This window comes from Pseudochaenichthys georgianus, chromosome 7 (genome assembly GCF_902827115.2).
Source record: "Pseudochaenichthys georgianus chromosome 7, fPseGeo1.2, whole genome shotgun sequence".
In the NCBI taxonomy this organism is placed as follows: domain Eukaryota; kingdom Metazoa; phylum Chordata; class Actinopteri; order Perciformes; family Channichthyidae; genus Pseudochaenichthys; species Pseudochaenichthys georgianus.
In genome coordinates this window covers 23,031,417-23,103,505 of record NC_047509.1, presented here as the reverse complement: position 1 = coordinate 23,103,505, position 72,089 = coordinate 23,031,417, and the positions used below count along the sequence as shown (strand labels likewise).

The window sequence follows — 72,089 nt, the reverse complement described above, 5'->3', positions numbered from 1 at the left end:
ACCCATAGAGATATAGGTGGAAGTGTTCACATGCCCAGAGGATTGCCAGAGGTTCTCTCTCTGTTTGAGAATAGCGCTGTTCCACTGGTGTGAGCTGGCATATGCAACAATGTGGTCATTACCCTCTTTGTCAGGGCTGTGCTGGCTGAGTATGGCAACTAGACCAACAGGGCTGGCATCAACCAGTAGTTTGGATTTAAAACTAGGGCCACCAGGGTGGGTGGAGGGGGTCAGGAGGACGGGTCCGGGCCGACAACCCAGGAGCACCGCGGAGGACCCGGAAGGGATCTCGGGCGGACAGCCCGGGGGCAAGACAGAGTCCAAGGTGGGGGTTATGGAGGGGCGAAGGCCACCGCAGCGGGGAAAGTCAGGGGGCCGGGCTCGAGGGCGAAGGCCGTGACTCTCAGGGGCCCGGGATCGAGGGTGAAGGCCGTGGCTCTCAGGGGGCCGGGATTTAGGGTGAAGACTCCGGCTTTCAGAGGGCCGGGCTCGAGGGCGAAGACCGGACAGCTCCGGAGGCCGGGCAGGAACCGGTGTCGACCGGACCGGATCCGGAGGCCGGGCAGGAAAGCGCTGATGGGACAGCTCCGGAGACTGGGCAGGACCCGGTGTCGGCCGGACAGAAACCGGAGCCGGTCGGACAGGCTTCGGCAGGATCCCCCACGGAAGTGGACCAGGAGTTGGCAGGAACCCCGGCGAGACAGGTGATGGACATGGGGCTGGCAGGGCCCCCGGTAGAACCTCCAACGGCACGGGATATAGGGTTGGCAGGACCCCCGGCAGAAGAGTATTCTGCGGGACCTCCAACGGCACAGGACACAGGGCTGGCAGGACCCCTGGCAGGGGAGCAGACGGTGGGACCTCCAACGAGACCGGACCTAGGGTTGGCAGGACCCCCGCAGGGGAGCGGACGGCGGGACCTCCAACGAGAAAGGAGAAGGAGCTGGCAGGCCCGCCGGCAGGAGAGCAGACAGCGGGACCTCCAACGGGACAGGACATGGAGCTGGCAGGACCCCCGGCAGGAGAGCAGACGGCGGGACCTCCAACGGGACAGGACAAAGGGCTGGCAGGACCCCCGGCAGGAGAGCAGTCGGCGGGGCCTCCAACGGGACAGACATACGACTGGCAGGACCTCCGGCAGAGGAGTAGTCGATGGAGCCCCCAACGGGACAGGACCCGGAGTAGGGACCGGAGAGGAGACTCGAGAGGAGACTCGAGAGGAGACTCGAGAGGAGACTCGAGAGGGGAACCAAGGGGGAACTCGAGAGGGGACTCGAGAGGAGACTCGAGAGGAGACTCGAGAGGAGACTCGAGAGGGGAACCAAGGGGGAACTCGAGAGGGGACTCGAGAGGGGAACCAGAGAGGGGACTAGAGGAGGGACCAGAGGAGTAACTAGAGAAGGGAACTCGAGAGGGGACTCGCGAGGGGAACTAGAGGAGGGACGAGAGGAGGGACTAAAGGAGGGACTAGAGCAGGGACTAAAGGAGGGACTAGAGGAGGGACTAGAGGAGGGAACTCGAGAGGGAACTGGAGAGGGGACTCGAGGAGGGACTAGAGGAGGGACTAGAGAAGGGAACTCGAGAGGGGACTCGCGAGGGGACCTAGAGGAGGGACGAGAGGAGGGACTAGAGGAGGGACCTCGAGAGGGGACTGGAGAGGGGACTCGAGAGGGGACTCGAGAGGGGACTGGAGAGGGGACTGGAGAGGGGACTCCAGAGGGGATTCCAGAGGGGACTCCAGAGGGGACTCCAGAGGGGACTCCAGAGGGGACTGGAGAGGGGACTCGAGAGGAGACTTGAGATGGGACTGTGGCAGCTGGGGCCGGAAACCTGGCTGTAAGGTCCGGAGCGGAAGCCTGGACCCTGGTTGTGTAAGCCAGGTAATCCAGTATGGACGCAACGCTGCGTGGGCTGGTACTGGAGCATTGAGGCATGGCTGCTAGCTTGGCTTTGCGCCTCCTTCTCTTAGCAGCCGCCTGTGGCATCAAAAAAGCTGAATCCGCTGGGTCCATCTTTGGTCGGTTCGTAATGTTACGGTGTATGTTGGAAGCAGGACCCAAATGCAGATATAAACTGAAAAAAACTCCTTTATTTCAAGGCTAGGGCTAGGGATATAAACAAAGACAAAACAGAACACTCACCGACGAACTAGTCATGACACAAGACGAACCGACATTGAGCACTGGGAGACAGGGGAATTTAAACACAGGGTAAGACACAGGTGGGAACAATCAGGGGCGGGGCTGACACTGATGAGCACAGGAGACACACAAGGAGTGACAGGTGAAAACAATCAGGAAATTAGACACACCAGGGAAACTAACGACAGACATGAAAACACAGGGAAAAGGACCAGACAATATACCAAGAGGAAAACATGACGGGGAGAACAGCAAAACACCCAAACCAAGACATAGAAAACGTGACATAACACAATAATCGTAACAGTTCGGCAGGCGCATATCCACACAGATGCGAACTTTGTCAGGGTTCTTTGGTTTTGGTGTAGCAAATATCGGAGACACCCATGGCGTTGGGCCGCGGATTCTCTCGATGACTCCTTTTTCCTGTAGCTGGTTTAATTCTGATTCCACTCTTTTTCTCATGTGGAAAGGAATCCTCCTGTGTGGCTGTGTCACAGGTTGCACTGACTCATCAATGTGTAGCTTCACTTGAAAATCTTTGAGTTTTCCTATGCCTTGAAAGATGTCTTGGTACTCATGGAGGAGCTGGTTTTGGGATGAAATAGGCATTTCTGTGGACATAGAGTTTACAACTTTCAGAAGTTCTGTTGCTGTCTTTCGACTCAGCAGTGAGCCATGGTCACCCTGTATCACATAGAATGTAACTGCATTTACTGTGGAAGTAGTTAAATGGACTGCAGCTTTACATTTTCCTCTCAAAGGAAGAGCAGTGGATGAGCCATAAGGATAGATCTTGGCAGCAGATGGTTGCAGTTCACAACTGGCTTTTAACTCTTCATAGGAAACATCATCTAATATGTTCACTGTCGCACCAGAGTCAACAATAACATGTATTATTGTATTATTGTGTCCACAATTTTTATTTGTGTATGTCGCCAGTAGGGATGGGATTTTTGTATGTCAAATGATGATGCATTATATTTACTGTGTGTATATGTATTTTAAGCAGAAGTGGGGACAAATGTGTGTTTCTATTCATAAAAGGCTTAGCCTGTCAGGTGGGCGGAGTATGTGTGTTGTCGCAGCTGGTGTGAATCAGCTGGATGAGGGCAGCGTGATTGGCTGCTGCCTGTCCAGCCTTCCAGGGAACTACGTGGATTGGCCGGTGGTTGGTTAAAGCGAGGAGCCGGGACATTTACCGAGAGAGCCGGGAGAACGGAAAAGGTGAAGCGACGAGGTGAAGAAGGAACGGGAAGCAAGGCTCTGGACGGATCGACGAGGAAGCGACCGTGAAGTGAAGGTCTGCTGTGGAAGTTCTGCTGCACTGCGATTTGCTGTACGGCTGCCAGCCGCTGATCGACGGGTCGGTTGAAGGCAGAATTGCAATGCTCCCAAGTTCCTGTCTATTGCAACGCACTCAAGTTCCTGTTATTGCAACGCACTCAAGTTCCTGATCATTGCAACTTCCTCAAGTTCCTGTCTTTCGCACCATGCGCTTGTTCCTATCAGGGCCAGTGCGCATCTGAGTCGGACGCGCTCCGAACTATTGGGAGACGCACGCCAAGTCTCCAACTGCTGTCTTCCGACCAGATTCCGGGGTCGCTCAGTATTGAAACATGCTGAGCTTAAGGAAGGGTGAGAGAAATAACTTTTAACTCCTCTCGGTCTGAGGTGTTCCTGACCGAGAGCGGACCCATAACTATTTTAATTCGGGCCATGTCTTGGCAGGCTGTCACTGGTTAAATGAACAAGGAGTATGGAGTGCCACTCGTTGTCATTTGCCCACCAGTGCCAGTGACTGTTCCATTTTACTCCTTAGCGGCCAGTGAGTGGGAGAGCATGTTCATTGTGTGATGTGTGTAGTGCTTTCTTTAAATAGACGTGTCGTGTGTATAGTGACTCCCTGATAGAAGTGTCATGTGTGTAGTGACTCCCTGATAGAAGTGCCATGTGTTTGCGTTATTTGCATGCTTTGTGATATTTTACTGTTAGTTGTACCATTGATAGTCCCTCCGGCCAGCAGGGGGTGGGGTAGAGCAGTAACAGCCTGAATGACGGGGTGGTCTATAGGCACTGCATTGCTTGGCCTTGTGATACATTTCCATGTGAGAAGCTTGGCTGATATGGTCCCTTACTATTAACTTAATTTATAATAAAGATTATTGTGTTACCTGATATCTGCCTGCTCCTCGTGTGTGTGGGTTAATTGGGAGATTAAAATAACTGGGTGCCAGCAAGTGGGCCATTACATAGAGGGCTCACTCGCGACATGTAGCCTACATTTGTGTCCTGCTTTGTCTTGCAGTGTGCATACAACATACACATAGTCGTCTTCTGCTGAGCTGTCTGGAGTGTCTGGTCTCTTTGTCTTTTGCTCAGTTTGTTTCTGCACTTGATGCAATTTGTATTTTGGTCGGTAATGTTGTTGTTTTTCTGCAGCTTTAGGGGTATAATCTTTGTTTTGTGATCTGCAGCATCTTTGGAAATGATTTAATTGTCCACATGCTTTACAATCTTTCCCCTTTGCTGGGCAGTTTGCTTGTCCTCCCTCATGAGGAAAATGTCCACCACAGTTGTTGCAGGTTTTGTATTCATGCTTCACATTATTATATTTATTGAATTGTTTATGACTTTGGAAGCTTTTCTTTTGTACAGCATGCACTGGAAATTCTTTTTGTGATCTTCCTGTCTGCAAATTGTCCTGCAGCTTGTTTGTCTGACAGTTCTTGAGCTCTGCCTGCATCCAGTAGTTTTTGAAGTGTCATGTCGCTGTCCTTTAGCGCCGCCCTGCGGAACTGCAGCTTAGAATAATCTGTGACTTTATTTCCTTATCAGTGTCGGTAAAGTCACATGTTGACGCCAACTGTCTCAGTCGTGTGTGGAAAGCATCCAATGTCTCAGTCATTTTTCCTGGCTTGTCTGAAAATATAGTTCTCATATTCAGTATTTACTTTGGGGCAGAAATAGGTTTGCAGACTCGCTATGGCCGTATCATAATCATCAGCGTCTCCCGTTCCTGGCAGCGTGTCAAATATGTGCAGCAATAGCGCACATTTTTGTGTATCCTCCTTTATGTCTAATGCCACTAGGAAGTTGGTGAATCGTTTAATCCACCTCGAGTTTACAGAGCTGGGTTCAGTGTGCACATCAAACTGCGGGAAATGTGGGAGATTGGCCATGGTGCGTCCCGTGGATGGCTAGCTTGTTAGCCTTATGTGTTAAGGCCCTGACACACCAAGCAGTCACCAGAGGACTCGCCGGCTGTTGCGTCGCCGTGGTCTCCTGCGTCTTGGCCATGTGTCGCACGGGAACACACCGCAAAGACTTCAGTGCATGAGTGGCAATAACTCTCCTTACCAGCAGGCGGCGGTAGTGTGTATTAGTCATTCAAAAGAGGCAACAACCGGAAAACAGAGAAGAAGAACAGACCGTGATATAAACAAACAACAAATAGCGTGTGCGTTCCATTTTCACTCTCGTCCATCGAAAACATGTTTCGTGCGGCACTGGAGCTAGATTTGGGTTCTGCCCGCTCTGTATTAATGTCATGTTGACAGGTTATCATCATGTAGGCGTTAATAAAAGCTCATTCTAATGTTGTGTTATGTGTGTATGAAGGTGCGAAATAAAGTTTTGCATTGACTATCCTGCTATTTGTGTTCTTTTAATCACACAGCGATAAGAAACAATAACAATGTGCTTACATAACTGTCAGTTGCAGCCCTAGCATTAGTATTGTTTATAGTAACAGCTACAACATTAAAATACTTCTAGGCAGATTGAGGAGGATAATGGGAGAATGAACAGAGAAACATCCATCTGAATAATAATAACTTTATTTGTATCGCACCTTTCATACAGGGGATTGCAGTTCAAAGTGCTTTACATCAGTAAGAAATAAGATATAAAATCAGTGTAAAACAAGCAGCAAGAGCAAAGCATAAAGTGGGATCAAATAATGCAGATATATTATATATATATATATATATATATATACAGTTGCAAGAAAAAGTGAACCTTTTGGAATTACCTGGATTTCTGCATAAGTTGGTCATAAAATGTGTTCTGATCTTCGTCTAAGTCACAACAACAGACAAACACAGTCTGCTTAAACTAATACCACACAAACAGTTATATGTTTTTATTGAACACACCATGTAAACATTCACAGTGCAGGGTGGAAAAAGTATGTGAACCCCTAGGCTAAAGACTTCTTCAAGAGCTAATTGGAGTCAGGCGTCAGCCAACCTGGAGTCCAATCAATGAGACGAGATTGGAGGTGTTGGTTAAAGCTGCCCTGCCCTATAAAAAATACACACCAGATTTGAATTTGCTATTCTTAAGAAGCATTGCCAGATGTGAACCATGCCTCGCACAAAAGAGCTCTCAGAAGACCTACGATTAAGAATTGTTGACTTGCATAAAGCTGGAAAGGGTTACAAAAGTATCTCTAAAAGCCTTGATGTTCATCAGTCCACGGTAAGACAAATTGTCTATAAATGGAGAAAGTTCAGCACTGTTGCTACTCTCCCTAGGAGTGGCCGTCCTGTAAAGATGAGTGCAAGAGCACAACGCAGAATGCTCAATGAGGTGAAGAAGAATCCTAGAGTGTCAGCTAGAGACTTAAAGAAATATCTGGCACATGCTAACCAGGGTTTCCGTTAGCCGGTAATTACCGGTTTTTAGCTGGTACAATTTATTAAAACCCGGTAAATTCAAAACCTGCCGGTCAAAATGTCTGGTAATAATTAGGGAGGCTCCGATCGATCGGCCGCCGGTCATTATCGGCCGATATTCACTCTTAATAGTTTGATCGGTGCTCTCTATAAAGGCCGATCAGGAGAGCTGGATCTGATCGATATGGACATTAACGCGAGTGAAGTATAACCGGACGCGAGAGAGAGATCAGATCAGCTGCTGAGTCTGACCGAGACACGCAGCTCTGTATAATCACCTGAAGCCCCGCCCTCTGTTTAGCGAGCTGCAGGAGCTGCATGAGAAACTGACGGGCTGTCAGGAGAGAGAGAGGGGAAAAGAGAGAATCCGTTTCTCCCGTGTTATTATTCAAAGTTAATTTAAACTTTTGAATAATGTACGTTATCTACTACAAGTAGTTTGTTTGAATGTAATAATTATGTTGTTTGTTGTTTGTGGAATAATGAATCTGAATTTTTCGATCTGTTACGATTATAAACTGAAGCAATATAAAAATGAGCCCCGTGAACTGAGTTTTAAACTGAAGCATATCTGCTCATAGTCCGGTAATTACCTGCTAACGGAAACTCTGCTACACAACTCTTATTATTATTATTGAAATATGACCGGTAAGTTTCAAATTTGTCCGGTAAAATAAATTCTGCCCGGACATTTGACCGGCGAGAAAAAATCCTAGCGGAAACCCTGCTATGCAGGGGAGAATTTTAGTGTTTTCCTATGTGTCCTGCCTGTAACTTAGAACAGGGCACAGGTCAAAGGTCCTGCCTTCCTGTGGGGGAGTGTGGCCAATTGCGCAGATGACTTTAACAGACTTTCTTTGTCTCTAAACATGTGTGTGATCGATTAGGATGGAAAGAGCGCGAATATAGGCCACTCCTATATTCTCTGTGTAGATTTGCGCTGTGTTTCTGTGTAACCTTTAGTGTTGGCTTGGGATTTACATGAGGAAGTCGTGTGGAAACCTTGCCAATGCTCCGGCCGTATACTCTCAATAAATTCCGGTGTTTGATGTAAAGTGGACTCCATTCTTCTATTTCTTCCATTCACATTGCTGATCAGAACTTTCCTTCACAAATTGGCGTCACGAACAGGATACCAAAAGATCTTCAGAGGCTGGTAAGTAAATTTCTATTTTGAGATTGGCTTGCCAGCGTTTGGGATTGACGGTATTATAAATTACCTGAAGTAAAGTAAAGTTTCTGCATTAGGAGCAATCTGATAGATTTGTATTGAAACAAATCACCGAATTCTAGAGGTCTCAGTGGTCAACCGGTTAAAATTAACAGCAGGCATCGCCTCCAATCCGCCTGCGGCTGCTACAGGGAGTGTGTGTGTGATTTCACCCCCACCCCCTGCGGAGAGCAGACAGAGAGGGAGAAGCACACATATTCTTTTCCTCACACCATTTTGTCGATTTGGAACTAAACAGAACGGCTATAAGATGGGAAGGGTGGTATGCGGGAAATGTGACATGGAGCTGTGTTTCATAACTGATGAGTTGTTACATTTGGCTGTCGTTGGAAGACAGGGTAAATAAAAGACTCTGCTCGCTGGACGGGACGAGCAAAGCACCACTAAATTATCATAGTGGTTGTTGATTTGAGAATAAATTAGTTATTGCTCTTCAACAGATTGGAACAGCACATAGTCATTGGATTTTTGAACTAAAGAAAGTGGTTGAACGTGGTCTGGGAATGTCATATATGAATTGCTGAATATGAATAAGAAGGAACTCATAATTAAACAGATATTTCCTACCCCCTCTGAGACTCTCCCTAATTCAGATTAAAACTAGGCTGGAAGAGTTTTTGTCAAGCCGTTGGTTGTTGAGAGTGTTCATGTTTGTTTGTATAATTGTTTCGTGTTTGTTTGTCTACCCGCCGTCTTGTGCATGCGTTGTAACAACTCATAATGAATCAGTCCACAGCCAGGGTAAAATGAACTAAACTTCAGTTATCTCACCAAAAGTAAATGACTTGAGAAAAATAAATAAATAATGTAAAGATGAAAAGCTCAAACAGCTCAATGTTGTATTATTTGTTTCATTTATTCTTAATCTATGTATTATATGGTAATAATGAATAACAAAACTTAATGTATTGAACACATTCCGAAACAAAGAAGATAAGACAGAACCAGACTCAGGCATGAGGACTGGCTTATCTATAGCCAGTTGAGTAGCACTTGAAGTACTTGGCTCTATGAAACCTGATGTACTTATATGGTTCTGTTTTCTTCAAGGTTGTGTCTTCCTGGTCGAATGTACTTATTGTAAGTCGCTTTGGATAAAAGCGTCAGCTAAATGCAATGTAATGTAATGATACTCAGACAGTATTTGAAACTTTTTGCGCTGTTGCTGCAAAATGAAAACCTTGTTGATTGTCTGTTTCCAACTGGCCACTGGAATCAGATAATTGATATTCGTTGAAGTTCAATTACAGTTTAAATATAGTTTAACATTCTTTATTAAACTGTTTCAAATTATTTCTAGTACAATTGGTCTATACAGACATTACTACAATCCTAATAGTTGTCAAATACTGAGATTATGAACAATAGAGTAAAGGTCGCTGGTTAAGCCAGGATCAATATACTTGTTGAGGTTTTATTGTGCACATAATAAATGTGTTTAAATGAATTGAGCAATTTTTTTAAAGGAGTATAATGTTGCAATCTTTTTAAGATAAGTAATTGCAGTTCAAAGATAGGTGTTGTTTTCTCCTTCTCTCATTCACGAGCACACAAAATAAATCATAAACATTTCCAAATCTGAACAGACAGAGAAGTTTTTTTTTTTTTTCAACTAAACTATTTTGCTCTTCATTTTTTTTTAAATGGGATTTTCCGCTACATAACAGAAGACTTAATACAGGACTTAAAGAACGTTTTAAAGACAAGTCAGGGACAGTTACAAAATAAATAAAAATGGTGCTATTTCACACATTTTTGGACGGAATCTCCCCCTTCCTCTGCTCCTAAAGTTCTGCACCCGAGGTCAGACACAGGTGTGACCTCTGGAGGGGAAGAGAATCTGAGCAGACCACAGAGTGACCATTGGGTTTTTTTTATGGCCTAAAGGCACAAAGAGGAACATCTGGCTACCCCCAAACACACACACACACACACACACACACACACACACACACACACACACACACACACACACACACACACACACACACACACACACACACACACACACACACACACACACACACACACACACACACACACACACACACACACACACACACACACACACACACACACACACACACACACACACACGTGTAAGTGATTTACAGTTACTAAATCAGCCTACTATCACCTAAAGAATATATCTAGGATTAAAAGACTAATGTCACAGCAGGATTTGGAAGAACTTGTCCATGCCATTATCTTCAGTACACTGGACTACTGCAATGGTGTCTTCACAGGTCTAAAAAAAAAAAAAAAATCTATTAGAAAGCTGCAGCTGATTCAGAACGCCGCTGCTCGAGTCCTCACTAACACTAAGAAAGTGGATCACATCACTCCTGTTCTGAAGTCTTTACACTGGCTTCTGTGTGTCAAAGAATAGATTTCAAAATACTGCTGCTGGTTTATAAAGCTTTGAATGGTTTAGGCCCAAAATACATTTCTGACCTCCTGCTAAATTATGAACCATCCAGATCTCTCAGGTCTTCAGGTCAGCTTTCTGTCCCCAGAGTCAGAACTAAACATGGTAAAGCAGCGTTCAGTTATTATGCTCCAAATATCTGGAACAAACTCCCAGAAACCTGCAGGTCCGCTGCAACTCTGACTACTTTTAAATCCAGGCTGAAGACTTTTCTTTTTGTCGCTGCTTTTAATTGAACTATTCATATCTTAGACTGCACTGTAACTTTTATCCATGTATTTTTCCTTTTAATGCTTATTTTATTAGCTTTTCTTTTTAATGCTTAATGTCTTTCATTTTTTTGTAAAGCACTTTGAATTGCCTTGCGTTGAAAGGTGCTATATAAATAAACCTGCCTTGCCTTGCCTTGCCTTGCCTTAATCCACTTTGTGTGAGGAGTGGCAGATGGTTTTGGCGGGCAGAACAACTGAAGCAGCAGGTAGTGGTGGCAGAGGTGCCAGGGAGTCACATCTGATGGAGATGGATAGAGGCATTTATTTTAATTGTAGCAGTCAGTTTGTGGTTCTGGCAGCACTGTTGAGCATTTTCATAGATGTGTTTTCATGCCTCTGTGCAAGGCTTAGTCTTTCTATCTGTATAGCCACTGGTGTAACTAAGTTCATAAACTCAACAGGTACTATACTTGGGCACTATTTTGAGATACTTGTACTTTATTTGAGTATTTAAATGTTGTGTTACTTTATTCTTCTACTTCTACAGTTCAGTGGTACATGGTGTATTTCTACTCCGCTACATGTATTTCATATTTTTTAGTTACTTTACGGATCTGGATGAATTATGTGAAATATAATCAAGTGTTAAATCAGACTTTAGTTCCACCTGGAGTAAATCCACCAGCTACCCTGCAGTATACAGAGTCATTCAAACTAGCTGCACCGTTACCAGCTTTGAGAACACTCTCTTGATCAATCATTATAAAACACATCATATATATTATTCTGAAATGGACCAATCTGCACAACGACTACCTTTACTGTCGCTATTTCCACTATATTTTGATGAGAATACCTTTATACTTTTACTTGAGTAACATTTGTAATGCAGTACTCTTGCTGTAACGTAGTATTCCTACACTCTGGTACTTCTACTCAAGAACAAGATCTGAGTACTAAAGCTAACGTTAGCCAAAACAAATTTTCAGTTCACTTCACGCTCCGACAGGGAGCTCTGCTCTGAACACCTGAACGGCCCGTTCTAACAGCTGTTCACCAGCGGTACAGTCTGTAAGAGTCACTCCGGACCACATAATATGGGAGGAAGAACACCATGCGGCAATGTTGGCACATAACAGCTCGCGGCTGCAGATTGTCACGTAGTGATCGTCTTCTCAAATAGGACATCTTTGATAATGGATTCTGGCCTATCAGAATCAAGATAACGGCGTGGTGTTGTTGCAGGAAATCCCGACGGAGAATAATTTTTGCGGTAACACACCTCTATATACATTGATACAACATTACGTGTTGATAGAAATCACCACATAATGAAATAAGACCCCACGGTTTGATGATTGATAGGTGTGTGGGCTGTCTTCCATTTTCACACACAGGACAGTGGGGGATATCCACCCTTGTCCACACTGTAAAGTAATTCACACAGCCTTTTTCCTCTGTGAGGAGCAGCAGGTTCAGCTTCATTTATATATGTCGTGTAGTAATAGATGGATTTATTTTTCATCTCAAGAGAGAATGTGTATTTTATGTTAATATTTCAAAAAAAATTCCCCCAGGCAGCGCCGCTGCGGGGGTTGGGGTTTCAGCATGTCAATTTTGTCACACAAATGTGCCTTTTTATTTCATACAGTTCAATTTGGATTGAGACAGGGAAATAATCCAAACCTCATGCGTGGCGTTTCACCGTCAATGTGGCGATATAGCGTATATGTAATTACATTTCAAATACTGATTTGAGCCCCACCACTGTATGGGTTAGCCCTACCATAGATTACCCAACACAAATACTCGGGAGCCGATAAGTCAATTAATTGCTTATCATGACAGGCACACAATAAAACAGTGGAAACAAACATGTGTTTGACTTTCATTAGTGAATGAAACTGTGTGCCCTAAATATATGCTAAGGTCCCGCTACTGACACGATAGCAGTCATTTCGTGCGCATATGTGTAATTAAACCCATTATATCGAAATCTCACTCCAGCCAGGTACCCAGAGTTGGCAACCTTGCCCACACCCCAATAATATTTGTATTGCAGATCTACATGAATCACACAAATGACCTATTTTGGATTCAAAAGGTGACAAGTTTGCATCCCTGCTTGTTATCCTTTCATTACAGAGCTGGGAAAATGGTGTATTGATTAGATTCTGATCTGTGCAAGTCCTATTTTAACTGACTTTAGTTCTAATATTAATGATAATTTGATTTCAACCCATAAGTAATTAGTTAAATTAACTCAACATTTCACATGATGGATTAGTGTTCCACATTTTTCCCACTAATTTCTTTTATGATTGAGCCACTGGTAAAGAGAGACATTTATGACCTTGTGTTCCTGTTGTTGGTTGTTCCTCGGACGGCTTCACTAAAAGTCACCCAGCTCTGCCCTACTACAGTCCGGCTGTGTGCAGTCACAGAGATGCTATGGCTGCGCTACATGACATTAATGGTCTGGTCCGAGAATGGACACCATTTCCTGCTCCCAGAGAGAATGACATTCCTCAAACTGAACTCTACAAGCCGTTGATACTGTCTCACATGGGTTTGCTTCCCCCCCACCGAGCCATGAACTGAAAGCTTTACGTCTGCTCTGAACACTTGGAAGCCTCCCTGTCACACCAGCACCAAACCCTTGGGTCAGTCAGATGAGACTAACGGCTTCACTTAGGGCATAAGGGTCAGAAATATGACTCTCGTTACCACGGAGTGGTTTGTTTGTTTTTTTAAGGCTATCCATACTGCTATGCAGAGGATGCCTGTAAGATTGGCAAGCTGTGAAAATCCCCTACCATTTTTAGTATAGGCCTGATGTCAGGGGCCTCTTACTGTCTACTACATATATTTACATTATATCGACCATGTTTCCACCTGGTGAAACAAGAGGCTGCACGGAGCTTAGGCTAAAAATACAACCATTCTGTTCTGCTCTAACGATTCAATTTATAGATTCTATATCAAAATAGTTTGTTTTTATTGTTTCCAACGATAACGTCACCTTAAGTGGAGGAATACAAACCTGTTTTCAAATGTAAGGTTTTGAATTTGTTTGACATTTCTCAGTAAAGACACCCTCAGACGCCCACTATCATTCATGCTCCTTCAGTGGTAACTCAGATGTTAAGGGGGATGAAGCTTTTCCTCCCAAATCAGAGATGCTTTGTTTTTTTTTCAACAAAGGTATGCATTTCCTGCATAATATATGGTTCTCACAATTGTTTTTGTTAGTTGCGCACAGCTGATACTGAGTTTTCTCGCTTAATAGCTTATAGACGATACCATGTTTAAATAGACTCCTACGTTGTTATTACATTATGTGACATATGTAAGAAAAGGGAGGGGAGAGTCAATTATATTTGAGTAATTGATCTCATATTGAAACATTCATTTCTCAAACCTATGTTTTATGGAAGAGGAAATGTACGCCTGATAAACTAATCTTTTATCAAACGGTAAATGGTGAATTAATATAACATTTAGAATCATTGAGAACGGGTTATATCCACAGGGACTAGCTCACATTTAACTTAAAATAACATTTCTCTGCTTTGGACTGATGAGTATATGATTCTTGCATGTTAAATGACTAACACAAACCTTACATGTATGCATGTGCATGTGTCAGGAAGGCTCCCACATAATTCTGAGGGGCCTATCCTATGTTTGTAATTGAATGATAATGTACTAATCCATTACCTTGAGTTGTCTGCACTCAGGAAAACATCTCTATCAAGTGTTAACCCAATAACTAGGACAGCTCTGAAGGCCAAGGGTCAGAGAGAGAGGGTCACACTCTCTGGCTGCAGAGAGCACCCCCAACCACGGGCAAGGAGGCACGAGGTCTTTCTAATCTTCAACTTTCTGATGGGATGGGATGCTTCTTCATCTTTCTGCTCAGACAACTCTGCAGGACGAGCGATGGCTTCAGAGGCTCCATGTTTCTTGGAGGGGCAGATTTCTTCCTAAACATCTTCCATCACGGGGCGGGGCATCTGGAGGTGCCTCTTGGAATAGGCTCTGCTCTCAAGCAGATAGCAGAAGGAATGCAGGCAGATGAGCCTCTGTTTCACTGGGAAATCATAAAGTGCTCACTGAATGAGCCACAAAAGCAGAGCAATTGGGGGGGTTTGAAATATGGTGCTCTGGTGAAGAAGAGTTTTGAGCCAATCAGCACCTCAGTGCTAATCTACAGTATCAGGATGCCTTCACACACCAGACATTCTGTGTCATAAAGAAAGGAGGAGAACGAGTCAGGACGACATGTTTTTTCTAAGCTCTTGTACAAAGATAACATTTGAATTGAATGATCATATGATTACAGATGTACAATTAATGATTGTTTTTATATTTCCGATGAACAGATATGTGTTAAATAGTGGTGACAAATATATTTTGTCAGATCAGATTACACTTTCACACTAAACAAAATTAATTAATTGATATTTTCAGATTTATAAGGTATTGAATAATAAGATATTTCTAATATTATAACAGAGAATGTCCTTAATCATTACCAGGTAAAATGTACAACGAGGAAACCAGATTACCAGGTTCCCAATCCAGGTGCTACTGCATGCTAAATTTAGATAGAAAAACAAATGTTCTATCCACTCCATTTAAATACTCAGCAGGTGATGTCGATTTTTCAAAAAGGGCCTTAATCACTCCTTTTAAACAAACTAAAACTAATTCTGCAACAAGTTTAATGTTAGACTACGCACATGAACGCAATATTAGCGACTGTCGGCTGTGCCAAAATATGCCAGAATCTATGCATTCTCCTATGTTTAGCCCAATTCCTTTCACGAAAGCTGGTTTAGTGAGCTGGACATAGCATCCAGAATTAGCGATGAGGCTGAGGACTGCTACACTCCTTCTTATCCAACAGACTCTGATAAACCGTTACAGTACGAGGGTCTGGTCTCTCTCATTGTTGAGACAGTAAATAAAAATTACCTGCCTGACGGTTACAAACGATTGATGTTTTTAAAACTAATATATGTGAAGAAATACATTAACCTAGCTTTTGAATACAGATTCCAGTTAGCTCTGGTCCAAACTAATTGTTCGGTTAATTCCACAAGTCCAACATGCACAAAACAACCACACATGGCATCTTTGTTGGTTGAAGCTTTGGTAACAGTTGTGCCCTGGTTTGGCTCCAGAACAGTGGACTCCGTTGAGGTTAAAATACATGATTGTACGCAACCAATACCCCTAGGCAATCCCCCTACACGTAACTGTTCAATATATGTTCCCCCAATTGTAGTACATGAATGGAAGAATGTGTCCATCTGTTTCCAGAATGAAGCAGGATCTCACACCTCTCCAGATGTGGGACACAGCGACTGTAATACCATAGTGAGGGTAAAATTAGCCAGAATTCCCCTCCCACAGAGAGTTTACTTAGTTTGTGGCGACCGTGCTTATGGCTGCGTACCGTATGACGTTTTTTATGGCACCTGCTATCTAGCCTACCTAATTCCTTTAATCTGTAAAGTAGAGGCAAATGAGATTGCAGCGATACTTCCCTCTCTACACAGGAACAGCAGGTCCATTACAAAAGGACAACAGGTAGCGAGCCTATTTTTGCCTTGGTACGGCATTTATGTTAGTCAGCAGGAAATCATGGCATTATCCAAAGTAGTGGAAAATCATCTAAATGTATCGAACACAGCAATGTTAGCTGAACATAAAGAATTGCAAGAAGTTAGGACAGTAGCACTACAGAATCGCATGGCGCTGGACCTCCTCTTAGCTGCCCAGAGGGGCGCATGTAAAGTAATTGGTGCGGAGTGCTGTTCCTTTGTCTCTGACGCCACACCGGAAGTTATGGATATGATTGATGATACGGCTAACGGGATAAAAGAATTGCATGAAACTCATGGGTTTACATTTGGGGATTTAAGTGGAACCCTTGGATCCTGGGGAGCAGGGTTGGTTAAATTTGTTGTTACTGTTTCAGTGTTTATCTTGGTTGTGCTAATCCTAGTGACCTGTTTGATCACTGTAGTTAAATTAGCCATACGCAGGGTTGCCAAGACTGCCCTCCAAGCCCCACAGAGGCTAGTGGGGTATTCTACTGTAAATGACACAATGTTGATGTACGACGCTGACCTCCCAGACCCATGGGTCTCCATGGCAGTTCCTGTACCATGGGTACCTCCTTTCAGCGATTGATAAATTGATTAAAGTTGACGCTCAGAATAAGGAATAGATGTTTTGATTTTCCTTGAATAAAGAACAGATGTTTTTGATTTTTCCTTCCTCAGGTTGTTACAATAAAATGTCTGACTTTTCCTTTTCAGATTTTGAACAAATGTATTTGAATAAAATGTATGTAGTAAAGTGCCTTACTCTTGAATAAGTGTATTGAAGTAAACGTAAAGTAATGTTAAAGATTGTGGACACTGTACCTTTACAGATTACAGATTGATCGATTCATCACTGTGAATTTATACCTTAACTGTGAATCTTAACTGGATCCCTTATGATTCTGATTTTATACCTCAATTGGATTTCTTATAATCCTACATTCTAATTGTGTTTTAATAAGTAATTGCCTTGAAGTAAATCTTTAAGATGTAAGCTGATTTTGAATTTGTGTTTGATGAATGAGATTAACTGAGTGATAATTGATAAAAGATCTTGTTTTGAAACATATATTTTACTATTATATTTTTGTATTACATGTGTGTTATTATTGTGCTTTTGACAAAAAGAAATCAAACACTGAAGAGAGATGATTTTTCTATTATGGTTGTCTGTATCAACCATTGTGATGTTGTTTCAATCTTATTCTGCTTTTGATGTAATTAATGTAATGGGAATCCACACAACTCTGAGGACGTTTTATTTGATTTAAGTAGTGACTGAAATATTCTTAGACTAATGTTAATTGGTTATCAATAAATTGATAAAAGGGAGGATCTGTGAAGGAAATATTTTAATGAGATCTGTGCAGGGGAGAATTTTAGTGTTTTCCTATGTGTCCTGTTTGTAATTTAAACAGGGCAAAGGCCAAAAGGCCCTGCCTTCCTGTGGGGGAGTGTGACCAATGTGCTTTAATGATGGCTTTAACAGACCCGTCCTTTGTCTCTAATATGTCTGGTATCGATTAAGATGGAAAGCGCGCGAATATAGGCCACTCCTATATTCTCTGTGTAGATTTGCGCTGTCCTGCTGTGTAATCCTTAGTGTTGACTAGGTATCTATATGATGCAAGTTGTGTGGATATCTTGTGAACGCTCCGGCCGTGACTCTCAATAAACTCCGGTGTTTGATTTAAGCGGATTCCAGTCTTCCATTTCTTTCATCACATTGCTGATCAGAAGTTTCTTTCACAGCATGTTTTACCCATAACTCTTCAAATTGACCCAAACATGATTAAACAAGTCCAACATTTGTAAAGCCTACAGTGGCCTTTATCCTCCAGGTATTGTTCTATCCCTCTAGCACAAACTGCCAGATGACAGATCAACTTCGAAAATTATGATGTACATCCGTATTTGGAATTGGAATTTGGAATTCTCTTAGCAAACCAGTGGTGGGATGTACCTATTTACATTAAAGAACTATACGTTTATAAGGCACTTGTATATTACGAGAATATTTTCCATTTGTATTGTAACTTTCAATATGGATTTGTAGTTTATAATCCAATTAATTTATCTGTCATGCAAGTTACTATTACTATTGTTCCCTTTTCGACTTAATAAAACAGAATAATAATACAATTTGGCAGCTCTGCAGTACTAACTTAAACCGTGGAGCAGTCGAGCATAACATAGGAATGCTCAAATAAAGTACCTCACAATTGTATACTTAAACAAATGCACTTCCATCCCACCTCTGCTTAACACACATCTCATAAAATACAAAAACCTTGCAAAGGCGAATGTTACCCAACCAACCTATTTGTTCTGGCACACTTTAAAGATATATATATATATGTGTGTGGGAGGGGGCTACTTATAGGAACCTTACTTTTTTTCTTGGTTGTCAAATATTGTTCCCCATTTCCAAAAATATGTTTTTTAGGAAGGTTTAATATATTAGTGTAGTTCTAATGTAGATTTGTCACACACACACACACACACACACACACACACACACACACACACACACACACACACACACACACACACACACACACACACACACACACACACACACACACACACACACACACACACACACACACACACACACACACACACACACACACACACACACACACACACACACACACACACACACACACACACACACACACACACACACACACACACACACACACACACTTTTCAAAAATGTTCAACATCTTAATATCTTTGCCTAGCGCCTAAATTCATTATTTTTCAGTTGGGATGCCAGCATTAACACGGAAGACAAATGCAAACCGCTAGCCTAGCTCCGTTCATAGGTAAAAACAGTCCACCTATTTCAGTACCTAAAAAGTTTTGTATGCTTTTTATTTTGTTACATTTCTACCGAGCCAGGCCAGCCATTTCTCCCTGTTTTTAAGCTAAACTAAGGTGAGCGAAATTATGAAATGCTCAAGTCTGTTAGCTCCAGATTCACATTCAATAGGCTGTCACAAGAGTGCAATACATTGTTTTATCCAACCCTCAGTAGCAAAGCAAATATGTTTTATTCCCAACATGTAATGTCTATTTCTTTGTAGTAGCTGTTTGGTCAGGGTCTGCTGAGTTACACATCCTGTTAACCAGGGGTGTTATCAAAATAAAGGTCCCATTTAAAAGTATCTCATTTTATATAATAAACTGTAAATGTAACAATGCTTTCTGTGTACTGGCCACATACTGCACTTCAAGGGAATACTACACAACAGTACAGCAGTAAAACAACTTGTTTAAAATATCCCTCATGGCTTTGTACAAACACTCCAGAGCTACCGGGTTAAATAAAATAAAATAAACAAGACACAATTGCGTATATTGTTGAGTATACTGACATGAGAGCAAATAACACGCAGGCATTGAGGGTGGTAACAGTGAAATAAACTTGAGGTGAAACTGTCGCTTTGTTATTGAACTCCGTGACTGAATAATGTCATCATGAAGTTTTGCTCCCTGCTGAGCGATGCAGTTGTTGAGATACATGTTCAGTCCTTTCAGGACAATATTTGCACGTGCAGGTGGCTTTTCAAGTAGCGAATTTAACACATAAAAAAAGTGTGTTTATAACTGTTGATGATGTCCTTGAGTCAAAGGCATTCCCATGGTTTTATTTTCTTTGGATGCCTCCACTTAGTAGTTATTTACCACAAATTGGCCAGTCAGATGTAAACATGTGCAGATAGTCTTTCATCAATAATGCCAATCATGTTTTCTTCCAGTTTATCTCCACAACTTAAAATCCACAATTTTTTCAGGTGTCCTTGGTCCATGGTTTTCAGGGTCTGTTATCTTTGGCCAGGGAGTGCATCATCCAGTTGACCTTGGTCTTCCAGCTTTCCCGCAGAGCCTCGTTGAACTTTACTTTGAAATTCTTCAGTGCCTCTTCCTCTGATTTGCCCAAAGCTAGTGAGTCCTTTTGAAAGACAATGAACAAAACAATGTCAACACTATGATAGCCCTCATAATTATCATCAGTGATTATTGTTGCATACCTTTAGATACTGGATGTCTTTGAAGGAGGTGAGCTCTGGCAGTCCTGCTGCCTTCATCATAGCGAAGAGGTTGACGAAGAGCGTCCCGTTCCGACACAGGATCTTGTAAGCCCGCTCGCAGTACTCCCTGAACCTGCCAACACGATCACATAATCGTGAAATTGTAAAATGTGCAAACAGAATGCTACATCAGTAAGAAATCGAACAATACTGTACCTCTCAAACTTCTCACTGTTGTTTGTCCTTCCTTGTTGGATCACATGGACAAAGTCATAGGTCAAGATGAACGGCACACGCTCCCTGTTGATCCCCAGTTTCCGCTTGAAGTTGCCCAGGAAATGCCCAAAGTCAATGTGAAACAGCTGAGGAGCAAAGGTGAAAATGAGTTCTGAATCACTTCAGGCACATTTGTTAACAACTCACAAAATGCTGAATGACCTATAGTATTTCAATGAAAGGTGACCTCAACTGGCAAAAGAAACTTACTGAGTATTGTTAAGATTGCTAGACATTTTTATAACCCTTGTCTTTAATAAATGTGTACTTTTTAAACAATGAAAAGGAACAGTTCCCCCAAAAATATTGTTTTCCTCTGACCAGTATTGCTATTTATTAGTCTAGAATGTTAAGCTGTGATAAGCCGTGGGTTGGAGATATTGTCTGTCTGCCATCTCTCAAATATAATGTAAGTACAATAGATGGCGCTAGGCTTGTTGTGTCCAAAGCGACAGAAAAATAAACAACAGAAATGTCTCTTTCCAGAAATGGTGACACAGAAACTCTTGATAATCCAAAGACTTTGTTGTGAGAAGTTCAATGTAGGAAATTACCTACCAAACTACACTCCCCAACTAGTAAGCACACATCTTGGTAAATTACACCAAAGAAATACAGATTGTTGGATATCAAGCACTACTTGTAGAGTAAAAATATATATTTTTGATTTAGGGTGAAATGTTCCTTTTCAGCAGCAGTGACATCTACTATCCCATTATTTTGGCCAATTGTATTAAGTGTTACATACTACATTATGAAACAGAGCACAGACAGCCACACATCTCACACTTATATGTTTAATCGCCCCCTTGTGGTAGAGTTTAGTGCTGTAATGTGATGAAAGATATCACAGAGGTAAGACTCACCTGTCCAGTTTCCCTGATCATGATATTGTCGTTGTGACGATCTCCAATGCCCAGGACGTAAGTAGCTACACAGTAGCCAGCGCAGGACAGTGTGAACTCTTCTATTGCCTGCTCCAGTTTGTCCCTGGTGAGAAAAAAGATCAGAGAAATAAGCAACAAAGCAAGAGTGGGATTTTTTTCACATGTTTATTCATTAGCATATCATATACCCCTCGTTAATTCGCTTTTTCAAGCAGTATGAAAAAAAGGTTAAACGGTTGAGAACACTCTGTAATGTTGTTATAAGCATATATAGGTTCACCTACTGAATAAAAAGAAGAATGAATGAACTAAAGAAAGTGAAAACCATAAAGCAAATTCAGGCAGTAGGCGTATAGATTCCCAATTAAAGTATTAGCCTACAGAACAGTACAGCTTACAAAGAAGAAATTAAATCTGATCCTTTTACCTCAAACATAATATGCTCTTCTTTGGGTTTTACTAACATTGTAATCCTGCAAGAAATGTAACCTGATCACGTGTTTTTTTAATGTCGCTTTGGACAATCTCAAGGACCGCCTTCTCTCATCTACGCAACATTGCAAAAATCAGGCATATCTTGCCTCAAAACGATGCGGAGAAACTAGTCCTTGCATTTCATTTAATTTCAAACCTTTATTTAATCAGATTGGTCCCATTGAGATCATAGATCTCTTTTTCAAGGGAGACCTGCATTTGTTACTTCAAGGCTGGATTATTGTAACTCTTTATTATCAGGATGTATCAAAAAGTAAGTTAAGTCGCTTCAGCTAATTCAAAATGCTGCAGCACGTGTACAACAATTAAACTCTCTTCTATGAACTTTTGGTCATTCATTATCTGTTTACATACCAGCCGGATTTGTATTTCCTGTTATGTACTTGCATCTGCTGCTATACTGTTTGTAACTATAAAAAAATGGTAAAGTATAACCAACAATAATAAAAATATCTGTTTAAAACAAAGCCAGCGGCTGTGACACATTTCACACATCATTGCGTGTCAATTCCCTTTAGTATTACAAATATTTAAGGTGTTATTGTTGTGAACCCTTTTGCTATGTTTGTCACAATGCGCTCGGACGCATTCGTGTTGTAGATTTTTACGAGAATCCAATGAACCTATTCTAAGTTTAAGGGGGTTGCTTGTTATTTTTTGATTGTGTTATCATTGTTATTTTTACCTATATGACTTTCAAATTAATCAATTAAAGAAAAAAAAAGTCTAAAATAAGCACAACATTTGTTTTTGTTGTACACACTTCATACAGACAAAACATGACTAAAACTAGTATCGAATATAATTCGGCAACAGCTCTGGATAAAATCTGTGGCTCTTAGCAGCGTTTTATGTTGATATAATGGACCCAACGCTGAGTTCCTGGAGTTTAACCGGGTCATCACTTCTAGAGACATTAATACAATATCTTCATTGTATAAGATGATATGGAGCCCTAAAGGGACATGAAAGTCTGGATAACGGGTTTCTCGTGGCAGAAATGTCCTTAAAATTAAGTCTGAGTTCGAAATATATCTCAAATAATGTATGCACTATCATTTCCCCACATAAACATAACAGTCTGCAATGAAATTGTTGTCCCCTGTGTGCTCCACTTCTTCCTTGGCGCACCGGTAACTTTCTCAAAAAAAAAAAAAAAAAAAGCCGGGATAACGGGTTAGTTTCTCGTGAGCATGAGAAACTAACCCGTTATCCCGACTTTTCTTTTTCTCTCTTTTTTTTCTTTTTCTTTTTCTTCTTTTCATGTCCCTTAGGGGCTCCATAAAATGACATTATATGACTTCAAATAAAACCATTATGTAAAAGTTGCCCATCATACTCACTCAGGATTCTTAGATTTGAGCCAGTTGAGAAGGGCATCCTTGTTGAAGGCAGCGGTTAATAAGGCACTGTTGCTGCTGTTACGCTGGATGTTGGCGATGGTGTCGGAGTTCTTCACAACTTCAATGAGCCCCATCTTGTTCCCAGTGGACAAGCAGCCATATGGGATCATCCTGTAAATGTATGGTGAAAGTAACATTATTAGGTTGGTCTAGAAGACTTCCTTGTGCAAAATAATCAACAGCTGCTGCAGAGAGCTGCTCCCACATTACCTGAGATCCAGGCCTTCTTTCTTCCATAAATTCTCCATGAGCTGGATCATCTGGAGGGTCAACATGTCTTGGCGAAGATCTAGGAGAAAAGTAGAAAAAAGTATATATTTATAGAAAAAATATATATCTTGATTTTATTGTCAACATTTCCTTTTGTTAGATTTGTATTCAAATAAAAAGCATTAAGATAATGTAAATATGGAATGAGAAACATTTTTCAAAACGGTGTTCATGGCAGCATTTACTTCATGATTCATCAAGCCAAGGACTCTGACTCTTCTGACAAGATTAATCAAACTTAAATGTCATGCTAACTTTACAATGGTATTGTTTGTCTTTTCCAAACCGGCTGGGTATGTTTATCTTTAGGCAAGGCAAGTTATTTATTTAGCACCTTTCAACACAAGCCAATTCAAAGTGGTTGTCACAGGCTATTTTAATGTGTAACCTTGCAATTTTTTTGCTAAACTTTAGTCAACTTTAGCTTAAATCTTGACACTCTGTAGCTACTCTATGCTAAAGTGTGCTGAATGTGTGTGGCCATGTCTTCAGATGTTCTTGTTTCTCACCATCTCCGCTCTTGAAGATGATGCCAACCATGTCTTCTTGAACCTTGGGGTTATACATCAGCCAGATCGGCTTCATCTTGGAGTCCATAAACCTGCACCTGTCTGCACTGCAACCACAAACAAACATGTTATCACTATAACAGCGACAGGACCAAGACTGCAGACAAGTGTATTGTAAAGTTTAGAAAATTCCTGTTTCAAAAAATACATTGCAGTTTTTAACCCTGGTTACATTTTTACTTGGCGTTGTTAATGATTTAGGCCTACCTAAGAAATTGTAAAATTCGGTCAAGGACAATCAAGTAAGAGCCAATATTATTTTCATTTAAAAATAAGGGGATAAAGATGGTTTGGGAAAGAGTAAAAATACTTAATAATTTCAGCTGTGAGAAAAAACTGTAAGATGGCATTAAGTGCAATTCTAAATCAAACAAAGTCTACTGGTTTTGTGATGATTATGGGTTAATTGTTCTACTGTATATGCTAAGTAAATGTCATATTTCGTAATTCAGTAAACATAGAGAGTGACCAAAGCTAACTCTGAATACCCAACCGTTTGTGTGCATGTCACTAACCAGATGTCAGCGAGGATGACGCTGGGGTTGAGCGGGGACAGCAGGTCTGACAGAGCCTCCATGTACGACTCCTGTCTGATACACAGCTTCAGGTCATCCGCTGTCATCTTCTGGGAGCCCGACTTCACAAAGTCACTCAGGGCCTTCATTTTGCCCAGGGCCTCCATCTATGTGGGAGAGATAAGACTGAGATTTAGTACAAAACAATATCATAGTTTCTGGGCTTGACGTCAGCTTGTTTTAGTGTGATGGGATTACCTGTTTGGATAAAAGCTTGATGTGGTGGATGTTTCCTCTGCAGTATGCTTCCAGAATCAGACCAAAACGTAAACTCACAGACGCCACATGAATCTCTGACCTACAGTAAACACAAATTCTCTTGTCAAACAAAAGGGTGCAGATGCAAGCAATTTTGTATTTTTCTGCTGGACAGCATCTCACCTGAGATGCCAAAACAGGAAGTGTCCTATCCTCCAGTTGGACAAAGCCCTTTCCAGCAGGAAAGTGGTGAGGTCACAGTCTAAGTAGGACTCATACTTCAGGACCTGGACCAGCTGGATTAGGTACTGCAGCAGTTCAGCATCACTGTGGGGAGGAAGTTTAAAGTCAAAATGTGTGATGCTACAGTATGTAGATATGAGCAAAAACATGCACATAAATATAAAAAGGTACAGCATGTATCTATCAGACCCTCCAGAAAAACGCGATCGCATAATTTACCGCATAATCCGCAAGGCTACAAGAAACGAGGTGAGTAGCCTACAAGATTGAAGCTGGTCAGATAACGAACAAGTAAATGAAAACAGAATGAGGCGGAGAAGTGTGTGTGTGTGTGTGTGTGTGTGTGTGTGTGTGTGTGTGTGTGTGTGTGTGTGTGTGTGTGTGTGTGTGTGTGTGTGTGTGTGTGTGTGTGTGTGTGTGTGTGTGAGAGTGTGATTAAAATAGCAAAGGGGTTTAACGTTAATGGCAGGTTGTGTGTGAGAGAGAATAAATAAGACAGCCCAATATTTAAAAAAAGATATTTAGCATATTTCCGCATATTTCGCAACTTCCCGCAATTTCACCGCATAAAATCACATAAAACCCCCGCATGTTTAATCGCATAATCAAGGATTTTTGCCCACATTTTTCTGGAGGGTCTAATCTATTGCAGATTTCTGCATGGTGTATCTTTGTCACACCTGCCAAACAAAGAAATGTTGAAACTGTAGCAATTAACTCTCCCGGCTCCCTTAGAGTCAAGTTTCCAGCAAAAAAAACAACATGATTTATGTACCTCGTGTTTTGCCTAAATGTTGTTGATCATAACATATCTGGTATTGCATCATTGCTGCAGATGCTAAGGTTAAAAATGAGATCAAACCTGTCTATTGACATCAGTTTTAGACACTACAAAGGCAAACATATGACGACCCTGATCATACAGTGATTAGAGTACACAGAAAATATTAGGGTTGAAAAATCTAGAAGATTACAAGCACCTGGTCTACAGGCTTATGGCATTCGGGATAAATGCATGTATGTGTACCTGAGCTTCCTGAGGCATCTGATGGTGAAAGACCGCACGGCGGGGTCGGGAAAACTGTAGTCCAACAGCTCCAGGGCATGGATGGCAGGGAGGTCCCGCCAGTTACTCAGTAGACTCACCATCTGAAGAGAATACAATTTACACTTTTTACTATAATGAGAACAATTAACACCAAATAAGCACAACTGACTTTGGTAATCGCCTGATTTTACTCTAGCAACGGCTTGAGGATTATATTTTTGGTTTGGAAAGAAAGTACTCAATCATCAAGTCAGTCAGTTGTATTTAGAGTAATGAATAGTATATACAGTATCTGCTAAACATTAAGAAATGAGGCATCGTCTACAGCCCTATTGATTGGAAAGTCCAGTCTGACAGTGGTTTATCAGGACTAGACCTTTACAAGAAAACATGTGATACACTAAATACATTATAGTAAGGAATATATGTAAAATCTCCATTAATACCTGAACTACGTCCTCGCGCCGGTTCCACTTGGTGATGAGGAGCAGCTTGGACAGATTTTCATGATAACGGTCACGGACTTCTGTGCGGAGCTTCCACAGAAGGTCCTTCTCATCCTCAAAGAACTCTGTGTGGTTTTTGTTGTCCATGATTTCTTTTAGTTTCATGAGCTGCAGAGAGCAAATGCCACAAAGACGTAGAAATATGTGGTTAGCAGGTAACAGCCTTTAACTGAGTGAGAATAGTGAAATGTGAGGTGTTGAAAGTCCTACCTCTTCCTTTGTTGCATTGGCTGCTTCACCATTCTTCTCCATGTCACCCACCTGACAACAGATGAGAATGTTTTGGAATCACTGTGATACAGATAAGACATTTCCGTATGCAAACAAATAAATCCTTATGAGAAAAAGTACCTTGTCCAGTGGAGGGTAATAGAGAGGATGTGGCCGGATGTTTGGGAAGCGGATGAGAAGCCCGGCAGCACTGTCTACATTTGGGTTCTTCTCCACCGTTCCCATCGGGTTGAACAGGTCGGTTTTGTCATCTGTGATAAAACATTTATTTATTAAAGTTGCCGTTTGGTAGATGAGTTAATCATTTTTCTTGTAATCTATTCTACCAACTAGTGGCTACATTTTCATATGCATATCACTCCAATATCTCCAAAATCAACATTGGGTTTTGCTTTTCTAATAGCAGTGAAACATAAAATCATTTTAGCGAATACAAATATATCCATAATTTAGGTTGAAGTTATCAACCTTACTATATCTTTAAAAGGCTATTTTGTGCGAACACGTTAGGTGTTAATGTGTGGGGTTGTGATTGCGCCACATGTCATTTTCACTGTGGGGCTGCCAGGCACTGAGGAGAAAGCTGCCGACATGAGAGTTGTTTTTAAAAAGGAGGAAATGCAGAAAAGGGAAGGCCTGCGAGTACCAGGAACAGACGGCCATGTGGACAGGAGGAACTCCCCAGTCTTCAGCTGGTCCTTGTAGTCGAACACCATGGTGTTCACCCAGGCTATCGGACAATCCTGAAGAGAGGGACAGGGAGGACATGGTTTGTTGTTTGGCTTTGAAGACCATCTGCAGGCAGTAAAATCATGCAAAAAGCAGGAGAGAGATAAGAGAGTACGCTAATTTTAATTTAAAGTGTCAATACAAATTGAGGATCAGATTTACGAATGTAGATTTTTTGTTTTATCAATAAAAAATGTTGTGAATAATATAACTTTTATTTTATTTCTATTTGTATTCCACACACTACCTTCTCATTTTGCTGTAACTCCATCAGTTGTTGTTTGTTTTAATCTGTAAAGCCCACTGAGACAAACATGTTTTGTGATATTGGGCTATACAAATAAAGTTGGATTTGAATAGATTATTTCATCGTTTGTAATAATTTGCCTCCACATCTAAATTAACATCCATCTGCTTTTTTGAAAGCAGAAAGTAATCATAGGCGAACATTTTTCTATCTAAAGATATATATTTATGATTTTTTAAAGGTAAATTACTTTCATCAATTAATCTAAAATGTTTTGAATTATTTTGTTATCTTCCTAGTATAACATTTCCTTTTGCTATTTTGTATTAAAATCAAAAAGCATTAAGATTAGGTCAATATTTAATGAGAAACATTTTTTAAAGGGTGCATTTAATTCACGATTCATCAAGCCAAGGACTTTGACGATTCTGGTTCAAAACTAATTACATCGCAATAATATTAGATATAGTAAAAATAGGACCTAGGCAGTGACTACTAAAAATATAACATGAGTCATGACTAAGATATTTGTTTAAAAACACACACATTTAGACTGAGTGCACCAGGCTGAAAAAGAGACTATGCACACTAAACCAATAACAGCTAAAATAGCTCAACTGCTGTCTGTCTGCAGAACTTCTCTTACGGGCAAAAGAAGAGAGAAGTGGCTCAGAAAGCAGAAGTGGCCTTGATGCACATAAACACACCTGGGCACTATGTTGGGCGGACCTCAGAAACATGTTACCCACAATACTTCAAAACAATAGGCCGGACCACAGTTGCAGAAAAAAAAGGGGATTTTGCTGTTGTTCACTGTACTTGTCAGTGTGAAGTCTCTTAGAATACTGCTACTGCTGTCCTAGTTTTGTGCATGAATGAAGTAAATGACAAGAGGATCGATTACTTTAAAATGTGTGCTTCTGTTGGCATGTTATCTGTGTTACTAATATTGGCACCGGTTACATTTGACAAAAATTATAATAGTTAATAATAGTCGTTATTTGTGTCGATGCTACAGCAGGTTGTTCAGTTTTGTTGTTTCAAATGTCTGTTTGTTTTTTAACGTGATGTCATGGATAGTTGGTCCTGTGTTTAATAAATATTTGCACATTTTGTTACGCTCAGGTCGAGGGGAACCTAGGCACAGCACTCCCCCACTTTTCCCACTCCCAAGAACATGGACGCCAAGGCAGAGAATGTCGTTTGGTATATTTAATTACCAAATCAGAATCCAAAAATACTTTCACAAAAACATGCTGAAAGTCTGATTACAAATATAACAAACAGGAGTAACAAAACCACAAAACGAACTAACCTTTAACACAAAAATCTTACCTAACAAATGAGAAAAATAAACGGACAGGCTTCTTACCTACTCTAACGTAAAACAGGGGAAAACGAATAATCCAAAAGAAAAAGGGTTTACACATATAGAGAAGATCAGACACTGCTTCTGCAACGTCAATGTTTATCTGTACTTGTCCTTTGCAAAACAATCTTGATTTTAAATATGAATAGGAATACATTTTTAATGTAATAAGACAGGGACTAATAGAAATTATTCATTAATTATTTAAACTGCCAATTGTTTTCTATTAAATGACACAACATTGTTAAAACATTAAGCTAGAGATTACAGTTAAAAAGCATATTTTGTCCAAGCAACAGGCTTAAATTATAATATATTTAATTAATAGAGCAATTAAAAAAGCAACAAAGCAGCAAATGTTTGGTATTAGTTCCAGTTTTTTTAGACCTTAACTACTCGGTTCAAGTCTTAACCGCGAGCAGAGGAGCTGTTACCACGCATAGCGACTGATAGGATGATTTTGGAATTCCTTGAAAATGTTTGTCAATTCCTTCCTTCCTTCCTTGCAGTGATGTACAGATAAAAGAGCTGAAGCGGATGAAATGTTAACCGCAGCCTTGCCACGGAACACACTTGCACAACCAGACGCAGCAGCACAACACACCCCCGCAGCACAGCACTGACTACACACACTACGCAGCAGAGAGGAAGCAGATCCGTTTGTGCTTGCTAACAACTTCACACCCACGACCACCAGCCCAAAGCACAGGTTGTAAACTAAACAATGAAAACATGAGTTTTTGACAAACTCACCGCTTTCTTATGCTTCTTTTTAGTGCCGCGGGGTTTCTTGGCCTTCTCGATGACAGCATAGAGTGCAAAGCACAGGCGGCTCATGCGAGGCAGGTCAGCCACGTTTATGTCAAACTCCAGCTTTTGATCCCACAGCGGCTCAGAGCACACGGACACCTCCATGGTTGTCACCACCTTACAGAGGAATTCGCTGCCATGGAAGAGGCCGGCCTGCACCACAAGCTAGAGGGGAAACACAGACACAAACAGTATGGATGAGATGGACATATCACATGGAGTTTGGATGCTGAAAAGTTTGCGTGAGGGAGATTGTTTTTGGAAGATTTACAGAATTCACGAGATGATTCAGAGTTTCCTGTGTCACTCTATGAGTCAAAGGGTCTACACAATCATAACGTAAGCAGGTCACAACGCCTTTCAATCCTATGCAAAGTCTGTCCAAAATGATAAACAACCACCAAAGTCAAAATTCAATATTGTGGGGCCATTAAGCTTGTGCCTTTTGCCAAATCAAGATAGTCTAAAGCTATATTACCAAATATATGAGTGGTTATTCTCCCCCAGGGCGTGTTTTCTAACCTCTGCCTGCCAAATGCAGACATGACTGATAATTGTGTGATAGGACACATTTGCCATGAGTCATGATGTGCTCTAAGGCAACAGCCCGGAAGTGCACTTACTCTTAATAACCCATCTCAACCGTAACATAGTTAGTTATGAAAATGACTCACAAACAGAGACACGCATTAACAGAGTTCCCTTTTCACTCGTTTTCTTATTTGTCAGGGGGAAAAAGGAAAACTGAGAAAAAGTGGGGTATTTTTGGAGATTTCTACATGGACATATACAGGGAAACTACCTTTAATGAACATTTTGAAACACACTAACACTTAGGTCATGGCCAATCTGCAGTAGTAACAAAATGCGTGCAACGCTTTCAAAAAAAGAAGTGCATTGAAAGCGAGAGAGGGGTGACAGGCTGCAGTCTCTTTTTCTTAGAATCTAGGCCTCAGAATGAGATGTAAAAAGCAGATAGGCCCTCCCCACTTCCTGTTTTGAAGTTTCAACCAACCGCCACGTTGAATTATGGGAAACGTGTGGTCTGGATCATGTGACCCTCTGTCATTTACATGTCAACTTGCTGTTCTTACAACTGAAATTGAGATATTGGTAAACAAGTGAATGCCACATTTCATTGAGCAACAAACCCACGCAAAACCACACCAACCTTCATTCCTTCGTCGGCATTGACTCGGCTGCCCTGCAGCAGGTGAATGTAGAAAGGCTCATTGATGGACCATAGAGAGGAGGTGTTCTGCTGCAGGAAGGAGTCACAAGATAGGGACATTTTATTTGTATCCCCTATTCTTTTCTAAGTCACATAGAGCTTTCGCAGAAGTTTAAAGCCGCAAAGCTCTTGCTATAATTTCCTGTTTGGCAACACGACAACAAATATCAAAGACACTTTGAAGAATAACAATAAGAAAGGGAAACACACTAGAAGAAACTGAAATAATTAATTTAATATTTAACCCAACCTCAATTCATTTTAGACAGGGGCTTAGGAGGAAAAGTCCAAAGGCAAGAGAAGAGGCAATTCCTGGACACTTCTGTTCATTTTCAATAGAAGTATCGGTACCTTAGACATTTATCTGGTGAAGCCATTCAAACTTGAAAACACACAATTCACTCTACAAGTGGAGTTTCAAAGTAGCCAATATGTGCTCTATGTCAAACTACAGTAAGAGGAGTGAAGAGTCAATTATCAACATCGTGTTGCACAACATGTTTCAAGTAGGCCAAAGTCCACAGTCCTGTCGAGGAACAACTGTGAGGAGAGAAAAAAAGTTGCCGCTCTGTTAATGAAAGACGCGTAACTCTTACCTTCTTCAGGGGCAGTGGAGGGGGTCTGGACAAGGAGCGGTTTCTGTATATCTGGCTGCACAGGCCCTGGTCATTCTGATACCTGCGGATGGTGGAGTGGTGTACCATGGTGACCAGAGGGTTTTGGCCATTTCTTATACAGTGGAAGATGTACTGTAAAAGAGAGAGAGAAGAAGAGGTTGTTTATAGCCACCAGTCAGCTCACCCACAGATATTTCCCAGTGTTCTGATAGCACTGGTTAACTCCTGGAGGCTGTTCATTTGCGGTAGGTTAATGCAACTGAAATCTCATTATGTGTGGATGGATGCAGATCCTTTCTGCAGGGCTGCGAGACAGATATGAGTCACCCCTGCAGGTCGATGGAGATTTTAATTCAACAGCAGAGTCTGGTGCCACCAAAACCTTGACTCAGCTCACTCCTGTTCTGACTATCATTTCAGTTATCATGGACCACCCGCACAGAACTCAGGCAACATGCAGACAAACAACACTGAAAATAAAATCACCTACAACCACTGGGAAACAGCTCTCAGATCAGATTGTTCGCAATCATTATCCACATACGTATTCAAATCCCTTTAAAACAACATCATGCAGATATAGGCAGCCTGAGGGATTTGAAACAAATGTACAGTAAGATTATTCAGTGCTTGTTTGAAAGAATTGTGGAAAACTACATCTGGTTTAATGCTGTCTGGAAGCGTGTGGGACCTTCTAAAAAAAGTGCTGGAAGATTCTTTTTTTGGTGTGGTGATACTAGAATATTTGCTTTTTCACACTAAACACTGTTAGGAATAATCACAACACCACATATCAGCAACACAACAACATAACTAAGAAGTATCATGTTAGAGAGATTTTTGTGTAGATGGTTTGTGAAAATAGAGGATCAAAATTCAAAACACAAACAATATGATGGAGGGAAAATCAGCTACAGTCTGACTGATAACCAGAAGAAAAAAAAGCTAAAAAACAGAGCTTTATTTCCACACGCTGTTGCTGCAGTTACTCACTTTGAACTGGCACAATGGAGGTTTCCCGTAGATGAACTCCCACCTCCCGTTGACCTGCAAGGTGAAGTCCTCCGGCTCTTGTCGCACGGATCGAAAGACCGTGGCCTTCTTCTTCAGGGCACTCCTCATCAGAGCCACCGGGGGGTCCTGGGGGTCCTGCTGCAGCATGAAGCTTTCCTGTAACAGATACATTTATAAGAAATAAAGGTTACAGCATTACAGAAAATCGAACTGAATGTAGCCTACATGTTGGTGTTTGTGGCGTGAGAGCGGGCTTTCCAAATTAGCTCACATTTACTTAAAATCCAAACCAATATGACTCACAGAACAGCAGATCTACTCACATCTGAAGCCTCAAACATAACATTGATGAACATCTTCTTGGTGTTTTTTGACTTTACGCTCCCATACTCTGGAGGGGAGACGCACGGCTCCAGGTCACATGGGAAGCTGTACTCCATCCACTGCTGCCATGGCAACATCTGGCGCTCCTGAGCCTTCTCTTCACAAAATGCACGCATCTTCGTCCGAAACTCATTCACCTCGTGGTTCTTTTGGGCTTCAAACTCATGGAGACCTGAACAAATCATAATGACAGTGTCAGAAAAAAAATTCAGTGAGAGGTTGCACGGGTTGAAAGATTTATTTATAAAAGGTTAACTTCTGCAATGTTTCGGTGGTTTATACTCAGTCTAAACAATTTTTCCGGACTGACTGAACAGAAGCTAAGTGAACAAGGCAACAGAGAATATAGTGAAATCTTCCTGCAACTGAAAAAATGAATAAGCATTACTTAGTCTAGATGAGTTTTATTTTAAAGTAAGAAACATTATCTCATAGCTAGTGAGTAATATGTCAACCCTTCAAGAACATTACCATTAGGAATTAAAGAGACAAAAAATACCAATACAGTTTTCTAACTCTTCTAATTGCTCCAAATGCAGTTATTCAGTTGTCACTCAGCCAATGGGATAATTTCTGCCTCCAGAGCAGCTTTAACTCAGTCTAGTCCCAGACCTCTGAATCACTGTCACATCTTCATTTCATTCATTTTAAAAGTGCTGCTGTTGCTATGGCTGTTTCCCTGAATGGAAAAACAACCGAGCCAATCACAGTTTTATGTGCAGGGATAAAAATTGGGTTCGTCACCTTCCTCTGCTGGAGCCTTAAAAATGGTGGCAGAAAAATTAAAGTGGATGAGATCACAGCTGGTACCGGTAGTCTTAAGATATTCTTAAGACTACATATTTCTTAAATCAATGTGTAAAACCAACACAAACACTACAAAATCTTCCTCGTTTCCCAAAACAAGAGAGCTTTCACCCTTGTTTGTGACAGTCGGACTGAATAAAGAAGTAAAACCGCAGTTCAGTCTGAAATAGCCATTTAGTTTCACTTCATTATCCCTGACAGTGATTCAGAGGACTGGAACCAGGCTAGAAAACTCCTGTCTTCTTTTTAATAATGAGAGAACCACTAATATCTCTATTAGAGAAGGACCTGCTGACCTTTGCCGATCAACCAGCTGATCTGTGTGTTGGTGAGTTTTTCCACCCGGTCGCCCTCCCTCGCCACCAGCCTCAGAACACACATGAAGGGCCGTATGTCGCTTATGCGTCTCCATTCTTCCTCCAGTTCCTCTCTCTCTGCCGTCTGGTTGATGCAGGTGAAGACGTATGCGTCGGGATCACCCAAAGCACTGAAGAGGGCCTCGCTTCTGGCATTTTTCCAAACCATCTGAAACAAGAGACAGCAGCAACACATGAGGTTGAGAGCAGAGCGTTGATGAGCTGAAGTGTACAGGGTGTTTGCTGTGAAGTGTGTGCTTGAGGGGTCTTGTAAAAACAAATCGTATAGAAACAGTTATTTAGAACAAATTGACTGGTATCATTACTTTTTTTAAACTGTCAATAAAGACACTGATAAAGAGTAACAAAGGCCATTTGAACTATGATTTTGTAAAGATATTGATCCTGGGTGTTTTTGAACATTTTCTAAAATTCCATGTGAATTCCCCCAGTTGGTAAGACATTTAATCTTTAATCATCTAAACAGCCTCCAAGAATACCATTACTTCACACAGCTTAATCAAAAAGCCTGAAGTGGCAGAACTGTTGGCATAGAAACTGGCACATTTAGCAGCAGATCTGCTGGAGCCGTGCACACCGAGGAGAGGAAAGCTGTAGCTCCCACTAATAGTTGCATCAAACTTCAAGATGAATGAAAAGCACCAGCAAGCATTGTTCGAATGTGATCATGTTTTAATTAGTTTAATGTCTGAAGGGAATATTAAGTCAACCAATTTGCCTAAAAGCATATTGAGTAAATACTGTAAATAACAACAGCATTTCACAACTGTGGTCACCAGAGCCGCAGTGCTGCAAACAATCAATTGCAATCTATGAGAAACATAGTGCTATCCTCTAACAGATAAGATATTATGATGATATTATTAACATAGTCTCTGAAGGTTTTTATGATTTCTAAAAGTAGCTATTGATAATTGCATGTGGATGAGAGGGGACATACCTTTTTGAGGGTTTTGATGGTGTCGTTTGGAGACACAGGGAATTTGAGAAAGATCCCAGTCGGCAGCAGGAAGTCCATCACAATCTCCTGGTCCCCCTTCTTCTCCCATTCCTCCTGCATCCCATACTTCCCTGGGGGCATGGTGACGGCCTCTCATTTACCGTCAGCTCCTCTGCTGCTCACCGGAACAAAAGCCAGCCGTCCAAACAGAGGAAACACAGCCAAGGTTAATATGTCCACTATTAACATCAATGTTACTGTGCAGTGTGTGTTCATTAAACCGTGGAGGATTTCTCTTTACAGGGCAATTTAATGGAATCACAAAGCACATGACATGACATGACATGAATTACTAAATAAATCACACAGTAAACAGTGGCTAGTATTAAACATTTTCCCCTGATCCCTTCCTACATCACCACAATGCAGTTTTAAGCATATATACACAAGTAAAACAATATTTTAAATGTTAAATTAAAGCATTATTGTTTCGAAAAGTGTGTTTTAGAGTGCTGCTTTCAATTGATAATCCACAGTTTAATGCCTTCAGTTAACGTAAACGTAACCCATTTGTAAAGCTTAACCCTAACAGACTGGATGTTCTAGAAGAAAAGTGTGCTCAGGCGAATAAGGTCAAATAAGGTGAAGACTCACTACAGAGAAGCTTTAATCCACTGATTCATAAAAACGAATGTCCTATTAATTTAACAGTTCAGGTATTGTATGGTCATCTTGTTGATGTGGGGGGAAGGACCGTGTCTCTAATGTATTGGTCATGTTTGTACAAATTACGATTCGAAGAATGATAACATCGAGGCAATTGTATGTCCTTTTGGTGTCCAGGAATGATTATATCTGATATACAACAGGTGCAGTTATGTAAGCATCTACTATGTTTTGTTGTGTTGTGTCTGTAAAAAAAGCAACACAACAAAAAAAAGAAATGTGACGTCCTGATTCCTGCAAATGTATTCAGCTGACTGTTCAGACTGAAACTATTGTATTACTAATTGTAATTTTCGATAGGTTTCCATAAAGTAATTCTACACTATTGATTTTGGTAAGAGGAAACTTTCCCCGTGAACTCGCTGCATTACTATCTTACTGGCTGATTCACGCATACGTAAAGATGTATTTGAACGAACTTACCTACACTATGAATTTTATCACATTATAAATGAGAAACATATTTGAAATCAGCAACGAGGAAATCTAACAGATGATGCACAAAACAACAGTGAGATTTCGCTGTCAGAGTGAAACTTATGTATGACAGCGAAGCGTGCCAACCTGTTAGCAGACACTTGCCTGTCAGCTCTACACGCTGGTCATCTCTTCATGCTTTAAATCCAGCGAAGATGGACGCTGTCTCTTCACGGTGACATGACTCTCTACGGATGTATCGGTGAAGTTGAAGTGAGGCGAGGTGCCGCTCAAACGGACCGACACGGCTCCTGAGAAGCGGCGAAGTGTTTCCCTGCGTCGGTCCAGTGCGCTGTCATTCATGCAGTGATGTAGCAGCACCGCCCGCTGCGGCTCGCTGCGGCTAGGGACCGTCTGCCAGCACTTCAGGCGCCAAGTGAAAGTACGTTCTCTCTCTTTAACTTCCGCCCAGTGCACAGTGTCATCAAATATAAATACTCAAGTCCTTTTACTTGATTAAAAGTTTAAGAGCAGTATTTGAGTTATTGTACTTTGTTTAATTCCTCCTCCGGATTTGAACTGTTGGTCAGATAAAACCAATTAAATTAGTCACATCTGTCTTTGGGTATTAAGAAAGGGGCTTGGAACGTATTAAATAAACAGAATGAAAGAAATACGGTCAAGTCAAACATCAAGTTTATTGTCAACAAATTAGGAAAGCTTCTTTAATTTGTCAATGACCCAATTGTTAGCTTTGCATGTTTAACATGTGACAAAGTATCTCGTACTTTTCAAATTTCTTGTAAATCAAACTGAGGTTAAGTATTTCCAAGTACTGTAGTGTCACTTCAAAATCCAGCCCTCTGACATTGTTATATTAAAACAATTGAGGTTAAAATTGTGCAACCTCTTGTCAATGTGCTTTTAAGAATAGCCAACGCATCATTAAAAAGAGATAGAACATTTCAGAATAGAAATAATATACATTATACTTCGACTGAAAATTGTTCCTACTATCAAGCCAGCAGAAATAAAATAAAAAAAAAATCCAGAAAAATCCCCAAAAATCCCCAATGAACATTGTTTTTCACATTCATTTATCTTTCATTATTTAAGAAATGTTATGTCTGCAATCAAACTGACACTTCATTGGGAAATCTTCCCCCCTTTTCATATTTCCATCGAAAACTGTAAAAGACTAAGTCAGTTTTGAAGCACTGTGAGCAATGACACCGCTTATTTGGAAGTGGAACATAAACCACAGTTGTACTACCATGAAAAGGGGAAATGCAGGGGCCAACATCAATCAATCAATCAATCAATCAATCAATCAATCAATCAATCAATCAATCAATGTTTATTTATATAGCCCAATATCACAAATGTTACATTTGTCTCAGTGGTCTTCACAGTGTGTACAGAATATCAGTATGACAATACGACACCCTCTGTCCTTAGACCCTCACATCGTACAAGGAAAAACTTCCAAAGAAAACCCAGTTTAAAGGGAAAAATGGGAGAAACCTCAGGGAGAGCAACAGAGGAGGGATCCCTCTCCCAGGACGGACAGACGTGCAATAGATGCCGTGTGTAAATTGAAAAGATAATACATTTGCAACATCAACAGCATGACATTACAACAATTGACTCTGTCAGTTGTTACACAAATACTTATTTGACTTGATATGTTTGCCTTACTGTGACTGTGGGTAAGACACATCATGGTAAATATAAACATGGGTAATACGTCAGATTGGTCTGCAGGTGTTAATCCTTCACGTCTTGTAGCACTGGTGAAAACAGGAAATGATTGTAGAGAAGAGAAACTTTTGGCTTTTACAGACTGAAAGTATCTACCTGCTTCCCACCCTTCAGTCAGTGAACTATTTTAAACTCTAAGCCCCGCCAGTAGTTGAGCCTTTTGTCATGTTTCTGAAAAAGGCTCAAATCTTCCTGCTTTTAGGAACTCTGGTACGACAACGCTGTATGGGTCACAGAGTTCAGACAGTCATGCTGGAAATTAAATGAAAACTGAGGGTGTATCTAATGTCAATAATTATGACCCAGTTTAACTGGAAAATAGCAGTTCTATTTTAACAGTAACACAGACATCACCAGAATCACTTCCTTTTTCTTTGCAAAACGTTTTTTTGTATAGGCTGACTATGTAATAGATGCGTTTACCCGGAGTGCTGTGCTGGGGGGGGGGGGGGGGGGTCGGAGTCAGGTCAATTTATATTGTACAAATATTGACGGTCTAATAAAACCAATTAGTATACTGGTAAATCAATCTATTAGCACGAGGGAAGTTCCATCATCCTGGAAGGTGGCCACGGTGACACCGATTTTTAAATCTGGGGATAAGGCAATGATGTCCAACCAATTAGCATCCTCCCCTGTGTCTCTAAGATAGCTGAGAAATGGGTGTCAAAACTAATCACCAAACATTTAGATAAAGGTTTCGCTCCACTCCACCCAATGCAGTTTGGTTTTCGTGCTCACCACTCCACTGAGACAGCTAACTGTGTTTTTGTGGAAAAGGTTAAATCTATGGGGACACTATTGGACACGAGCCCATATGTAGGTGCTGTCTTCCTTGATCTCAGGAAGGCTTTTGACACTGTTGACCACCAAGTGCTCCTTACAAAGCTGACATATTTCAATTTTTTGGCAGATTCAATACATTGGGTTGGGTCTTACTTAAAACGGAAAACAGTGTGTTTTGGTCAACGGTACCAAATCCCCCTACCTTGTCAACCCTGTTGGGGTTCCACAAAGTTCCATTCTTGGACCATTACTGTTTTCTCTGTACATTAATGACTTGCCTAATGTATGTCCTGATTTGAATGTACAAATGTATGCCGATGATACGGTCATCTTTGTATAGGGGAAAAATACTGAAATAATCACATCCTGTCTCTCAAATACATTGGACAAGGTTCAACACTGGCTGAACAACATTTGCTTACAGTTAAATGCAAAAAAAACAGTATGCATGATGTTCAGTAAACGACCAGTCAAAATCGAAGGATCCAATGTGTTTTTAAACGGAGCAGAATTAGAACTAGTCTCCCACTTCAAGTATCTTGGAGTCATACTGGACTCGAACTTGACTTTTAAGAAAGTATCCAATACCGTTAAATTCAACTTGCAACATTTTAAACAAATCAGACCTTTCTTAACTGTCAATGCTGCAAAGTCATACCTCCACTGTATGATTCTATCCCACATTGAATACTGTTTTACAAACTGGTCGTTTGCTTGTGCCACAAACCCATAGAACAGCTGTACAAGAGAGCTATCAAGGTGTTTGACAGAAAGCCAAATTCATACCACCACTATACCATCCTTGAAAAACACAATTTCTTGAGTTTTGACAATTTTAAGTCTTTTAAAAGTATGTGTTTTTTATAAATGTTTACATGACCCCCTCCCTTAGGGGAATTCATCCACAAAAAACACACTGGACGCTGCGCTAGGTCAGAAACCAGAGGAGACTGTGAAGTCCACCGCAGACGGACCACTTTTGGCAGCTCATTCTGGAATAGCCTCTCAACTGAGATACGGGATTGTCCCACTCTCAATATAGTCCATGGGCCAGACCAAATATCGGTACCACCCGAGGTGGCAAAACATTTGTGGTACCATTTTGTTCATAGGGTCCATATAAGTACATTAAGCCATGATAGACTTTCCAACTGAGTAGCTTAGCGGAGTTACTACCCCATTATTGATCAAATAACGCATTTTGTCACTTACAAAGTTTGGCGGTATGTTCTGTGTTTGTCCCTGCTATGTGGAAAATGGTAATGAAACTTGCCTGAATGAATATTATATAAGCTTTGTATGTTCTATTTGGAATATATTTTCAGATTTTTGGGGAAGAAGCTCATTTTGTTGCTTTTCAGATAATGTTATTGGAGCCGCATGTTATTGCCATTTTACATGTTATCGGACACTGCGTCTGATGTACCGGTATGTGGGACATACATTTTTAGTAAAGATGTATAGTTAAGATTAAGTTAATATTTCAGTCCCAGAGGCAGGACCCAGCGGCACGGCACCAAAGCGGCCACCCCTGCAGTGCCTCATCCATTGCACATCTCAAGATGAAGACTCAACCCTGGTATCACCAAAAGACATTGGTTCCTGGAAACCCCTGCTGAGAGCAGCAGAAATCAGACAGCATGCATCGATCTTAGACATCGCAAAGGACTTGCCAGATGATGTCATACCACCTGTCACCTACCATAGGAAGTGCAGAAGCATCTTTACTGGAGAGAGGCTCCAGGACAAGTCGCTGTACGTGACCTGTGCCGAGGCATGCTACCTGATCACCAAGGATCACTGGCATGAAATCCAAGATCTGAGATCAACCCAAGAAGAAGCTGATACGTGCATGCTACTTCTTGCCAGACATGCTTCAGGTGATGGTTATGGGTCCATAATCATCACAGCTGAAGACACTGATGTGCTGATACTGTGCCTTTGCTTCAGCAAGACGATGGCCTGCCCTCTGTATCAGAAGTGTGGTACACAGAATCGTACACGATACATAGACATTGGTAAACTAACGAGCTCCCTGGGCGAGGAAGTCTGCCAAGGTCTTGTTGGACTACATGCTCTCACTGGGTGTGACACGGTCAGTGCATTCGCTGGTCGTGGAAAGTTAAGTGCACTGAAGCATCTGAAGGAGAATGAGACCTACCAGGAGGCCTTCAAGCGTCTTGGTGAAGCATGGGATGTATCTGCTGACCTATTTGATAAGATGCAGGACTTTGTTTGCCGGTTGTATGCATCCTCATCCACCACCTCTGATGTCAATGAACTCCGCTACCAACTCTTCTGTGCACAACGGGGAGAGGTGGAATCCAGCCAACTGCCACCATGCAAGGATTGCTTGCACATGCACGTCCTCCGCGCGAACTATCAAACCGCGATTTGCCGACGCTGTCTTGTGAGTGAACCTGTTGTGCCAGACCCCAAGGGCTGTGGCTGGACTACAGTTGACGATGGCAGTCTGGAAATAGAATGGATGCAGGGATCACCGGCACCTGATGCAGTATTGCAGCTGATGTCCTGCAAGTGTGCACATATCTGCAAACTTCCAGCCTGTGTGTGCCTGCAGAACCAACTGAAGTGCACGGACATGTGCAAACTGCAGACATGCATCGACCAGAGAAGTGAAGATGAGGACGAAGTCGCAGTGGAACTGGACGAGTCTGACACTGATGATGAAGAGAACTGACAATGTTTTGTTTAGGCAATGGTCTGGACTTTATAGTCATACCTCAACTTCAGATGAATGTATAGTACCCATGAAGACAAAATATTGTCCAAGTTATTTTAGAATGACCTGTCTAACTAAACAACACCATAAGAACAATGTATTAGCCATTAAATGGTTGACTTCATGTTGGTATTTGAGATGTACATTCAAGCCACATTTTACGCCTTCGAATTTGGCGCTTCGGGTCATTGTATTCAATAGCTGATTTCTATGACTAAGCTACCACTCTGGAATGTCTATCATACCAAAATATCATCTATAGATATATGCCACTTGAAAACACTTCACTAAAATGTCCCACCTTGGGTGGAACCGATAAGTGGAAATCCAGGTATGGGCCCATGGACTAATAGCTTTAAAGGTCAACTCAAAGAATGGTTGAGAAACAAACAGACGTGCAATCACCGCTAAATGCACTTTAGTACAGGGGCATCTCCTCTTGCACTTTATGTAGCACTTTTATCTTTTCTTGCACTTTATATGTCGCTGCTGCTATATTGTACTGCCATGTGGTAAATACTTGTGTATGCTGTTCTTGCTCTTTTGCATATCATGTATTTCGTTTTTGCTATGTTTGTAAAATGTAATTTTCTTAAATGTTTTATGTGAGGGACTGCGGATGGTGTACTGTGCATTGTCCCTGCCAAATAAACAATTAAATTAAAAAAATTGAAATAGCCAAATATTACAATCCCAAATTAGAAATCCTTCATCCAAGGTTGAGTTAAAGATGTCTCCCCTTGAGAGGGACAAAGTATTTAAGAACAGTCACACAAGGAATATACCTTTTTCATTTTGGAAGTGTCACAATAAGGCTTTAATTGAACAAGAGGATGTAAAGGGGATCAAGCTAAAGTAACAGTTAATGGCCGGATGCCATTATCAAAAGTTTTAATGATTTTAGTTAATTGATAGGACGATCATATGGCTCATGTAGTCAGCTAAATATTAGTTTCCTTCAGATCTTTGTAAAAAATGTTTACCAGAAAGCTTAAATGTTTTAGTTTTCCACCCAGTTGATGTGATCAGATTGAAAATATACTATATATATATATATATATTGCCATTTTGTGTTAACCATCATGCGACAACTTGCGCAAATAGGATTGTTCAGCAAAAACGTACACTTGCATTCTTATTTCATACCCGCCGAATACAAACATTTCCCAGCGTAACATTTATACATTTGATTGTGATGTGTTTGGAAAGCTTAGAGAGGTGGACATTTGTTGGCACAAATATGTAAGAATATGTTAGTGCACCCCTGTGCTATATCTACAAAAGCCTGTTTTAGGAATACACAGTCCCTTCCTTATCAGCTGTCATACTCAGTCCATCATTGCTAAGGCAACATTTATTTGTTTGTCTCCTATCAATGTAAAGTCAATAATGCCAACTCTCAGTATAAAAGTGTCATAGTGGATTGTTCAACAAAGACACCTAAATGTTAACAAAAAAGATGCTAGTTTTTGCAGATTAAGTTGACAGATTTAATTTTCACTTATTGTATAGAAAACAGATTTATATACCTGGATAAAGAGCAGATACTTTATTTTTAAAAAGTATGGGTTAAGATGAAACACGCCAATTTTGTTCCTTACATTCACACAGAAAAACCATTTGCTCTGATGAACACAGTGGAATAACAACCATTTGATGCATGAGTAAGAGCACAGGTGTATATTTCTTCAAAACGGAAAAACTTGGTATTGACTTAATAGTAATGTGAACTCCAGAGGAAAAAAGTACTTTCATTACTTTTTAAATAAAAACGTAATTTTATATTTTACTGAAAACAATCCTCATTCAAGAAAGTTCAAACTTATTGACAACACATTTACATTTCAACATGAACATGATCTTCCAATGAATGAGCCTCCTTTGGAGAGGAGTACGTACGCCGGGTTACACATTCAATACAAATGCACTAGTCTCCATACAGCATGTGAACAGGTTAATACCTTTCAACAACAATTATTCAGTATAAAAGTTGTCTAATGATAGGTTTCTGAGTAGTTTAGAGGTCTTTCAGTAGCACGTTTAAGTTTTCTCAGAAACTTAATTTTACATTTGTTACATACATTTTTACTTTGGTTCAAGATAAATTCAGAACACTTTTAATGACCTCAAATGACCTCAAAGTGTCTAAGAAAACCACAAAACTCACAAAAAAAAGGATTCCTCTCAAATTAAGTGCATGTATTCAACAACACAATTACTTTAAGGAGGAAATAAACAAGATACAAATCTTTACATGTCCAAAATGTACAACTTTGTGTAGCTCAAGTTCAACATAAACACACACACATCTGTCATAAATACAACCATCAATCCAATTCAGAAAACAAAGTGCAAATGCATTCCAAATTATTATGTAGGTAAGTTTGGGTATATCATCGACGCAATAATAGAAATTCTGCATAAATTAGTTCACAGCTCAGGAGTAAACTCGTATGCAAACATCATGTAAATGTGATCCATTTTGTATAGATGAGATTTTAAATATAAAGACATTGCACTTGGCCAGAGGAGTTTTTCCCCTTATAAACTACCCTCTGAACTGAGAATCTTTAAAAAATTAAAATACAAAATTGTTCGGTGAAAGGTAACCATTTTAGTGAATGATCGAGACATGCATCACTTTATGTATGAGATATAAAATCAACATTATTTGTAAAAATGTTGGCTGTAAAACAAAAACATAAGGTCACCCCTCTTTTCTAGCTGAATATGCATATAAAGAAACTAACACCAGTGCTGTGAAGTAATGACATACAAAGTGAAAATGTGTTCAAATGTTCTAAATCTAAAACTGTAATTTTACACCAAACAAACGTTACATGCTGCTTAATGTTTCATATGTGGCTATTGTACTGGACCAGAAATGTAATTGAGTTGGGAGAGGTAATGCAGTCATTACAGTTCACAATAAGTAGGTAAGACATGACCCTCTGTGTTTAAGCAGCATCAACTCAACAGTACATGTTTAACTCAATGCACAGTATCAGTGCAAGAATTGAGCCTTTTAAATCAATAACACATGCACCTGCATTCATGTAAGAGGAGCATTGACAAACCAAAAAACAAGCCCAGATCAAAAATAACAAGAATTATAAACAGTCATTAGTCATAAATTAAAAAAGGCATAATATCTGATTTCGCCACAGTTTTCTCGTAACTGAATGGGAGTTACGCTGGTGACAATCTGTCAGCTGACATCTGTATTTTCCTTAAGCACCATCAGACAATAGGTAGCTGCCAGAGATCTAATGTTTTCTGGCATCACTGACCTACCTCCTGGTCCACAGACACACCAGGGCTGTCAGAAGCCAGAGGGTGACTCACGAGAGCACAGAGCCATCAGCAGCTCATCTCCAGTTGAGGTAGATGTAGACTGAGGCAAACACCAGGTTTGAGGTCAGGCTCATCATCAGGAGCCCAGGCCATATCAGACGCCTAATGAAACCTGGAGAAGTCACAGTGAAAGTTAATTTATTTCATTAGAATCATCATCATTATGATGTGTGTCTTTTGTACAAGTTTATTGTCAGCTAATACTTTTGCTTTAGTGTCAACAGTTTTCAGGCAGTGAATTATATGTGGTTAGGATCATTAAATGAGAGCAGTTTTGTTCCAATTATATAATTGGACGGTTAACTTAGAGAGAAACTGAAGTTTGGGCACCACCTGGTGGCTACAGTTGGTCATTGGCACATGTGTTTTATTGTCGTTTTCAATAATATTGTTTGGCTCTTGTATAAAATAAAAGGATCAAAATGTTGCAGAACATGAGACATGTATCAATTATTTGATTAGAAGTAAATACAATGCATTCAGGAAGTATTCAGACCCCTTAACTCATTCACATTATGCTGAAGCCTTATACTTAAATTATTGAAATAAATCTTTCCTCATCAATCTTTATTCAGCACTCCATCATGCAGCAAGAAAGGATTTATTATTAGAAAATGTATTAGAAAGAAAAAAATTAAGTACTGACATCAGTATGTTAGTGTAATTAATTTAGTCGGACATCCAGTTAGACAATAGCCATGAAACCAGAAATAAATGATGGTTTACGGCCAGCCATGTTTAAATCAGACTACTGACCTTTGGGAGGAGTGCCGTTCTCAGGTCCCTGTGTGGTCGTACCAACAATGCATGCAGAGGAATCAGAGGAACTGCCCTGCTTCTCTTCCTCTTCAATCACACTGCCGTCCCTAAACAGAGAACTCAGATCTGCAAAGCAATATATAAAACCGCAAATATATTAATACACTTTAAATATATTCACTCAGCAGACAGCACAGCATTGAGATAAATCGCTAATACAAGGAACATTTCCCTTTTAACTCAAGCTGTACTTACCATTTTGGCTTTGAAAGGGAGATACGTCAGGGGATAAACAGCCACTGTAAATGGAAGAGGCCGAATTGAAATGGAAATGTGAAGAAGACACAGAGGGGGACATGAGCGTGGCTTCTTGCTCCCCTGAGAAAAGCCGGAGTTGTCTGCCGCTGATGTTGAGGCGGGCGGGGCTGATGAGGGGGCGCCGGAGTCTGGCAGAACCTGAACTGGACGTAACTGACCCGGCGACTGAGGGAGCTGGAGAGGGGCCCGGGGAGGATGGACGGCTCCCGGATATCAGTGAGAAGTAGTCTGTGCCAAATAAAGACAGCGACAAATGTCAATGAAGTGTTCTGAAAGGGTAAGGAAATGGGTAAAATGCAGGGTTGAGGAGAAATCACAAAAGGTGGTCGAACAATTTTTTTTTCTTGTGAAGGTTGATACCCGAGTGAAATTACCTAGAAGTATCAAATGTAAGGAGCTGTTTAAATTCTCCGAAAGCTAAGGAAAGGTGCTTAACCCTTCTCTTGCGTTTCGGGTAAAAAATGACAGAATTACTTTTGTTTTAATCATAAATATTGTGTTTTTCATCCAATTGCCTCAATACCTTATGTTATCCTCCACACTAGGCCTCTGAACATATACACTTGATGATCACCACTTGCATTGAATTTTGAGTGATTTATTCAACAGTGAAACACCCTTGATGTTTTCGGTCAGAATTGACCGCCATATAAAGAATGGGTTTGAGTGTATTATGTTAATCCTGCAGATGAAGCAGAACACACGCACACATGCTACGGGAACCTCTCCCTTTCTCGCGCTGTATGTGATACAATGTATCATACCTTCTCACAGGTGCGAGCTCTGTGCCCCTCGAGAAACACAAATCTCTCACTTTCTCGTGCTAAATGCGCCTTCCTTACTGGCTCTCAAGTTATATTTGTGCCTTGCTCACATTTGACTCATTGACACAATGAGCAGGCGACCGATTAGGCTATTTTCTGTACGAAAGGCTCTGGACACGTTTTTTTGAACCAGATGAAGGATGAGGCCCCGGAGATAGAGGAGCCCGAGGTGACATTCCACAATTTTGCATTGCCAACTATGTGCGTGAACACACGTGAGCGCACGCACGTTCTGTTATGGTATATTTCTCTTTCAATAAATGTTCATTGAGGAAAACAGTATCAGTGTGTTATTTTATATTCATCACAGTGAATGCTGAACTTGCTGGGCCCACTGGTGGGTCCGGACCATGACATGAAACACTAGCTTGCTTGTATCAAATCAATACATCCCATACATCATTGGAACGGGAAGAATCTCAGCTACAACACTAACTAAAGTATATCCATCTCCAGTAAACGCAGCCTACATGGCAAGCATCTTTATAATATACGGTATGTAAAAATAAGCACTATCTTTGAACTTACTGCCAAAAATAATATGAAATTCACACCTGGTGTCATTCTGTCTGTCATTCCTTGATTCTACTTGCTTTGACGGTTCAAATGAGATGCCAACCATCAACATTGGACAAGGGGTTCCAGAGATATCACTGTGCAAATCACACCGGTCAATTTTGACCGAAAATAGCATGGGAAGGGGGGTATGAGCTAACGCAAGAGAAGGGTTAAACACTTACTTTATTATCTCCTTTAGCATAGGGTATAATAGACTTTTACTTTACTTTTCCAAAGGAAAGGAGATGATGGCATCCCAAAATAACTTTTCATGATACAACATTTGAAGATACACACCATTTGGCCATCAATAACAAAACCATTGCATGGTGTAGGTAGTCTGAATTTCATAGCACAACTAATTCCTTATGTCTCCTTCAAATCTTTGCTTGACCACATGACGACAAGAGATGTAATTATTTTGACTATTGGACTGCAGCACAGGAGGTTTAGTACCTGAGGGTGGGGAGTCTTTGTAATGTGAGGCAGGTCTGCTTCCACTGAACAGGTAACCAGAATCTGAAAATAAAAAAACATATACAATCATACTTTTCATCACAACCAGAAACCAGGGCTTTCCTTAAAGCAGAAGAAACACAATTTAAACCAAGAGAAGCTAATGTTGTATTTTTACTTAAGATAAAGCAGCAAATAGTCAAAACTGAGGCGTTGCACAACAGTTTCTTCTGCTTAATAAATAACAAATGTCAATCAATTATCCAAGGTGCTGAAGACTAGGTCATGTCGAGCATTTATTGAATTAACATTTCCGCTGTGCATTGAAAGCTTTAACTTCAGTAGGTGTAGCATCATGGTACTCTTATGAACAATGTTAAATGCACATTCTTATACAATTATATCTTAAAATGGATCTAAATTGACGGCAGATCAATTGACCAGTCTTTAATATCAGCCTAAATTAACTCATTGCATGTATATATGTATATGCTTGCAGGTTGGCCACTTAGTTATGTTTGGAAACAGTAGCATGACCCAATTTTATACCAAGCAGCAGAAACTGAAAGTAAAGCTACTGAATCGTATCAATCTAGATCTTGTCTGCATGCAAAGCAGCACATTGCAAGAAGCAGTTCAAGATCAAACATGTCTGAGCAGATATGGGGAGCGACGCAACAAGAACTTTAGGCAGAAGTGAACCGAGTACTCCTGAAGTCCCCATCATTGATTTTTTGTTTGTTTTGAGACCACAAATGAATGACGTACAAATAACCAAAATCACACAAGTCCCGACTATAGAGATTATGCTAATAATAAGAAAGATTTGACAGCATCAAGCATTTCGTTTTGAATCCGTCTTCTAAAAGTGTATGGAATAATATTAATGTTACCTGTCCTGGTGAGGGGAGGGATGGTGCCGAGGCTGAGGGCTCTGCTGAGGCGCCCCGGCAGAGAGGAGGGGGACGCCTTGCGCTCGCGAGGACTCTGTTGGCGGTTGAGGAGCTTGGAGAAGTTGGGCGGCAGGGTTGGGACGAAAGAGTCCACCAGCTCCGGAGAGAGCAAAGGAGGCTGGCTGCCGAAGGGAGGGGCTGCAGAGCTGCCTGCAAGGTATCTGCAACACAAGAGCAACGGTCTACTACCAAATTACAACAAAACTGCTTTGATGCTAAATAAAAAGCCTAGTTATACACTTGTGTATTTTTCCAAATAAGGACAATTAAAATAGTGCTTTACAGAAAATTCCCCTTTTGTGATTTCTTGTGTAAAGTAATCAGGAAATGAGATTTATCATCAATGTACCAATTCAATTCTAAGATCTGAATAACAAAACTGGTAAAGTCTGCAATCAAATCAGTGGAGAAACTGTGTACCCCACATCTGTTATCCATTCAATGCGACCACTTTATAAGCACTGAAATGCTACTGCAGCTGTCGGACCACATGCAGCAGCTGATGGCTTCTTCAAAACAACAGCTCCAGGACAAATGCTGCCCAGCAATACAGACCAACTCGCTTTCATTTCCACAACTCACAATCAGTGGCCCATACATGTTATATCTCAAAAGTCGTCCTTAACAGTAGGCATGGCGAACGTTAAGTTGATGTTTCCCTTTGACTCCAATGTTGTGTAATTAAGCTACTCTGCAAACAAATTGGAAACATATACATGTGGACAGGGAGTTTGTGTTGAAAACAAACAGAGAAGACTTATCCTTTCAGCAGATGTTTATTACGTTCCATGTACAGCGTGCATTTATAGTATACAACGTCTTCAAACTGGAGCCTTACATTAAATGACAGAAAGACGTCCACTCTTAGCATATAGGCACCAAAACATGGTACGTTTCATTGGGTGGAGCATGTATGTTGCAGGAAACTATCGTCATGGACGGACCTCCATATCTGAGGCTACTAAACATTATATAATCGCATAGTAAGCGATTCAATTGAGATATAGTTAATTAGCTTATTTAGGCTTTGGATTAAACTGGCAAATTATTGCTTTGAGTGTCAAGTTCCAAGATTTGGGTTAAATAACCTTTTATCTTTTAAGCCTTGAGTACTGAGTTAGTGTTTCTGCAACACACACACAATGCTTAAACATTTAGGTAGTATACATACTGGATATTCAGAGAAACAGTGCAGTAAAAACATGACATTCACAATAACAAAAAGTAGCTCTGAAGCTATCACTGGTAAACCATCACCACATGTTCATGGCGATGGTTTAATGCTACACTAGAGCTTGGCAGTTTAAATGTACGATTAACATAAATGTTTGATGTAACGATTCTAAAGCTAAATGCACGACATTAATGAAGGTTAACACTCTTATCAAGCAGATACAATAATTCACTAAAAACCACACACAAATAGCCAAATACTCAGACTCACTTCAAATACTATATATCATGCACATCATAGCATGACAAACATGCACAATGAAAATGTATAGCGGACACAAACTTCTAGCACAGCATGTAAAACTTTGGCATAGACAATACATCTTACCATACATAAACAAGAAAGGTTAAAACATCTTACTTTGAACACACACATACACTTGTGTCATTGCACGTCTTTCATTGGTAAAAAAAGAAAGAAAGAAGTAAAGTGTGTGTCCTACATAATTAACGAGACCTTTTTGGTTATCTTGAAGACGGAATAAAGCATGGCGTGTTGGAGTTGCTACAGATTAAATGTTATCTTTGTCAAGTTTAACATGCAGTTTGTCACATGACACAGTTTATATAGAAGGTAAAAAGGAAACCGAGTCCATACTGATAGATGGTATGATGAATTAATAGCCATCACTTTCAAAACACCATCAAGAATAGTGAGTTGTACAACTAATAGCGGAGACGATACTTTCCCCATAATCTACAAACATGATGTCTTAAAACGTGCAGCACTTTTATTCTAAAACTAAAAAATGTAAGCTTTGAAACTACTACCACCATATGGCTTGGGTTTGAGAACATAACTCCAACTAAAGGACAGCACCACATGCAATCCAAACCCTACAGATACCGTACAAAACTCACCAAACGCAATTTATAAACACTTTCAACCGCTATTAGCTTGAAAAACCTTTTCACATTACTGTCATATAAATACATTTTTCCTTCACGTAATACATTCTAAACAAGTATAATAAAAAATATATATATAAAAAGGAAAAAATTAGCAAGAGCCAACATGTTAGAGCATGCAACTAGTAGTCCATCAGTGTTTTAAATACAACATGCAAAGTTAATAAGGGAAGCGCTAAAATAAATCTAATAATATTTGTTGCTGATGGCAACGACGCATTTTCTAATTTAAACTTAAAACTATTAAAAGAGTCTACTTCTATTGTACACACATTAAATGTTTGTGCGTTCAAGCACTGTCACAAAGGCTGCCGGACATTACCATTTGGACATCACCTACAGCAAATACCAAGACAAGCACCTGCCTGATCAATGGTCACCTTGAGGCACTAGTTTTTAAGCAATAGCTTTCAGCACATAGGAGAGTAACAGGAGACTATTTTAACACAGTATATCTATTGTGGGTATAACTGGTTTAAAGTGAAAAAAACTGCGCAATTAAAGAAAAACGGATTAAGGGATATTACAGCAATGGGACGGAGCGCATCGCAACAAGACTTTCAAACTCATAGCCCCGTTCTTGGGACTGCCTTTTCCTTGCAGGAAAATGGCTAGATTTTCAAATTGCAATATGCAAATGAACCTAACGCTATCATAATGGTGAATTCCCATCGTTAATAAAAACGGTTACATTTACTAATCAAGATTTGTAAAATGTTTACCAACTGGATGAAAATGCAATGGCAGCCTGTATAGGAATAAATCCTGCTCAGCCTTAAAACTAATTGTTGTTGCAGCACTCATGTTGGAAGAGATTCCCAACAAACAACAGTTATGAATAAAAGTGGCTTCAAAGGACATACGATGAACACTTTCTGAAATGTCCAGGGCCATTCTTTGTTCAGAAATTGTAGATGACGTGGCGCAACACAGAAGGGAAGAGATTATTCAAAATAGCTATTGAACATGGCCTGCAGTGTATTGCAAACTAGTGCTTCATGCAATGAGCTGTTTAGTATTTATATATAAAGTAATGATTTACAATTCCACCGCTTCACCAGAGAGTTAATAAATCAGTGAGTACATTCAAAATGCTTTCAAACATTCCAACAGTGTAAAATACATTGCTAAGTTTAGTTGTTCAGAGCTTAACGTTAAAATGGCTAAATCGTTATGATTGGCTTAATAAAGTACAGTCACAAATGCACATATGTTATAGTTAATAAGGAATTACGAAAGTAGTTAATACACACAATTAATTTGAGAGATTTTGGTACAATTTTCCCAAAAACACTTTCTGCAAAATCAGCACGAGATGAAAACGTATAATACTCTTTCAAGTGTTTTTTTCTTCAAAACCCTTAATTCTCCATGTTGATTACATTTTTCATACAAGACTAGTCCGTTTCTCTCATTGAAACATTTTAACAATGAGAAAGTCAGCATTAGTTAAACCAGAGAGATTGAGAATTGTGAGCCGTTTATATCACACCACCTTGTTTTAGTGTAACAAATTCCTTTACAACTAAATTAATTTCAGGCTGTGCTTGAGGGTGAGGTTTTGATGCCATTGAGCAAGAATCTCTGATTCTAGTTCCCATAATGGGCCACACACACCCTATGCTTTTAGTTTGCCATTCACGTCATAACCTCACAGTCATTCGCACATTGCAATAAAAAAGTTGTTCCTTTACTGAACATTAGATAGAGATAATAGATTTTGGCTTCATCCTGGTTCTAAAAAACACCAACAATTATTGGAAAGAGGGCTCTTTACAAAAATCTATGTTTTAAACACAATGAAAAAATTACTGCTCAGATTCTGACCTTCGATATCTGGCTCTCCTTGGACCCAGTGGCTTGTGCGTTGCCACAGCAGCAGCAAAGCTGACTAGGCAACAGAGGCAGACGGTGCCGAGCTTGGCTGTTTCCATCCAGCCGGAGGCATCAGTAAGGTAGATCTCTGCCAGGTGGAGGCATAGGATGAGGAACCAGAGCACAGACGCCACAGCATCAATTCTCCTCAACCTGAAAATGCAGCAACATATATTTTTTGCCAAAAAAAATTAACATGTCTGAGATTACTTTTCTTAAAAGGAAAATAAAGAAGCGAGAACTGCTTACCTGACAGGTCCTGCTAAGAAGATAGCAGTGAGACACGTCAACAGGCCAACACAGACTATAGCCAGCTGGTTGTTCTTTCCATGCTGCCACACCAGCTTGGCCTTATCTATGGCCTCATCTGGGAGTAGCTCCAGCAGATCCTGCCACAAGGGCACGCCTCCACTGCTGTCATTGTTGGGGGCAGATTCATTGTTGGGCGCAAGCTTCGGAGGAATAGCCCCACCACTTAATATCTGTGGGTCTCCAAGTGATGTATGCTGGTATGGCAAGGCACACAAAGATGTAGCGACTAGGAAAGCACATATGAAGAAGGTAAGGGCCCGTAACAGTATGACCTTCATGGGAGAGGACACAGCATGGGAGCTCTGCGGGAGAGAGGAGATTTTTGCAGTTAGAATCATGACATTTCACAACGTATGACTATCAACAAAGACGAATGTTGACATATTTTAATAAGAGCAGGCAGCAATTCCTGGTGGAGGGTTTAGCCAATACACGTTTTCACTTTCACACAAGACTAAGGGCCTTTCTCATTTCTCTAATTCCCCTCCTCGACTCCCCTACTCCTATCCTTGTGTCTTAGTGCCGCCCATATGAGATGCGACCGGAGGAATCGAGGAGGGGAACCGAGGAGAGAGGACGGGAAGCAGCAGGCGTTTAGAGAAATCCTCTCCTCTGAGCGGTCATTTTAAAGAGACGCCCATTAACGATGACAGGAGGCACAGCCCTCTGTCTGATGGACAGATGTGTTCATGATGACTTATACAATTTACTTTTAATTAATTCACTGTGCGGTATAATGAGACAATAACAGGCTACAGATGCGGACATATATACACACACAAATATTATTTATATATATACAATTTCAGATTCAAACAAGTTTGAGAGTACTCTCATAATAACGTAACACTATCAGAGACTGGATATATCCCCAGCCGTGCGTCACGACTCTTTTAAACATCACTATTGCCGGAAATACATTCGCGGAGAATCCGCGGAGGACCCATCAGTGTATCCTCGATTATAGCTCCTCCAGAGAGCCTCCTTGATGCTCAATCCTCGAAGTGCATTTAGAGAAATTAGATGTCCTTCAACATGGCGCGCTGAAATCCATTTCTGGGTCACTACCGGAGGACCGAGGATTCGAGGAGTCGAGGAGGGGAAATTAGAGAAATAAGAAAGGCCCTAAATCTTCGGTTGATTCCAATTAAAAACACTCAATATGCCAATTGTTTTGACACAGGTGGTTCTTTATAACTGGTGTTACAGAGCTGGTTGACAACTCGCTGTGTTAGCCCAGGATTATCAGTTCAAGTTTGGGTAAATGCACATTTTTAAATTACAAACCAAGCTCATGCAATATAAACTGATCGTAAGTAGATTTATTTATTATGAGATAGTTAAGCGTACTTATTGGGGTTACAATAAGTAACAAAGTGAGATCAATTCACGTATATAGCAAACAGTTTTGCAGTTTTTGCTTACCAAGATTAAGTGAACACTTAAGAAATGTTAAGCTTAAAGAGTGTTTAATTTTTGTGGAAAATACAAAATTAAACAATGTGAGGACACATTTTCTTTATGACTATCACCTCAGTGAATATATAAAGGTCTGACCATCAGAAGTTCTAGAGAACGACAGTTAAAAAGTAATTGATTTAATAATTGGACAGAATTTATATACAGGTTGTTCATTGGTATGTAGCACTTGTGTGACCAACTGTTTTTACATATCTGGTATAATGACATTTTGTTGAAATGTACACACTGCACAGCTTAAGGTTACCCATCAAGCCTTACTTTGATCCATGTTAATGCATCGTTTGATTGCACTGACCTTTACAAAGCCCTTGTCGGTTTCTCCGCTGCGTCGAAGAGGATGGTTGAGGAGCACGGTTCGAAGGTGACGGTTTTGAAATTTGATGTAGTACTCCACTGCTGTCTGACATGGCTTGCATAACTTATACGTCTGCTCCAGGTGGTGCTTGTAGGCTTCAATTTCCTCATCGTAGTTATCCTACAAATACAAAATAATAAATGTAGTGTTTACAGATGTCAGTCGTAGTAACCATAAAGACAGTGTTACAGTGAATAGGGGAGAAAAAAGTACTTGCATCATTCCTTGCGATAAATGAGGCCAACTGTTTGATGACAAATGTCTGGTTCTTATTGCACTTCCTGCACAGGAGCATCTGACTGCTGACCGACTGCTGAGTCTTCGGTGTTGAGGGAAGGCTACCAGATATTCCATGGTTCAGATTCTCCATGAACTGAGCTGGTATGGGTTTGTTGTAATCCCCATTCTGAGAACAAGAGGGCAACACACATTTTACAGCACTGGCCAAAAAGTATCTTCTGCAATGAATTATTAATTATGTTTTTTTAAAACGTACCTCCTGAAAGCCATTGTATTGGTCGCAGTTTGGACAGTCCCAGCAGTTTCTGTTCCCAAAGGGTACCACATAGTTCTGGTTACAGAACCAGCAGTTCACATCTGCATGTGTCGGCTTCTTTCTGTAAATAAGAGGTATGGTTATTAAACGATGCACCATGACACTGTTAATAAAACCGGTTGATGTTTTTCTGATTAAGAGTTGTCCCACAGTGGCACACTACATGGTGTTTTCAGGGTGGTTCGATTATTCCCCAGTATCACTATGATATTGAAAAGGTACTCATTATCTTATAAACTGAGTAAGTGGAGTACACGTCAAAGTTCATGTTAATTTAATTGGAAGTGATTGACATGCAAACGTGTATAAAGCCATGATGTTATAAATGTGAAGTAATTGTGTCCACATTGAATCAATGTTACAAACGCATGCACAGAATACACCCAAAACTAGAAAAATGTGTGTGTCCAAAGAACATCAGTAAAAGTCACCGTGTATCCAAACGTTAGAGCGGCACATAACTGCCTGGCTTCAAGTTATCTTTAATTAGCACAATTGCTAGCAAAGTTAGTGTTCATGCTAACGAAGATAAACAGACTCCTCTTGGGATATTGGAAACCTATTTATATATGTTATTGTTTCTCGAAGGTACATTTAAAAAAACAAAACAACTATGCAACATGGTGTGCTTACGTCTTCGAACATCAGCTGGAATCAAGGTAAAAACACACAAGTTAAGAGCCTTCAAGTTACCTGGTGGCTAGTTTGTATATCAGCGCTCCAACGGCGACAGACGCCGTAGCTCCTACTCCGCTGTACATGAATTCCGGATATTCCAGCAGAAGTTGGGTAAAAGCCTCCATTTCCACTAAATATGCAGAAGTAAGTCGTTTAACAAAACACGAGAAATGTTACTTATGTGTTCGGTACCGCAAAACACGGCGCGAGAGCGCACGCGGCAAGCGATCCCCTTTTGTCAACGCCCATGTGCCGGAAACGGAATCTGCGTCACTGCCCGGACGAGTTCCAATAGTGTTATCAATTCCTTCATGTCGACTTGACAGCCACTCATTACTGAACTATTACACACGTCTTATTGGGTGTATACGATTTGGGTTGTTATAAGAGTCTGTATTTGTTAAAACCAAAACAATCACACTTTGGTTAAACTGTAAACTGTTTGGTTACAAAAACCGCGTATTTCAGTTGAGGGTGAGTATGATAGTGTTGGAATGAGTGATGGGACTGTTTCTATGTTTTTCCCTCGAAGCCTTGTACTGTGCTGTAACCTTTATGCAGTCTATGGCTGTAACCTGTTTCTACATTTTGATTTCGGTCTTTCAAATCATAATAACCTCCTTAATATGACTTACTTATTTTGTTGCATCCTTACACGTATCACGTATCATTCATTCAGGCAGTCTTCTGTAAAATGTCGAGGTAGGCGACTGGCTACTTAACTTAATAGGCTATTGCTATTTACTGCAACTTTCATGCTTTACTCCTCCACAATTCAGAATAAAATATTGAACTTCTACTCCATTGCATGTGCTGTAGAATGTTAGTAACTATTGTCGTTGCAAATATTATATTATATATTGTATTATTATATTAAATATTAGGACTATAATATTAACTATAATCTACAAATGAATGTATGTTTATAGGTTAATCTTAGATACAAGTAGTTAAGTAACTTAATTACTCAGTGATAAGTAATTGTACTTAAAGTGCTTTAGTTTAAGGTGACCTACGTAAGTTGGATGCTTACTATTTTCACTTTTATTTGTTACGATTTTTTGAATGCATGGCTTTTATAAGAGTATAGCCTATTTCAAATTGATTTGCTACTTATGATTATCACTGGTTATAGCAAGACGTTTTTAGTATACAATTAGTTTTATCATTTAAAGGTGGGGTAGGTACGTTTGAGAAACCGGCTCGAGATACACTTGTTGTTATATTCCATGGAATGCTCTTAACATCCCGATAGCAATGAATATCTTAAGTGCTTTGACAAAAAAATCCATTACAAAAAATGTCATCTGTGAAAGCCGTAGTTCTGTGCACAAATTTATCTCGTGCCCTCATTGGTCATGTGCGCGTTCGTGTGTGTTGGAGGAGGGGCTCTGTAAGGAAGTGGCACGATTTGTTCCGACTGTGTATTTTCAAATTCTAGCGCACTCGAGCTGGTTTCTCCAACATTACCTACCCCACCTTTAATCAAAGCTTATGTTGCGAGATGCATCAGTTTAAGTAATATCTGAAGCTTACACAAAAGGCCTTTCTCTAAAAACTGTTAACACCTTGAAGTTAAATGTGCATAATAATAAAAAGGATTAAGTCAGTCAATAAGGGTATTTAATGCAAAAATAACATTTTATTTGAACAAACACGATGTATTTTTACATCAAGCAAACATTCACAATTGAATAAGAAAACTGATCAGTGCTTTGGTGTCACCAATTTTGCATAGCAGCTTGGAGCATTGGATGACCCAAGAGAAAATAAATAACACAAAATATAAAATGTAAAGGCCTATAAAATTTGTTTGCATATTACAAGTGTAAAAATATAAAAACACAATTTGATTTGGTTGCTTCATAGATCTCTAACTTAAGAGGCATAAACTAAGCGTCTTCCTGCAATTTACACTTGATCTGTGCCATTTGAGAAGCAATGCGATAAGACAATACTTCCTTGGCATTTGAAACTGTGGCCTACCGAAGAAAACTTAACCAGCTTTTTAACAATTAATACACCGGATAACTTCACCTTATGGCATGGAATGGCAGTCCAACTGAAATGGTGAAACAGATAAACCTCAATGAACTGGCTGTCAATAACTGCGAACCCTACTGGTCAAATGAATAAGCAAGCGGAACCTCCGTATGCCGTGCATAGGTGCTGAGCTGCTGGTAAGCCACCGACACGGTGCCTCCGCCGGGGCTCAGCGGCTGGGTCACTCCTCCGTAGGGAAAGGCGTTGTGGGGCACCAGCACCGGTGTGTGGCGGTGGTATGAGCCGTAGGGAGAGTGATGAAAGTGTGAGGGAGAGCAGTATGAACTCACGGGGCCGCTGGGGGGCACGCTGCGGGGGTGAGTGATGACCTGGGGCGCCTGGTATCCGGCCGGCTGGGGCAGGCTCCAGGAGCTGCTCACATAAGGCAGGTAGAGCGTCTCGGGAAAGTCCACGGAGCTCCCGGTCAGGTATGGCACACTCGGAGGTCTGTAGGGTCTCCTCACCCTCCTCCGCCGCCGGTAGTTCCCCTGGTCAAACATGTCCTCAAATGCGGGGTCAAGCATCCAATAGTTCCCTTTCCTGTCCCCTCCGTTCTCCCTGGGTATCTTGACGAAACACTCGTTGAGAGATAAGTTATGTCTTATGCTATTTTGCCACCCTTTTTTGTTCTTCTCATAGTAGGGGAACTTGGAGATGATGTAGTCGTATATCCCGCTGAGCGTCTGTCTCTTGTCGTGGCCGTCCTTGATGGCCATGGCAATGAGAGCAACGTATGAATACGGAGGTTTCTCCTGCTGGCCGGTCTCCTCCTCACATTTGGGCTCAGGCAGGGGCGAGTTGGAGCTGATGTCCAGGAACTGCACTCCCTGGTCGGCGGGGGATTCCTCCTCTGCATCCATGGCTCAGGTATCCGCTTGTGCGTCCTGCTGCTGGCAAAAATCTGTGATCAGCTCAGCAAGGCAGCGCTATGATTGTGTCTGCAGGTGCACATATACTCCTCCCACAGGTACAAAGCACCGCAGTTATCGCCTTCTTTCATCTCGCTGGGTTTTTCAAACTGTTTTTGCTACTTTAGTTTGCTGTACAGTCTGTTTAGGTTGAAACAGGGGTCACAGGGATGTGTTATCAAAATAGTCAACATATTCCCATGTTGGAGTGAGGCGATCAAAGAGCAGGTGCCCTGTGTCTTTAAATATATTGTGTTAGATATTAACTCTTGTCTTTGGATCAAAGCATGTTGATGTTCAGTTCATGCATAAGATCATTTTCTTTGCACAAATTGGCTCCCAGTCCCAGCTAAACTAAGACATTACAAATAATTATTATTTTAAATAATGATTATTTGGATATAATAGGTTATACTGTATAACCTATCCAAAGCCTGTAGTCAGTCTGTTCTTGAAATAATTTTTATTAAGTTTTCCAATTATTATCTATGAGTATTTATTTTTTAGTTTAGTTAGTTTATTTCATCAAGGAGATTCACCTCTTTCATAAAATAAATATGTATGAAATTAGCAACACCACATAAACATACTCTATGACAAGTAAAAGTCCTACTTTAAAAATGTTTCTTGATTTAAAAAGCACCAAAAGTAAAAATACTTATTACAGAATTATGCATCTTTGATTAATGTATGTTACTGGATCATATCAATATCCCTTTAATGTTATATCTGATTAGGGTGAAACACATTTTATTGAGCCTACTTCATATACTTCTTGGCCATCATGTGTATTTCAATGAAGTATGCTTATCTCAGCCTACAATAATTCATCATACTTTAAATGTGTTTTATTTTGTGTTATTAATCTCAATACGCAGAGCAACTCAAATGATTTAATAAATAAAGTGCAGTAAAAAGTTAAATAACTGCCTCTGAATTGTATTAAAGTTCAAGTACCTTGTACTCGTAGTTAAAAACAATACTAAATTATTATGGGGGAGAAGTATCTCACTCTGTGGAGACTTGGATTGGGAGCAATTAGTGTTGCTTGTAACTCCCACACATTATAGCTGCACGGTGCTCTTAGTATGGGTAAAATGCAGAGCATTTTCTCAGTGTGAATATATGTGAAATTGGAAAGTCGATCCGATTTGAATCCTTTTTGTCTTCTTACAGTATTTACTATCCACCCATATACTGTATAATAGTGCTTTTTGACACTGCTTTATGCCTTTAATTATTTCCGACACTTAGCATGTACAGAGAAGTATTGAGTCTTGCAGCATACCACCCACATACAGTGAGGCATGAACGGCAGGCCTGTCCGCTGAGCGTGGCAGATAATGATCACCTGCTCTCAGCAGACAGTCTGTCTCCCCTGTACTGATAGGGAGACACAGATCTCAAAAAAGGGAGCAACAAGTGGAAAGACAACTATGTCTTTGGCAAGGAAGGCATTTTAGGTTGGCCATTGCTATTACTGTCAGGGTACAGAGCTTTACTGAATATCTTTAAAATAAATGCTTAAGGAGATCCTTGTTTCATTAAATACATAATAATTCTCTGGATTCCAACGGAGGGACAACAAACTTGGATTAGCTTTAATGAACAGAAAAACATGCAAAATACAAGAGGAATAGGCCAGATATTCAGCAATACATAAAGGTGCAACCTCTCAGTTTAACCACAGAAAGGACAATCCAGTGTTAACTGTTAAACAGACACAGACCGGGACAACATTTCTCCTGATAGACTCATATTTCTCATATGCTCTTTTAAACTTCTCAATTCTTAGTAACTAATGAAAATGACAAAAGGAAACTGGACAGCCCTCTGTCCCATTTCTCACAAAGAAAGCTAGATTTACCTCCTGATGTCATATTGAACGAAGTGAGGCGCCAGGCTAAACACAATCTCTGTACTTTCAGCTATATGAGACCAAAGAAGAATGCAACAAAACTGCCAAAAACAAAGATCATGAATGCTAGGTTTTGGACAAAGGAAAAGTAATTACACTCCTCAAACATCCTGAAAACATCCCTCAAGTTTGATACACAGATAAACTGACTGCACTCAAGTGATATAATGTCCTGTATGTAATGTGATAATGTTCAAGTATTTCAAGATCTTACTTTTTCTTTTTCATTACAGGGCAATAGTTTTTTAATCCTAAACAGCATTCCTTCTATGTATCTCTACACTAATAAAGGCCATCAAATCTCTAAATCAAATGATTATTAGAGTTTCAAGGATTACCTTTTATGTTCTCTGGTTATTTATTCATAATAGAGCCATCACACAAATAACATACTGTTTCAACTACTTGGAAGGAAGCAAGACCAACAAATGAATAAAACATTACTTGATGATGCCCAGTTGTTCTTGACTAATACAAAAAAAGGCATCACGCAAATGTAGCTTACTATTAGATATTTGGAAAAAACTGACAAAGCAGATATGTGCTGCTGCATGTAAATACTATTCTTATTGAGTATTTTAACATTCAGGTGTTACTTAAGCAGTTAATTATTATGTTGTGTTCAGGTCTGCCGTGACCAGTTTCAAGTTAAGATTATATAATAACTACCCTCTAGTTTTTTTTATTGGAACAAGGCTTCATGATATCGTCTACAACAGGTATGTTAACGCTACAAAACAGATTTTGACCATGTTAGCCAATTCTGAAGGTACCCAGCAGTGTATTGAAATGTTTTGGGTAACTCTGGGTCAAATTTGGCTCAATCAAGATGAATCTCTGACTTAAGACACCCCACCCCCACCCCTTTCCTCCACTGGAAAAATTATTTTCTTGCAGAATGCACATGTACTCCCAATTCCTCTGGCACCCCTCCCCCCACAGGAACTCAACCTTTTCTCACACAGAATATGGATACACTGACACTGACACTAAAATTGTACTTGAACCTGAACACACACACACATGCACACACACGCATGCACACACACACACACACACACACACACACACACACACACACACACACACACACACACACACACACACACACACACACACACACACACACACACACACACACACACACACACACACACACACACACACACACACACACACACACACACACACACACACACACACACACACACACACACACACACACACACACACACTCAAAAATAATTCCCCTTGCTTTAATCATAAGTCTCAATCAAGTCTCAATCAAGATGTATATTTGACTCCATCTCCACCCCCCTTCCTCCACGGGAACAATTATTTTCTCGCAGTACAGCGTGGCCTTTGATCATCTTGTTTGGGGCGTGGCATGAACAACATTGCACAGATTGTCTTGCATAAACTTCTATAAATATCTATGTCAAGTTGAGTTTCATTCATCAGTATCTATCGATTTTACAATGAGCAAAATACTTTTCACTGCCCTTGAGGCTCTCGATCAATCGACGGCCGAGCACAAGCTCAGAGCATCTTCAGGATGACCCCTGGGCCAACTAGATTTGCAGTTTCACATGTCCAAGATAAAAAGACAGCACAGAGGTTACCAAGTTCTAAAAACTTTTTGTTTTTGAATTCTTATATTTGTCTATTATAGTCAGATAACATAATTATCCACTGTCCTCACTATAGGAAATATAATGAGTGAATTTAATCAAATGTTTTACTTAAAAATATGTGGTCTAATGTGTCTTAGAGCCATATAATAAAATAACAACAGGATTATATGGTTATGAATGCACAATAAGTTAGTTAAGATGTAGTAAAAACAACAGAAACAGGTTTCAATACAACACAAGGGGTTAAGATGATCACTTGAAAATAATACATTGACTGTTGACCTGCAATGATCAGGAATTTCCCTACAGTCATACCATAAATACCTTTTACGCACAGCTGCACCAGTCCAGAAACAGTTCAGGTGGCGCAACACCTTTTCTTTTCTCTTCCTGGGTGTTGACATGAGTAGAAACATTAGAGGGTGTGTATGCTGTTGAAGTCTAGGCAGCACAATGCTTTCAAGTGAGATGAGTGATGTCCAGCTGAAGACATTTTCTCAGCTCCGGGCTTTGAAACATTAACTTCTCTGCCCTATGAAGATTCTCAATGCACTTACATTTTGACTTGTCATAGTAGGAGTATGTACAGTTGTGTTATTCACACTGGTAATGATGGCACAATTGATTTCAGTTTCCTACTTTGACGTGTCTTGACTTATTACCTCTCACCCTGTTAGAAAGAAAAATAAAACAAATCAAAAAGGGTAAATTATTTTGATAAGTTATTTAATTGTGAATTCAGCATATGTAAATATGATGAAATCGGGTCAAACAGTGTTACAAACTAATTTAATCAATTACTAATTTTGCAACAAAAATGTAAATAGTGCTATGTTACCTTGCCATTGCTGTTACCTGATACACATCATGGTCATGAAAATAACATAGAAATTATTAAACTTGATGAAGTGTTTGTGTTACTTCATATGTCACCAGAAAAAAGGATAACTATGCAGCGTGAAAATAAACATTAGATCCTAGTTGTGTTAGCAGGTATGCAATTTGACTCACAAGGGCACCTGTTAAGCTGTGATCAGGGATAAAAGGAAATGACAGTATGTGTTGTGGCTTCTGTTTAAACATAAGTGCATGTGGCAGAACACAGCAGCCTCTTCAATTTACAGTAGTCATTTTAGGCACCACTCCCAGACCCCCTAATCCACGGATTACAAGAAACCTGACATCCCTCTGTAAGCGACAGAACAAACAACATGATCTGATGTGACGGGCACACAGATAAGAAAAGCATCAACACCAGAAAGCTGTGGTTGTGAATTTCTTATTACATTTTATAAACCACATTTCAATTGTCCCCCTCACCACCCTGAACTTGATGCTCCTTTTAGAAATAGGTGCATGTACGGACATTTCAAATATTAATCTTTCACCCTGACTCTGTTAGTTGGCCGGATTCCAAAGCTAGGTGTGTCTCTCACTCAGGTGATGAGATGCTTTAGTTCCCTGTTTAGTTCATAATGCCATTGACCCATGCCATCTCCCACAATGCATCTCTTTGTAGAGTTCTACATGATGGTCTGTCAGCTGTTCAGGCATTGCAGACCACATCTGAAGGGTAACCATTTCTAACTCTAACCTCCAGAAACAGTTGTCTACTGTTTGGCAGCCAAAACTGACGTTATTCACACGAGACCCCAAACTCATAGAAAAGATAACACATACTCAAATGTAGTAATCTGTATGAATGGAGCAATGTTTACCTTCATGGTTGAAACTAATTATTTAAGTGTCACGGTAGAAGTAATAATAACATTTCCTCTGCCAAGGTAAAGTCAATAAATAATTCCTCAGTGCATGTTGGCAGTGTCTTGGTTCAAATGGTAAAGAAATCACAATATCATTTAATGGCCAATGTCACAGAAAGAGTTTTATTAATGTGCACATCACATTTGAAGCACTTTGCTGATGTTCTCATCCAAAGAGACTTTTCCACTTCCATCAAATTATTACTGGAAAGAAGCGAAGCGATGATCTTCCTGTTTGACTTGTTTGCTCAATTCAGATTCACTTGTTGCCACATGTCTATTTTCTGCAAAGTATTGTTACTTTACACACAACAACTGCAAGAAAGGATTGTCAGATAGCATTGAGATATGTGACAACTTTCTGACATTTGATTTTTGTCTACCGGCCAAGCTTCTCTCATATTGCGTGATTCGTGTGACTGAGTTCATATCTCATTTATCTGATGAAGACACTGCCAGATACTACATTGCCTGAATAAACACTTTGAACTATTTTCCCACATGAGAATAATTCTCTATGTTCTACTTTGCACAACAACATTTTCAACACCCATGCACCTTGTAACTCTCATTGCAGACTCCTTTTGTCTGTGGTACTTATAATGTCTTCTCCCTGGTAGAGTTCCCAGGTAAACCTAAACCTCAGTTTTCAAACAAAAAAGAGGAGTTGTCTGCACAATGAATTATGTAAGTTTCAAGCATTTCAATTGATGCTATTTTTCCACCAATAAATACTCGTCAGCCACACATCCATGTGAACAAAAGAAGGTTGAATATAAACTCAGACAATGAGGAAATAAGATGATAACATAAAAATACGAAAACCTAAATACAAAACTGTGACCCATGCATGATCTGTGATGCAATGTAAAACAAAAATAAAAACTGAAAAGGGGCTACAGTCATTCCTGTACCCAATTTGGGTTTGATGTGCCAATGATTAACATATGTTTGAATGAACTCAATGCTTGGTAATTGTCCACTAGTAGCTCTCCTTTGCCATCTTGTGGAGGCAAAGAGAAAACACAATTCTCATTCAGTTGAGTTAAAAGCCACAAACCTAACAACCATCAAACAAAATTGCAAATGTAATACACTGAGTGACATTTGAAATAAAAATCATGTAGATATATCACAACAACAACAACAATCATTTGAATTTGTAACCATAAGAAGAAATAAGCTGTGTCAGAATGGATTTGGTGTAGTTTTGTTTGGCTGCATCATTTGTGAAGTCTCTCTTGTTCTTATAGTTGTGATCTAAATGACACACTGATAAATTAAGATAAACAAATTACATGCAAAATAGACATAGCAGCCACAACCAATGTTGCACCTGAAACTAATAGTACTGTCTCCAAAGGGACATAGGTGAGTGATGGGTTGCAGTTGCAGCCTATGGTTGCAGCAAAGTGAGAAAAGTAAGGTATATGTAACAGTGTGCCAGTGGAGTATGATGGAGGATCACATTAAATAGATTATATCTGCCAAATGCCCTCATGTTTCTGAGTGCAAAGTCACTTGCAAAAATAATAAAGATTATACATTGAAAATAATTGAAAAAGCTGATGAAAAGTTGAACAAGTTTTTATTCATCTTCAGTTGTATGTCTAAATGCTGGCAGCAGATGGCAGTGTCTTCAAGGCTGCAGAACAAATGTCTCCTCTCAATTGTTGTAACACCCTCTGCTGTTGAATGCAAGATGGTTTGACACTATTATGTGTTTAAATGTGTAAAATACACTATACAATGACTGTTATAGTTTATGCATAAAGTGTGTTTCCAAAAGTGCATCGCCCGAAAAAAACGACATCAAAAATCATAACAGTAAATTAAGACGTTAAGGAACCTGACAAAAATGCTCATCATTGTGTATTTTGTTATTAATGTTTAGGTTTATCTTGTGGAATCCAACCAGTAAATGCAACAGAACAGACATAGGGGAGATCATTTTGGTTTTTAACACGTGTTTATGCAGAACATTTTGGGAGTTTATGCCTCCTTAACCTAATGATATGACCTTAGACATTAAAACAAGGATGTATGATCCTGTATATGTTGAAACTCTGGGGGTTTGTATACCATGAATTAAATGATCATCAAAACAAAGAGGCCTTCTTTTAACTGTGGCAAAAGTAGAAAGAATGTTTTTCCATTCAATTGAATTAGCAATAAGAAATCGTTGATGCTTAAAAAACTGTTTGAAAACCCCCATGGTGACTCTATGGTTTTAATGGTCCTATAAGTTGGAGAGAAGTTTGGTAAACAACATCCCGTGTTGGACCTAGTGACCCCTTGTCATTCCGACACGTCCCGTTCCACATAACTTTGAAGTCAAAGACAAAAAAAGGAAAATGTATCCCCGGGGTCTTTGGAATTCATGTGAGGAACCACCAAAACAACACTTCATCAGGGGTACCACCATTCAGAATGGTGATCAGCAATATATGGGGAAATTCAAATGAGAAGCATTGTGCAAAATAAAAGCCAAAGAGATTTGTCTCATCCCTGGCCCCTGACTCCTTTCTACCATCCTCTCATGAGTGACTTTGATGTGCACAAGATGATGGAAAAACAAAGCATTGTGGTTCGAGTTAATTCCTGTGGAAAAAAGGTTGGTGGGATGAGTGGGTGGGACGGGGAAGTGAGGGGGAAAATGCAGTATCATAAGAGAGACACAAGAAAATCACATTTCAGTGTCAGTGTATCAATCTGCCATGTAAAAGAAGGGAGCGCAGAGAAAGGAGGGAGGGCGAGGAGGAGATACGGAGCAGGGTAAAGTGAGCGGGGTGTGAGAAAAGGAGCTCCAGTTGATCGCTCTTTAGAAAAGGCCCCCCTCTCTCCTGCTGGGTCCTGCTCAGCTCTTGTCCTCCTGGTACAATGCTGGTGGAGCGGCTGCCCCCACCACCACCCCAGAGCCCCCACCCCATGTGCCCCCCAACTGCCCTCCATGTGCTGGGGCTACGCTGACAGCCTGGACTCCAGACCCCAGCATATGGAGGCCAGACCAACAGGCCGGCTCTCCAATGTGCTCCACAGCTGGGGCTCTGCTGGAGTGGGTAGCAGAGCTTCATGCAACCACATGCTCTCTTCACCCACCATGTTTAGTCTTCTTTATTGGTTTAGATAAGCTGAACATTGGCAGACTTATAAGGTCACTTAACCGAAGTTATGAAAAGAAAAGAACATCTTATTTACTTGTGAGTGATATCAGGCGAGGTAGATGCTGTTGGTTTTACTTGAACATGTTTTGAGACTTCTGCCCCCTCTCAAGTGTTGTTGTTTTTTACTGCAGACATTTCAAATTATCATTACGGATTAGTGGGTCTATTACACTCCTGGTAGCTCATTGATTTAGGTTGTCTTAAAATGACTTACTCATTACTTTTCAAAGCATTATGACTTATAGAAGCAAAAGCCCAGGTGTAACTGATCACGTTTAATGATGGCTTGTTATAGTCAGGAGTGCTATGTAAGTCATGAGAGACATTTGTCAAAATGACTTCTATGAGAAAGGCCAATGAAATATTGTTTGTAAAATGTAAAAAATAAAATGTCCTGTTTCCACAGAAAACTGTTGAGCATTTTGTATAGAAGATATTTCTTTGATTGAAAGTGTACCTTAAGAGAGTAAGCTTAGCTAAGATATGGCTGCATAAAGAATATAAATACATTCAGTAGCAAGGTATATTGTTAGTAGCCCATCTTTAGAGCCTCTTCCACCCAAACGACCCGACCCAATCTTTTGTTGAATTTACAAGAAGTAGTGAAAACTATAGAAGTTTATTTTATATTGGGCTCCCAAGATCCAAAGTTTTCCAAAAGTATGAAACTTTCTTTCCTGTCTAAGTCTGTCTTTAGTGTAAGTCTTCAGTGCCGAGGACTGGGGCTCTAGATACATCTGTGTGCCCTACATGGCTTTGAATGCTCACATTTTACATTTGATTCTGAAGGGTCAGTATCGACAGAACAACTATATATTGATAAAATGATTCAATATTTTTGCTCTATTCAACTTTAATATGGCCTTAATTAGACAAAGAAACAAGCAGATGCAGAAGAATACAGTAGACTTTTTTCTGCGTGACAAATAATCACTGCATCATCATTAGTGAACATATTGGGTAAAATGTGTGTTCAAATCCCAATAAATACAAACAGTGTAAAGGGGAAGATAATTGTCACTCTCCAGCGCTGCACAACCTGTAGGCTGAGCGTCTATGACTCCCTTATCTACACTTAACCCATTTACAAATCATCTAGACACCATGAATGATACTACCAAGTACACTTATCCATTACAGCAAGAGCTTTCATTTCTGTCCCGTCCTCAACACCGCAATTCTCACACAGACTAATGTTGACTCATGGCAGGAATATGTGGCCATTCTGATGCTAATGGCAGCTTTTACCACCTACTTAACCACATAGCCCTTGCACTCTATACAGCTCCACTCATCCTGAACCCAGTGTGTGTGTTTGTGAGATAGAGGGAGAGAGAGATAGAAAGAAAGAGAGAGAGAGAGGAAGAGGAAATGGGCAGAAAGGGGGGGCAGAGTTAAAAAAGGGAAAAGTGGCAAGAGGGTTATAACTTATAGGAAGAAAGTGTGTGTTCACTTTTACTAGGCCACTTTTCCTTCAGAAGAATGCTACAGAACATTACAAAAAAACATGTTGATTGAGACAAGCTTAAACCAAGTTGTTCCTTGTTTTCCATCTTAAATTGCAGATGTTTCACAGACAGGACTGTGGTGTTTGTGCTGGATACCTGGGTGGCTGTGGCTGTCAGTCCTGTGTTGGTGGAGACAAGGGTCACCAGTTAGCAATCTGACCCTTTAATACCACGCGGATGCTTGCTGCTTGGCCTGGCATGGTACAATACAGTGCTGGAGCAAGGACAGGTGGTCATTAAAACTGCTGTAATCCCCTCCATGAATAGCTCATGGGCAAGGAGACAGAGAGAGAAAAGGAAGGAGGGAGAGATAGGGAGAGAAAGACAAAGGGAAGGAGACAGACAGGGTAACAGGGAGGTGAGGGTGCGGAGCGTTTGATGCTTGGACTGCGGGTCTCTTTAGCACAGTCTGCGGGCCGTGCTTCAGAGCGGATGTGTTAACAGTTTCAGGCTCAATGGAGGGAGAAATCCCCACAAAGGGAGGTGTACAAATATTGTGGGAAATCCGTCCGCTCTTTAATATTTCATGAAGGCCCACAATCTATTCATGGGACTCCATTCCTTTGGAGGGGCCCACATTCAGGCTCACTCTGCAGGCTCAATGGGCAGCCCTTAATTGAGTGCCCGCTCATTCTTCATCTCCCTGGCAGATTGTTCCCCATGAAAGCCCCTGCCTCTTCATCCTCCTCTTCTTCTCCCTGAGAGTGGCCAAAGAAAAGAGGGCATGCCTTGCTGGTGGTGCATGTGGGAGGGTGAAATGAGTAAAGGGGGGTAGTTGTGGATCAAATATGATAATAGGGCAAGAGGGGATGGTAGTGCGTAGACGGATGGGGGTCGGGGGCTAATCCTCGGGATGGGTGATGGAGAGAAGGCAAGAGGAGGGGTTACATTCCCTTAGGTGGCAGGAGTGTGTGTGGTAATGTGTATAGTGCAAGGTTGTGTGAAAGTGTGTACAGCCTGGATGCTGCTGCTTGGCACTGACAGAGCAAGTTGCAGTCAATGTTACCTCTATAAGTTATAATAATAGGGTCTTAAGCGACCTTTAGTCTCAGACCCTAGTTGAAGCTGCAAGTCGACGCGTTAAAGCACGTTGTAGGTGTCTTTAGGACTCGGCCTTGGGAAAAAAAGTACATGTCAGTGTTGACGATCAATCAGCAATATCCACTTTATGAACACAGTTTGTTAACGGGGGGCAACCAGTCAGGAACAAAGATGAACTCTGAACACACATCTTCATGTTGCACATCTGTTATTAGATTACCAGCAGAAACCCACTGGGACACAGTTGAATGGGGCGTTAATTCAATTTGTAAGTTAAACGTGTTTGTGTTTAAAGGCAATGATTTCCCACATGGTGATAGATGTATCTGTTGACTGCTAAATAATTTCTTCTTGGCTCTTGAGGGAGGTTCAACAAATAATCTTAAGGGTTGGTTATAAGAAAAAATGCTGTTGCACTTTATTAAGAGAATATTGTTTTATAGGTCCCTCCATACTTGGGACTAAAAGGATATCTCTGCCTTTGCTTTTTAAATTCTTATCTTCTAAAATCAGTTTTCTTTGAGTATAAAAAAATATAATATTAAATCTCCGGAGTACCCCTTTAAGCAAGCTATTGATATTCATCTAATTTAAACAAAGGATATTCAAAACTAAATGTGCCGGTGCTCACCCCAAGTGTTGCAAGTGAGTGATGATTTATCTGGCAGCTATCTTCAGTAGTGGAGCTTTCAGAATCACATTTACTTCATGTTGGCTTCTCATGGCTCCAATTGTCTTGGCATCACCTTCAATCAGGACAACAATAAAAGCAAGTTCGCCAAATGTTATTCACCAAACCATAGAGAGAACATCAGATCTCTTGCACATCAAAATCTGTGTCTGTGGACAGATCTTGCAGATCATTGTTAAGACTCCATCATAAATGTACACCTCATGCCTGCACTGAGTCCTTCATCCGGCCTAAGGCTACCCAGTGTCCTGGCTCAAGGTGGACGGCCAGCTGAGAGTGTGACCTGGGGGCTTCGGCATACTCAGTGTTCCTGTGGGCATCCAGCTGCAGCCGGGCTCCTGATCCCTGATTAAAGGTCATCCTGTCCCTTCTAAGGGCCTGTAAGACCCTGGGAGCCCGGCTCGCTCCCAGTGACTCCCCTTCACCCTTTCGATGTGTGTCCAACAGGCTTATGCTAGCTCATGAAGGACCGAGAGGACCTGCAGAGAGAAGTCCCAGAGAGAGGAAAATCCTCTACATTCACGACACAGACTCACATTCACACACACAGAAAACACAAGCAAAGATATACACACACAAACACTGGATGCATAATTTATCCCTGTGGTACCACGCCTGGTATCCAGCCCAAGCACCCCCCTGCTAGAGAGTGGCAGAGCCATGCTAACTGGATTCTGCAGAGGAAGAGATTTAAAGCTTTCATAGCGCTCAGTGTGTTCCGCGCGGCCGCATCTCAGGGCTTTGATGGATTGTTCTCAGGTTCATTTCAGGATTTTCTGAGAGATTTTG

The 72,089-nt window shown here is 40.6% G+C and overlaps 3 protein-coding genes across 5 annotated transcripts; all 3 read right to left on the bottom strand.

Annotated features, from left to right (window-relative positions):
* Positions 1–19,172: 19,172 nt before the first annotated feature.
* pik3cd (phosphatidylinositol-4,5-bisphosphate 3-kinase, catalytic subunit delta) lies at positions 19,173–37,143 on the bottom strand. Of its 2 annotated transcripts, none has more exons than XM_034086872.2 (23): positions 36,866–37,143; positions 35,576–35,750; positions 34,555–34,783; positions 33,391–33,623; positions 33,047–33,223; positions 32,033–32,185; positions 31,377–31,466; positions 30,149–30,370; positions 27,697–27,793; positions 27,171–27,301; positions 27,030–27,080; positions 26,760–26,927; positions 26,293–26,414; positions 25,206–25,349; positions 25,023–25,122; positions 24,765–24,931; positions 24,190–24,296; positions 23,621–23,699; positions 23,351–23,521; positions 21,492–21,615; positions 20,566–20,711; positions 20,350–20,482; positions 19,173–20,270 (listed from the first exon to the last, which is right to left on the bottom strand). In XM_034086872.2, the coding sequence occupies exons 2-23, from the start codon at positions 35,714–35,716 to the stop codon at positions 20,133–20,135; spliced, it is 3,123 nt and encodes a 1,040-aa protein (XP_033942763.1). In that variant the 5' UTR covers positions 35,717–35,750; positions 36,866–37,143; the 3' UTR covers positions 19,173–20,132. The 2 variants fall into 2 exon arrangements, with proteins under 2 accessions (XP_033942763.1, XP_033942762.1); XM_034086871.2 differs by having other exon boundaries at positions 36,884–37,143.
* Positions 37,144–43,484: 6,341 nt separating this feature from the next.
* tmem201 (transmembrane protein 201) lies at positions 43,485–56,867 on the bottom strand. 2 transcript variants are annotated; one of them, XM_034086843.1, is made up of 11 exons: positions 56,646–56,867; positions 55,893–56,013; positions 55,614–55,802; positions 55,337–55,516; positions 53,497–53,861; positions 53,200–53,400; positions 49,171–49,391; positions 48,278–48,340; positions 46,377–46,667; positions 46,119–46,247; positions 43,485–45,474 (listed from the first exon to the last, which is right to left on the bottom strand). In XM_034086843.1, exons 1-11 carry the CDS (start codon positions 56,753–56,755, stop codon positions 45,377–45,379), a joined length of 1,968 nt encoding a protein of 655 aa, XP_033942734.1. In that variant the 5' UTR covers positions 56,756–56,867; the 3' UTR covers positions 43,485–45,376. The 2 variants fall into 2 exon arrangements, with proteins under 2 accessions (XP_033942734.1, XP_033942736.1); XM_034086845.1 differs by lacking the exons at positions 43,485–45,474; positions 46,119–46,247; positions 46,377–46,667; positions 48,278–48,340; positions 49,171–49,391 and having other exon boundaries at positions 49,988–53,400.
* A 1,635-nt stretch (positions 56,868–58,502) lies between these two features.
* Positions 58,503–59,555, bottom strand: foxl2l (forkhead box L2-like). The gene has a single exon (XM_034088026.2). It carries the CDS (start codon positions 59,531–59,533, stop codon positions 58,748–58,750), a length of 786 nt encoding a protein of 261 aa, XP_033943917.1. The 5' UTR covers positions 59,534–59,555; the 3' UTR covers positions 58,503–58,747.
* Between the last annotated feature and the right edge of the window lie 12,534 nt (positions 59,556–72,089).

Excerpts from the sequence above, each read along its gene's own strand:
- pik3cd (XM_034086872.2), bottom strand. The coding sequence starts at position 35,716 with ATGCCCCCAGGGAAGTATGGGATGCAGGAGGAATGGGAGAAGAAGGGG. Across the intron at positions 20,483-20,565 it reads AACAGTGAGAAGTTTGAGAG|GTTCAGGGAGTACTGCGAGC; the intron begins GTACAGTATTGT and ends TCGTGTTGGCAG. Across the intron at positions 20,271-20,349 it reads AAGACATCCAGTATCTAAAG|GACTCACTAGCTTTGGGCAA; the intron begins GTATGCAACAAT and ends GTCTTTCAAAAG.
- tmem201 (XM_034086843.1), bottom strand. The coding sequence starts at position 56,755 with ATGGAGGCTTTTACCCAACTTCTGCTGGAATATCCGGAATTCATGTAC. Across the intron at positions 55,517-55,613 it reads CATTTATCGCAAGGAATGAT|GATAACTACGATGAGGAAAT; the intron begins GCAAGTACTTTT and ends TTGTATTTGTAG. Across the intron at positions 46,668-48,277 it reads CAAAGACTCCCCACCCTCAG|ACTACTTCTCACTGATATCC; the intron begins GTACTAAACCTC and ends TATTTGGCACAG.
- foxl2l (XM_034088026.2), bottom strand. The coding sequence starts at position 59,533 with ATGGATGCAGAGGAGGAATCCCCCGCCGACCAGGGAGTGCAGTTCCTG.